This window comes from Mytilus californianus, unplaced genomic scaffold (genome assembly GCF_021869535.1).
Source record: "Mytilus californianus isolate M0D057914Y unplaced genomic scaffold, xbMytCali1.0.p SCAF_3, whole genome shotgun sequence".
NCBI classification, from domain to species: domain Eukaryota; kingdom Metazoa; phylum Mollusca; class Bivalvia; order Mytilida; family Mytilidae; genus Mytilus; species Mytilus californianus.
The window spans coordinates 28176670-28248758 of record NW_026262679.1 but is presented as its reverse complement, the minus strand read 5'-3'; the positions used below and the strand labels follow the sequence as shown (position 1 = coordinate 28248758).

The 72089-nt window shown below is 32.6% G+C and overlaps 4 protein-coding genes and 1 long non-coding RNA gene across 5 annotated transcripts; all 5 read left to right on the top strand.

The window, feature by feature from the left end:
• The first annotated feature begins 2072 nt into the window (after window positions 1-2072).
• Window positions 2073-11267, top strand: LOC127734296 (ficolin-1-like). The gene is made up of 5 exons (XM_052244123.1): window positions 2073-2304; window positions 7674-7822; window positions 8649-8745; window positions 9810-9974; window positions 10779-11267. The coding sequence occupies exons 1-5, from the start codon at window positions 2217-2219 to the stop codon at window positions 11027-11029; spliced, it is 750 nt and encodes a 249-aa protein (XP_052100083.1). The 5' UTR covers window positions 2073-2216; the 3' UTR covers window positions 11030-11267.
• Window positions 11268-17023: 5756 nt separating this feature from the next.
• LOC127734300 (techylectin-5A-like) lies at window positions 17024-25797 on the top strand. The gene is made up of 5 exons (XM_052244127.1): window positions 17024-17193; window positions 21681-21820; window positions 22060-22156; window positions 22594-22764; window positions 24411-25797. The coding sequence occupies exons 1-5, from the start codon at window positions 17127-17129 to the stop codon at window positions 24659-24661; spliced, it is 726 nt and encodes a 241-aa protein (XP_052100087.1). The 5' UTR covers window positions 17024-17126; the 3' UTR covers window positions 24662-25797.
• Window positions 25798-29812: 4015 nt separating this feature from the next.
• On the top strand, window positions 29813-48133 carry LOC127734302 (fibrinogen C domain-containing protein 1-like). The gene is made up of 5 exons (XM_052244128.1): window positions 29813-30005; window positions 32454-32602; window positions 39317-39416; window positions 40478-40642; window positions 46074-48133. Exons 1-5 carry the CDS (start codon window positions 29918-29920, stop codon window positions 46322-46324), a joined length of 753 nt encoding a protein of 250 aa, XP_052100088.1. The 5' UTR covers window positions 29813-29917; the 3' UTR covers window positions 46325-48133.
• Window positions 43455-44574, top strand: LOC127734304 (uncharacterized). Its single transcript, XR_007997509.1, has 3 exons — window positions 43455-43481; window positions 43584-43617; window positions 43992-44574. It is a non-coding gene; the product is annotated as an uncharacterized LOC127734304 (long non-coding RNA).
• A 7936-nt stretch (window positions 48134-56069) lies between the features above and the next one.
• LOC127734293 (DDB1- and CUL4-associated factor 10-like) lies at window positions 56070-70686 on the top strand. The gene is made up of 6 exons (XM_052244118.1): window positions 56070-56379; window positions 60835-60948; window positions 62328-62525; window positions 63603-63903; window positions 65299-65358; window positions 67981-70686. The coding sequence occupies exons 1-6, from the start codon at window positions 56171-56173 to the stop codon at window positions 68761-68763; spliced, it is 1665 nt and encodes a 554-aa protein (XP_052100078.1). The 5' UTR covers window positions 56070-56170; the 3' UTR covers window positions 68764-70686.
• Window positions 70687-72089: the final 1403 nt, after the last annotated feature.

The following is a 72089-nucleotide window of genomic DNA, read 5'->3' as shown; positions in this document are numbered from 1 at the left end:
ACCATTACATACATAAAGTGACGTAACTCACAAAACATGGGGAGGTTGGCAACCAATTGCTGATATAAGGAATATTGCTCTTTATAACTGAATTTCTCGAAATGGAAACACGTATTCCAGGGAGTTCTTGTGTACTGAACAGTAAGCACAACATGCAAAACTTGGAACAGTTTTTGTCTCTCATGCCATGCAATACTTTTATAACCACACAAAGCAAAACGTCTACCCTAAACATGCACAACACGGTTGCATTTCTGAACTTTTAACTCTAAACACTGATCGAACGTCAAAATGAAAAGGACAGAAAGACTGTTACTCGTAGAAGCAGCACATACATTGAAACGAAATAGCACAAATTACGATATTGAAAACTTTAGTAAAAGCAACAAAAACCCCTCAAAAACAAAAGTATGGACAAATCTCGTGTGATCTGGAAGGGTAATCAATTTCTGCTTCAGTACAAATGTAGTCGCACATGTCGTGATGGATATCTGGTGATAAGTTGCATTCAGAATCGACTAAAAAATGAGTCTTTTCCCCAAATCAATATTTTTGTATAAGACATCTTTTAGCTAAAATATCTTTTTAGTAAGGTTAAGGCTGATGTCTAAATAAGACAAGACCTCAAAATGAGGATATTTTGTAATTAAATGCAAGAAGTTTTAAATTCTACATTAGTATGTTAACTATAATTCAAAATAGTGGAAACTGATATCTGACAGATTTATGTCTTGTAAACTTCTGCAGAAAGTTATTTAATCATAACTTGATAATATTTCTTCGAATTCAAGTGGCAAAAAATGAAGGCCTATCATTCCTTCACCTTTTCTTCTGCAATGGATTTCTAAAACCTTGAGTAAAATTTCCTGAATTGTTTTTTTCGTCATGATACTATGATGGATTTTCTTAATTTCAGCTTTTTCAGAATAGCTTATCTCGTCTGAATATACTTCTATGAAATAAGATTATAATTTCATTGTTTTTTAATGCAGTCTATAACTATCATTCAGGGATATCTTCAAGCATTAAGCATTATACTGTAACAGTTTTAACAGATTAAATGGTATTTTTAAAGAAAGTAAACTTGATTAAATAGATGCAGCGAAGATAGTTTTTAAAATGTTAAAATATTTGTTTTGATATCGTTATCATGTGTTTACTTTTAAATGTCTTTAGTTTTTTCTTGTTATAAGGACTGTCAACATCCACACTCAAAGGGACAATTCCTTAATAAAGCGAATATTTTTCTAGTACTTATGAAGTTTATTGGTTCCATTGTAATAAATCTTTTGCAGATAATTTGTCTTTTGTAGTTTAAAAAATGTAAAGAACTCACCACTGTTCCAGGCTATGGCAGGGCTGGCGCCTTCAAACTAGTTTAACTCCGCCACATTCTATATGTGCCTGTCACAAGTCAGGAGCCTGTAATTGAATGGTGGTTGTTGTTTGTTGCTGTTTATCATATTTGTTTTTCGTTTGTTGTTTTGTATAGTCTGCTCTTCTGTTGTGCTATTGCACAACTGTCCCAGGTTAGGAGGAGGGTTTGGCACCGTCTAACTAGTTTAACCATGCCACCTTCTATATGTGCCTGTCCCAAGTCAGGAGCCTGTAATTCAGTGGTTGTTGTTTGTTGCTGTATATCATATTTGTTTTTCGTTCATTATTTTGTACATAAATCAGGCCGTTAGTTTTCTCGTTTGAATTGTTTTACATTTGTCATTTCGGGGGCCTTTTATAGCTGACTATGCGGTATGGGTTTAACTCATTGTTGAAGGTCGTTGTTGACCTATAGTTGTTAATTTCTGTGTCATTTTGTGGAGAGTAGTCTCATTGGCAATAATATCATATCTTCGTATTTGTATATCAATGCAAAAAAAAAAAAGCCCTGACAAAAAAAGTTCTGAAGAAATTAAACAAAAAATAATAGAATTATATATTTAGAATTTTAAAGAAGACAAAATAAATGAGCAAAAACATAAAACCATGGTGATTATTTTATTTTACTTACAACAGGAAACTCTGTCTGAATCGAATATCCGTATGTCTCCGTTTTGAAGTCACATACACATTTGTTATGCGTTTTTCCTTTCTATAATACTAAATGAGGATACCTGTTTTTGTGTGTCAATTCAGCAGTTTTTTTATACAATTTTCATGAGGTCTTTTCCTATGTAGTCTAAGTACACCTCGTATCTTCGAAGTTCATTAGTTAAAATATGAAAATGATATCATTCTCTTTGAAAATTGGAATGTTCCTTGGAATCATAGTGGTGTTGGCGAATTCAATAAGTGTTCAAAGTAAAAGTGAGTATCCTCTACTGTTGTAAATTGAATTCTTTTGTATATTTATTTTATTTGTGTAACCGAATCACGTTCGTTCACACCTTAGTGCAAATTACTTTCATTTAAACCAGGCATGTCTTTAACCTAAACACTATTTAAACCAAGACAACTATATCGGGTCCAATTTGAAGATACCACGAGAGTGCGTGTATTATTCCGTGTTTAAAGAAGTTTACTACTTTATTTTAGTTGCATATTTTGTAAATTTTTTTTACCTTTACAACAAATCGCAGACCAACTATTATCATTGAGCAATAAGCGGTAAATATGCAACTATGCTAATTTCTATTTTACTTAATAAACATACAATTTTCATTGTAAAGGAATTTATGTGATTGAACGTTGCTAAAGAAAATGAAATAAAGTGGTGTTCAAATTTTGAAACATGACACACGAAGGAAAGATATTCCAATCAAATCATTGATAACTTATTAATTAGATTAGAGCAGTGATTAGGTTTGAAATATAAAAAAAAAATTAAAGTTATATAATAACACCCATTATTTAGCAGATAACTTTGGAATTCTGACAAGTCGAAAAAAAAATGATATCTCGACCAATTAAAGGCAACTCGGAACCATTCAAGGACGCAACTAACCTGTTTCAGAGACAACTCTGACTGCCGTCTATGAAGGACACATTTTAAAGAAGACTCCAAGACAACTCCTGAAGAAGATTATTTTGAAGATCATAACTGATTCAACGAGACAATGTAAACAGTTTATAGATTTTTATTTGCTGGAACAAGAACTTTTCCCCTTCCAAAGCATCTGATTTCATTCCTTGATTTTAGGTTTCATATGATTTTTGTTTGTACTTAGTAAATTTTTTATATTTTTTCTGATTATTGTTATGTTTCTGGCTAATTTGTTGGATATGGTGAGTTCTAATGGTGAGATCTTTTGCTTTGAAAAATACGATGTGTAGAGACAGTCAATAATGTTTATTTCTACGAATATAAATATATTTATCCTGCAATCAGGCATCTATTGTCCAAATAACAGGTACACAAATAAATTTTTGCTTTATTTGTACTTGTACTGAAACAAAATTTTGATCATTTTGAAATAAAGTGAAATTCATCACAAATGTCTCTTAAATTACAAAGTTTAGAATATCGATTTTCCATTGAAACATTATTCCACCTCCAAGGTTCAAAAGGATGTTAATAAAAAAAAGTTAAGTTTTTATCAGTCAGGAGCCTGTAGTTAAGTGGTTGTCGTCGGTTCATATCTGCCATATTTGTTTTTCTTAACTTTTATTTTGTTAGAAATTAGGCCGTTAGTTTTTCTCAAATGATTGTTCCACATTTTTTCATGTCTGGGTCTTTTATAGCCGACTAAACGGTATGGGCTTTTGTCATGTTGAAGGAAGTATATTGCTTACATCGACTTCATGTGAACTTTGGTGGAAAGTTGACCCATTGGCAATCATACCACATCTTCTTATTTCTATATATGACAATCCACAACTATCTAGAATAGATTTTATATCATTAAGCCATGGAATATTTATCCCATACTTTTTATATGCATGATTGTACAAAATAACAGAAAGTGTTTCTTGCTTTGTTGTCAGAAGTTTCGTACAGTAACTTAAAACCCGCAACTTCTAAGGGATATCTACCAAGTTCTCCATATATCATGAAATCTGGCGTTGATTTCTTTACATTCAACAAAATTTTACAGAATGCAGGTGATTCCTTTTGATAACTGAATTATTGGTGACTTCCCAAAACTTCACATCCGTACAGAAGAATAGGCTTGACGATTTTATCAAAAAGTTAGAGTTGACATTCTAAATCCTGATTGATTTTCATTTAGCAATAAATAGTGTTCCAACAAATGGAAAGTCTCGAATCCAGTACTGCAGTGAATAGGTTTTACATGAAGCTACGAATTGTGATAGGTTTATTATTTTCCATATGTTTGTATCACCTTTATTTGTATAGAAAGAATTGATATTATCGATTAACCTTGCTTCTGGAATTTAACACGAATCTGAAACAACATTTAAACAACTGAACATAAATAGGCATAATGATATGAAATGGACTTTTAATATATTCGTTAATAATTTTGTCCTCTCCACATGCTTTTCCATCATTTAGATCTTCAATACATGTACATAGTTCTTTTTTTGTTATAGTACCATTTAAGATTTCTTTGACTTGCGAAACACGGATATCGTCGACTGATTCTGGTGAATTAATGTTTTTAATTAAAGAGAACATCGATGGAAATATTTGGTGTACGTTTTTGCGGTTTTGCATTTAAATTTTCTAGAAGTCCTTGGTGTTACTGGTTTTCTTTAATTTTTCCTTTTTTTCTGAGTCTTTCTATACTCTTGTATCCAATAATTCATCTGCTTTTTATACTTTCGTTCTGCATCTTTCATCTGACCTTGTTTAGCTGTCGTATTGTTGTTTTTATATAGTCTGTTTGCGATTCGCAAGCACTTTCTATGCTCCAAGGATTTTTTTTGTCAAATCATGGCTTGATTTCTTTCGTATTCTTTTTTTCCTTCGTGTTGAAAATAAAGATGTCTAGAACCTGTTCAGCTGATGCCAAAATTACTTCGGTTATATGTTCGGACAACTTATTTACAGAATTTGCGACATAACACTTGACTTCAAAAGCATTAATTCATTTTCTAATTCTGCAATCATACTTCTACCAATATGACTGCAGAACTAGAAAGTAAACTTATCACCATATGCTGTATCATTTAAAATGGATAGACTGTTGTTTTACATACATGTATATAAAGTATTACCATAAGAGTTATTCATTTTATCTTCACTACATCTAAAACTTACCATATCTTACTTAAGTTTTGAGTAATCATTACCAAAATCCGAGTCACTATTCATGTCATATTTGCTGTTTGAAATATTAGAAAAAACACTAACAGTAGCAGTTCTATCATTAAAATTTCCTACAAGCAGAATATATAGTTATCACAACTCTTGTTCTAGTTCATTAAATGAGTCAGTTTTGTACAATGAATTTTCAGGGGGGGGAGGGGGGGGGGGGTGTTCATGTTTCTAATCACCAGGTCTTCAACAGTCTGTAGGAAATCGGCAGTAAGCTACTCTTATTTTGGATATTTCATTTTTATACACAGAATCTATGCCACCTGATTTAACTCTATAGAGTTTCACTTCCGTTTTTATAATTTAAAAGAAGTTCTTGGTACCGGTATGTTAACATTATCAAAATGATCAGTTGTTTGTTTCAGATAAACATATAATATCATGATCACTAATCAAATTGATAAATTCAGGATACTGCGAATTTCTGACTAAACCGTGGCAGTTAAAATTTAACATTTTAACATCTTAGAGTAGACCGTTAAAATCAGGTAGGTCTGGGTAACCTAAAAGAAGCTGAAATTTTTTAGGCCTATCATGTTTTCGTATTCGTGACCATTTTAATATCCCTTTTCATTAATTTACGCTATAGGTTTTTTACCCTGCTACGTCCACTCTGTGTTTTTGTAACTTGTTTTGCTTTATATCTATCTGATGAATAAAGCCCTTTTCAACTGATTTTGATAGTTTGTTCATATGTTGAACTGTTACACCACTGTCCCAGGTTAGGGGGAGGGTTGGGTGCCCGCTAACATGTTTAACCCCGCCATATTCTGTATGTACCTGTCCCAAGTCAGGAGCCTGTAATTCAGTGGGTGTCGTTTATTGCTGTATATCATATTTGTTTTTCGTTCATTATTTTGTACATAAATCAGGCCGTTAGTTTTCTCGTTTGAATAGTTTTACATTTGTCATTTCGGGGGCCTTTTATAGCTGACTATGCGGTTTGGGTTTTGCTCATTGTTGAAGGCCGTACGGTGACCTATAGTTGTTAATTTTGTGTCATTTGGTCTCTTATTGAGAGTTGTCTCATTGGCAATCATACCACGTCTTATTTTTATATTCTGTTACAAATTAAAACATGGTATGATTTATTCAAAATCAAGCAAATTATTCTTGTGAAATTAATTTCCTCAGATTTATAAATAAATAATCGAAAATTAACAACATATACTTCATTAATAATTTAGTTTAATAACAACACTTACCCTTTGCATTCGTCTCTTTCGGCTAACCCTTGAATCTCTGATGCAGAATAATAGTCAGACAGCTATGCCTATATATGCAATATGGGATTTTGAACAGCGAAAGCTGTGATAGGTTAAAACAGATTTTCCATATTTTGGGGGTAATTTTCGGTGTATCGTAATATCATAGTTTTAGCACTTCGTCTCGTGAGGTTATGGCCTTGGGTTTATTGTTTTTGGGGTAAATTAAATCGTTAAATTGTACTTATCTTTTATGAACTGTTTAACGTATTTGTTAATCTCGGCCCTTTTAAAACTTACCATAAAGATAATGAGACAGGGTGGCTGGTTGTTGAAAAAAGTGCGGACGTCATACTATTTTTTTTGTGTGACAAATTTGTTCCAGACATTGTTCCGCTGCATTTGTTTGCACCTGTCCTAAGTCAGGAATCTGACGTTCAGTAGTTGTCGTTTGTTGATGTGGTTCATAAGTGTTTCTCGTTTCTCGTTTTTTATATAGATTAGACCGTTGGTTTTCCCGTTTGAATGGTTTTACACTAATAATTTTTTGGGGCCCTTTATAGCTTACTGTTCGGTGTGAGCCAAGGCTCCGTGTTGAAGACCGTACTGTGACCTATAATGGTTTACTTTTATAAATTTTTACTTGGATGGAGAGTTGTCTCATTGGCACTCATACCACATCTTCTTATATCTAATAAGTGTATTAATGTTTTCGAAATGGCGAACATTTCAAACACAAAGTTCACAAATAATACCCACCAATTTAGCACAAAAATGAAAACAATGAAATACTAAAAACACAATTTAGATAATATTGTTGTTCAAGTCGTCTTTATATAAATATCAATGACGTATTATATATTTTAATGAAGTATGCTGTGTAGTGCTTCATGTAACATAATAAAATGTACATGTCGTATATGAGTCACATTTTTCTTCTTAAATATTGCGTTGCAGTGTACGAGGATTAATCACTTATTATTTCGGATAAAACAACATATAGTTATCAATCTCTTTCTTTCCATAGCATTGTACAAATACATTTTATATTCGAAGACATTGCATGGGTTTATTTCAAAGGTTGTAAATAAACTACATCTATAAACAAAAAAAAAGGTTTTTATACTCTAGACTTTTAGATTTTAACAGATTTTATGTTTTGCAAGTCTTTCCTTTTCGTTACACATGCATTGTCTTTTATACAAAATAATTATTGCTCCCGGAATCTTTAATGTACTATTCATGAACAGGAGACCACTTCATTAGAAGTCCTGTAGACTGTGGAGACATTGATATCAAACACGGAAGTGGTATATATAAGATCTTCCCCCAGGGTTCATTAGATGGTTTTTATGTATATTGCGATATGGACACAGAAGATTTAAAAGGAGGGTGGACGGTGAGTTGTGTTGTCAGTATCAAGTCTTCGTATGTATTGATATGTAGACAGTATTGTCAAAGAAAATGAATATGTAATTCATTGTGTAACATTAATGAATTGACTGTTTTTCCACAGCAGTCAATTAAATTTCTGACGAAATGAAAGGTATGAATTAATGGAATGAACTCCGATATGCGGAGAGAAACACTTAGAATCTAGTCACTGCTATATTTAATATGAAAAACCAGCTGGGATATTGTTTTGCTGTTTGGCTTGTACGTAAAATGTGCACAACTTGAATTATAAGTTAAAATTTCAAACTAAACAAATGAGGATGATAGCTGATTAGTTTGTCCATCAATGCTCTCACATTATCAATGTTAGAAACCTGATAATTGGGGCACAATCAACCGTGACTTTAACAGTTGTCTATAAATTTGACTTTTAATTCTCATAACAGAAAAAAAGGACATAAGGAATTTTGAGTTGTTCATTTTTTTGTGAGAAATCGTAAAATATTTATTTATTTCCATCGTTTCTAGGTGGTCAAAAAACAGAAAATTTAATTGCTATAATAATTTCGAAAAATGAATTAGATTTTATATCTTCAACTTTAAAATAAATACTATCCACATCACACTAACGCTGTGATACGCATCGTGGGTGATTGTTTTTCTACTTGGAATCTTTTTAGCTCATTGATTTCCTCTTCTGTGTATGTGGGTTTAAGGGGGGGCAGTTTTAATTCGTGGTGCCTTTGATTGATTGATTGTTGGTTGCCGAGACAAATCTGCCTTACGATAAAGGATAATTCTTTAGTGTTACATTTTTTTCTTTCTTTTAGGTTTTTCAACGTCGAATAAATGGTGAGGTTGATTTTTATAGAGAATGGGCTGATTATAAAGAAGGATTTGGGACAGTTAAAGGAGAATTTTGGCTTGGTAGGCTCATTTTTTAAGGAACACGCTACTTTGTTTATGTATACTAATTAATATAAAATTAAGTATTTGCATTTAAAATAACATAATTTTTTTTAACATCGATACTGTCTACTGATAGTGGCAATCTCCAAGATTATAGTATAGTTACAAATATCCCGCTATTCTCTGAACACTCTGCTGTCTTTATTCAACAAATAACAACCTCTAAGTAAACAGGGTCATTTTTATGTTTTTTGGTATTTTCTTGAAAACTATATATTTATTAAGATAGAGAGAAATCATAAATATCAAAAGTGATCTTCAAAACAAGATATACAAAATAGTAAGCATTGTCGAAATAATTAGATGACATGTTGGTCTTAAATGACGATTTTTTTATTGTTTGTTTATTTTATGATATATAACAAAAATTATCAGCAAAGTCAGAACTTTGTATAAGTCAAAAGGCCGAAGTCGTCAGTAGAATCCCGTATTAAAGTCCTTGTCATTGAATGATGATTTTTATCCGTTTTTGTATTTTTGGTGGAAACAGTTACCAGTAAAAGCAAAACAAGATTCGATAAACAGGTTCTGAAAACAAGTCAACATGGTCGAAAGTTTTAGTCGACTCATTATAGGCGTTATCGCTCTTAAGTAATTTTCTACCTATTTAAGTGTTTTGTGGAAGCTAAAGAAGAAAGAAAAAAACTGTAATCAGCAAAATTGAGCAGCAAAATAAAATCTACATATACAGTAGTTTTGACATGTTGCATACCGCATCAATTGTATGGTATTATGACATGGGAGCAATACAAATACCTAGTTTGCTGGGTTTGTTTTTTATGGCTCAATCTTTCATATTCTATGAAGTATTTTGTGGACTGTTGTTTGTCTTTTCGTCCTTTCCCTGGCCATGGTGTTGTCTGCCTTTCTTCCAGTAAATTTGTATAACTGCGAATAATATTCTTAAATTTAAATCTTAATACAAGTTTGTCTTAGCATTATGTGGACTCCATAGAATTAAATTATTTAAATTATAAACAATTCAGGCAAAAAATTAATTATTTGAATTGTAAACAATTCAGGCAACGACAAACTACATATCCTAACATCGCAAGGGAATTATGAACTGTTGATATCAATGAAAGACTTTGAAAATCATAATGGATATGCAAAATATAAGAACTTCAAAGTTGGGGATGAAGCTTCAAAATATAAGTTGACCTTCTCGAGCTTTACTGGAAATGTTGGTAAGTATTCATTATCGTTTTGATATAGGCGGATCCATAAGTTTCAAGAAGGGGAGACCAGAGGAATGTTGTTTATATCTTGCTATTTTCAAAATTATGATAATAATAGTAACAAATCCAGCTTGCTTTCACGCTACATGTTGTGAACAATTGACACATTTTGTAAGGATTGTACACGTAAACAATTATTATGTGAATAGATGAAAACCATATGACAGATGTAAAAAAAAATAGAACATGAATAGATAGCTCTTATAAAATGATTTTGAAAAATTGTCGGAAAAAATGGGGTCACCGTACTGGCTTTTTTTTAATTTTTGTTTGTTGCTATATTACAAAATAACTTTTACTGTGTGTTGCTTAAGAAAAATAATTAATTTGAGCTATCTCCCTTCATCAGACTTACTTTAAGCTTTTTTTTAATTCTTCAATAAAATATTCTGTATTTTTAACAGCCAAAGTAATAACTAAAACCCATACAATTTTCTTCATGTTTAATGAAAAGTCTGACAAATCAATTGCATTCTCGACAAACGCTTATTCATTTATATTCTAGTGCTTCGTGTATTTTACGATTCAAGATGGCAGAAGATTCCCATACTACCGTAAAACTTTATCTTAAGCACCACTGTGCTACGTATAAGACGCAGATAATTTCTTTTGATTAGTGAAACATACATTAAAAGTCAATTTTATTGAAATGTACATTTTAAAGATTTTTAACTGATTTTTAATACATTATCTAAAATCGCTCTTATTTATAATACATTGCGTTTATCTAAAAAAAAATGTTCTTTTTGAAAGGTGACTCTCTTGCCCATCATAATGGTAAGATGTTTAGTTCTAAAGATCAGGATAATGATAACCATGAATCCAACTGTGCCACTATGTTTAAAGGAGCCTGGTGGTACAACAAATGCCACAATTCTAACTTGAATGGACGATACCTTAAAGGAGCACACACTTCCCATGCTGACGGGATAGAATGGGAAACTTGGAAAGGTTCATATTACTCATTGAAGACAACCACAATGATGATGCGAAGGGTGAAATAAAACAAAACTAGGTGCTTGGTGTTGTTCGATTTGAACTGTGTACAGCATACTGAAAACTAATAAACTTGAAACTCTGAATATGGAGGTCTACTTTAAAAAGTCGCAATACTTGATTCCTGAAATACAATGTATCATAATTTTGTTTAAATATACACAATTAATAAAACGATTCCTTTAAAATAACTGTTGTCAGAATTTAAAATCTGAAACGAACACAAAAACACACACGACCAGTATCAATGACGTTTTCCTGAATGAGTCTTTTCCGATTGTAAACAAAAATAGTGTTTCATGAGATGGAAGTTAACTTTACGGTATGGACGCCTATAATAGTCACGAGTTGATCAGTTCTCAGCTCAACATGTTGACAAAATAAGTTGTAAAGTTGCATTATAACACACCTTGTGAACTTAATTTTGTGTACTTGCTTAGTTATTTTTAAACTTTCCGACTTTCCGAAAGTGCACTTGTTAACTTCTTCTGAACATGTTTACTTTGACAAGGTGAACAAAAAGAATAGACTCGCCTTGTGTACATGGTCTTTGTTCACTTGTAACATACAACTAGTCTGATAGTTCCATTGCAATAAAACTTGTATACTTCATTTTGTTTACAAGTGGAGTTATTTTCTTTACTTCCCGACTTTCTAGAAGTGCACTTGTTAACTTCTTCTGAACAAGTTTATATTAACAAAGTGAACAAAATGTATATTTTCATCTTGTGGTGTTGTTTTTGTTCACTTTCCTTGCTAATAATGTCTACTTGTCGAGTTGTTTCTAACCTTACTGAAAGTATATTTGTATTGTTTGTATCTAACTAAGTGTACTTTTCACAAATAAACTTGATTTCAAAATATTGCAAATTCACTTGTTGAACGTCAACTTGGTCTGAAATCTGTCGGCAGGGCTTGATATTTTAACCACGTGGTCTCAGTGTATATTTTGCGTACAACTCTATCCTGCCTGGAAGCATGGCAAAGAATTATATTTTAAAGGTAAATATTCAAATTTCTTTATTATCACACCTTAGTTAGGAAATGCATGAGTGTTATATCCATCATCTGTCACCTGCGCATTCAATTTTTAAATCAAAGCAATTGCTGAACGAATTGAGAGAGAAATCATACCCGATGTGCTCGTCAACGAAAAACATGGCCGCCATTGCTAAGACACATTTTGTCTATAGTCACCTACATTTATCGTTTACCTATTTATGAATACATTATCTCGTTAAATAAAACTTATTATGCAGCCGGTTAGCAAGTAAGGCGGTATATGGGTCATTTTCAAAATCCGTCCATATTCTTGTCCGGCTAACCTGTAAAAAAAATACGGTTGTATCATTATTTAGATTTTGGTGTCCTGCATATTGCAACGTAGATTTGTAAGTTCTACTACTTGCAGAAGAAAAATAAGGAATAGGTACACGTAACCCACAAAAAACCGGGGTGATCTCATGTGCTCCGGAAGGGTAAGCAGATCCTGCTCCACATGTGGTACCCGTCGTATTGCTCAACATACGTATCAATTCGGTTTATACAAGTCTCATATGGCGCTGTCATTTTCAAGAAAAGAGTAGTTATACTTTCATGTTTAACCCCGCCGCACTTTTGTGCCTGTCCCAAGTCAGGAGCCTCTGACCTTTGTTAGTCTAGTATGTTTTTTTAATTTTAGTTCATTTATATGTTTTAGAGTTTAGTGTGACGTCCATTTTCACTGAACTAGCACACAATTTTATTTAGGGGCCAGCTGAGGACCACCTCCGGGTACGAGATTTTCTCGCTGCATTGAAGACCCATTGGTGGCCTTCGGCTGTTGTCTGCTCTTTGGTCGGGTTGTTGTCTCTTTGACATATTTCCCCATTTCCATTCTCAATTTTATTATAAATATATTAACTGTAACGGTCAACTACTACTTTATTATGTTGTGGACATTTTTGTTGTGCTGTTGACAATATCGTTATGTAGGTGACAAAAAGCAAATGTCAAAATCGGTGGGTTTCGTGTTGCTCAGTTTTAATCTTTATATTTTGTGTTGTGTGTTGCTGTTTGTTTTTACGTCGTTTTTCATTTCGTGCCATGGCTTTGTCACTTTGTTCCCACATTTGAGTTTGATTGTCCCTTTTGTATCTTTCGCCTCTCTTTTACCAAGTGAGATCTCACAAAACATGTTTAACCTTACCGCATTTTTACGCCTGTCCTAAGTCAGGAACCTCTAGCCTTTGTTAGACTTGTATGTTTTTTTTTAATTTTGGTTCATCTCTATGTTTCGAAGTGTAGAGTGGCGTTCAATTTCCCGATCTAGTATACATTAGTGTTTCGATGCCTTCTCAAGCCCGTCTCTGGGTGCGGGATTTCTCGCTGTGTTGAAGGCCCATTGATGGCCTTGGGTTGTTTTGTACATTTGGTGGAAGTGTTGTCTCTTTGATACATTCTCCGTTTCCATTCTTTATTATTAGTTAAAAAAAATGCGGGGCTACCTCTACTTACGTAAATGCCAATAATTGTTGATACATTTTTCTGCATTTTCTACTATATGCCCAATTTCTTTGCACTTGTGACATCTTGAATTCTTATAGAAACAACTGTCCGCACTATGTCCAGATTTTCTGCAGCTGTAGCATTCTGACGATCTCATTGTCACTTTATGGGTAGTTAATACTTCATTTCGAAATTCGTTGCCTTCTTTTTCCGCAGCTTCTATACCAACAGCAATCTCACACGCTTTTTTCAAATCAAGTTCACTTTCGGATGAAAATTTCCGTTGGATGGTTTTTGAATACAGTCCACAAACAAGTCTGTCTTTTAACGCTTCCTCTAAAAATGCATTAAATTGAAAAGTGTCAGCCAGTTTTCTTAGAATGACAATAAACTATTGACAGATTCCTAACTGTCAGGATTAATTATAAGCGAATTAAACTATTGTGATAATGTATCATGAAAATATAACAGATATTAAGAAAGGATGAGGATTTTTTGAATTTTGCTTCGTCGTCACCATTGAAAGGTGCCCCTATTTCCACCGCCAATGTAGTAAATAACAGATTAAAAGTGAAGAAGGTTTTCTATATGGCTAGTTCTTATCTACTGTTTACCGAGGAACATTATGAACAAAGATTTGGTGTTGGTTTTGAGTATACACCCCAGGAGTGAATCCTCAAAGGGTGAATTATTGACGTTAATGTGAAACCCGACAGCACAACAAATCCTATGTAGAGACGAGCTTATATAAATGGAATACACAATTGTCTCTCGTCTATGCTAATTCCCCATTTCCATTCTCAATTTTGATTAATAAAACTGATGCACTAAAATATTACAAACATTAGATATTTATCAATTTCACTGATTGATTGGTGTGCATTGATTTTACACGATTTATGGAGGAGCCCTGTAAAAAGTTATAAAATCTGCACACATTAAGCATATTATGAGAATGGTGTAATCAAAATACAGGATAAAACTATAATTTCATTTCTGCATAATTTCAATTCAAGGTCATATATATACTGCATGTATTGAAATGATTAAACCAGATATCATAGATAATTCCCTTCATCATTGTTCTTAAATATTGTTTATATGCACAATTGTGATATTTGTATTTTATGAAGCTAAAGCACTGATATAAATAACTTAAAATGATCTCTACTTCAGTTAAAAGGAGCAGTATTTCATGATATTTGATGACTTTTGTCATTTAGACACATTTTAGATGCATATGTTCATTTGAAATTTACGAATTCTTATCAATGCATTTAAAAAAAATAATTTTCCCAGCAGACGATTGCCAGAAGATAGTTTCTATTTTTTAGATGTCAATGATAACTATATTCAACTGCAATAAAATATTTAACGTAAAGGTGCATTTAGTTTATTTTGTCGTGTTTATCACAGTTTGGCATGAATCAAACTTCATCTCAAACTTTTGTCATGAACGTTTCTAATGAAGGGGTCCTATAAACATGTGGAGTGCGCACTTGAATCGGCATTGTGCGATGATATAACAACCACTCACTGGGTTGGTGATGCTGCTTGAAGACTGTCAGTCCCTGAGGGAATCAAGTGGCAAGTATTTAAACCAGTGATTTAGAACAAGCAGAATTTGAACTACATATTTTGACATAAAACATACAGTTTATGAATAATCAAACTGAACCGAAACAACTCCTCTCCGTGATTGTGGTTGTTCTGAATACGTTAAAAAATGCAGCAATTAGCGTCTTACTTGTAAATAAAATATTTCTTTAAAAATTAGTAAAAAAACTTTTCCTCACCCTTCCGCCTACTGTAATGTTGTAAATAGAACTAAAACAATGAAATAACTCGGGAGAGTTCTAACATTTTTCAACCTCAAGAGCTTCATGCATGATAATAAATCAAAATGGTTCTTTCATGTGATGATCTGACGATATTAATTACAGACTGGCCTCTCATCAATAATCTTGATGTTGATGAAAATTTTATGATAAGACTTTATGAAACCTGTTATGAGTGTTATTTCTGATATTTTGTTGGTTTGTTAGACATTTGGAAAATTAGGTGCTTATTTTGTGAAATAAAATTCAACTACAGTTTTCAATCCTGATCCCCGAAACCTCGCAAGGAGATTGCACACATATTAAAATTATGGAAATTGTTGATACCATCTTTGTTCCCCTACTTTTACATTATTTATCAATACTACGGATACTAGTTTATCGATTTTGCATGGCTATTGTATATAGGTACAAAGTGGATGGACAAAATGATGATGTTTAGCAGAGCGAATTAGGACAAATATTATAATTTAGTCTTCTAACAAGAAAATGTATTATTCGAAAACATTTTATCAATATTTTTATGATTATTTGTAGTAATGTGTTTTTGTACCTGTGAGGTATTATGTAAGGCTTAGTATAGACTGATGAAAAAAAGCATCCACAAATGTAGCTTTCTGCAATACTTTATAGGTAAGGGTAACTGTAGCCTTGTGACACATCCTTAATACACCAAAGCACCAGCTATGCATATTTAGCTGTGCATAATATTTGTAATCTTTTCAATTTTCAAATCTTATAATTACATTGACCCAATGGGTGAAGTGAGCAAATATCATCACTTGGCGTTCGTTGTCGTCGTCCGTCGTCGCCCATTAACTTTTACAAAAATCTTCTCTGAAACGACTGAGTAAATTAGAACCAAACTTGGCCTCAGCCATCATTTGGGTATCTAGTTTAAAAATGTGTCCGATGATTCCGCCTGCCAACCAATATAGCCGACATGTCTAAAAATAAAGCAAAGGGGTAAAATGCTAGTTTTGTCAATTATCTTGACAATCACTAAATAGAGAAAATCTGAGAGGTCAAACATGTTCTTACTGTTGAGGTCTACCTACATTTCAATTAGATATCTAAGGATAAAAGTAACTGCATGAGTTCAATTTGAAAACGGACAACGAGTAAAAGTCTTTCTTGACTTAATCGGTGGCTGAATATCATATACTGGAGAGAGAAAAGTCGTTTTGGATGGAAGCGAAAATCTGCGAGTATGTCACCTCTCAAGAAAATGAAAAACAGACAAGATGATTCCAATGGTACGGTAAACTGTCATCCCTCTACAATAACAGAATTGTCTGTAAAACATAAGACACTACTGAACTGGCATACATGATCAATGAAAAAATAACATGTATCTTAGACTCAGGAAACATATTATTTTTTTAATATGTTTAGATCTCTCTTTCTTCATCACAGGGCATCACTAGACGAAGATTCACATGCGTACATCAAGAGAGCAAGAACAATGTCAACAAAATAGAGAATGCATGATATGAGAACAATTCATTTTAAAAACGAACAGACAAGTTTGCGAAAAAGAAAAGAAGACAGATTTGTTCTTGGGACAAAACCGAAATCAAGTTTAAGTCACATGATAGATATTACCAGGGATATGTCAATAAATAGAAGAAAAAAATATGAATATTTTTTCCGGTACAGGGAAACTAATCACATGTTTTCCGTCGTTACATTAAAACTTCGCAATTGGTTATTCTAACTTCGTATTTTCTTGATTTAGTGTGGTGTATGATAAGCAAAGGAATAAGATAAGCATACTGAAATGTCATTCACTTCGATATTTGTAGCATTCGTCTGTATATTAGATTTAATTGTATATGCGGTTGACGGTAAGTATCAATGATTGTTAAGTTTAAATTAGCTTGTTATCTCCATTGATTTGTAAACATTTGAAAACCATATTTTGGATCCGAATTTCACTTTTTTTCTCCAATTTTATAATTTGCTTTAAAAGTGGACATTCTCTTTCTGTATTCATTTTTATGAACAAAATTATTCCTAACTATAGGAATGGCACAGATATTGATAGGCTTTTTTCTCTTTTTCTTCTCTCTACTACGATTATTACGCATCGCTTTATCTCGATTTTTTTTTACATCTCCTGCGCGCTTATGTACATTATAATACATCTATTTCATCTGTTCTATGAAATACATTCGACAAGTAGGATTATTTCAACAATTTTATAATATTATGAATTTTCAATTACATATTCGTAAGAAAATATGAACGAGAACTGTGTGTGTGAAACATTATTCTCTAAAAATCTGAGTACCTTAAATGTAAATACCTTATAAATAGTTAGAGTAAATACAGATCTGTTCGACCAATGAAACCTTATAGCCCCTAGTAGACTGCAATCCTCAAATGGACCACCCGCAAATTAACAAATGTTTCGACATTGACTTGTTACACAATTACGCATTTTGTCTGCAGTTTTAAATTATATGTTATTGTGCAAGAACTAAGGTTGCGTCTCACTTATGCAAAGTTGAATTTTGCAGAATTTGGCCGCTCTATTTAAGACCATTTGGTTTTTTTTAATCGAAAGAACCTGATGACGGTATAAACACGTGTCGTTTATAGGGAAATTCATATCCTCCCAGTAACTAGTGCTTCGATAAAGGCATGATTTAAATGGGGCTTTTTGTCTGTAAATTCCCAGTTCATGTATTTTGTTATTTTACTAATTCTAAAGTTTCAACTCTCTCAGTCAAAGATGGTCTATGATTGCTGTGGCTGCTCTGTCTTGAATCGCTTGGCAGGATGTTGCATGCGCAAGCTAGAGAGTTTAGCCTGTCGACGCACCCGGTCTCTCTCCGTCTTGAGTTCATGCAATTTAGTCTTTTTTTTTTTTATCTTGGTATATTTAGTATTGATCGAGTTTTAAACTGTTGCCTCTTATTTATGGTCCTCAGTATAATCGTCACTATATCTTTATAATTCTATTTGTCTGTAGACTCTTTGGAATTGATTTCTGTTGAAGTCCGGTGTCCATTTATTCATATTCTATTGTGAACAAAACAACTGTGAAGCGGAAAAGAACTGTATTTGTAGTAGTCTGTTCTGGTATTCAATGTTTGAAACTATAGTGTATTTGTGAAGCAATTATTTTTTATATTTCCAGTAACTAGTGTTTCGGTGGAGACATGGTTAAAATGGTGCTTTTTCCAGTTCATGTATTTGGGTATTTCAGACAAAGATTAGTTATCATTGTTGTGGTTACTCTGTCTTGATTCACTTGGCAGTGTGTTATACATGTATGAGTAGCAAGGGAATTGGACCTGTCGACGCACCGGGTCTCCCTTCCGTTCAGAGTTCAGACAATTAAGTCAGTTTGTTTATCTTGGTATATTAAATATGGATTTTTAAACTGTTGCCTCTTATTTATGGTCCTCAGTATAAATGTCACATATCTTTATATTTCTGTTTGTCTACGGGGGTTCTTTGGTATCAAAAACATCGTTCTTATATGATCCAAGGGAGGTACATGTAAACATTTAAACTTTAATGTGTCATTTTCGTTTCTAAGGAGAGAGCACTAGAAACACAAATTAACAATGGTAAACACAATTTTTTATAAGGTTATGAATCAAAACTAAAAAGTATGTAAAGGAGATTTATTAGTAGTCCATATACATTTTATATCTATATCTATTTAAACGGAAATCTTTATACCAATATAACATATTATTTTAAAACAAAATTCTAAAGACAGGTGTTTTAGAAACGCAAGTGAACAAAAACAGTTCAGTATATTACCTGCATTCTACTATTTTATCAATCTTTATCACCCTACCGATGCATAGTCTGGTGATTTAAGGGTCTTATTGACCTCTCACGTATACCTTCCATTTCAATTGACTTTTATGATGATGGTCATCCTGTTGGTACCTGCACTGTGCAGATTTTCTAGTGTGTGTTATCATTTTACGACATATGGTCTAGATAAGCAATGGGGAGATTTTTGCGCAGGTAACTGGTCTAACCTCATCAGATTTTGTGCATGTACAAGAAAGGTTATCTGGACCATGTGTATTTGTTGTTGTTTGACTTTGTTTGGAAGTCTGTTGTTAGTGGTTGATGTAGTATGTCTTGCTGTTCGGTAGTTTCAGGTGATTACTGTTATCCTGCTTGTGTATTATACGCATAAAAATATTCGAAATACCGCAAAATTCCACCAAAATCTAAAACAAATCTCCATTTTAAACATTGTATTTTTCATATATGACACAAATGAGGTCAATGATGCATCAAAGTTATAAGAAAACTATAAGCGATATTTTTTATTCATTTACTCAAGCAGTATTAAAGGTTCTTCCAATCGATTTACTTGCAAAACATTTTTGTGTATAAAATTCAAACATTATATAAAAGACGCAAAAAGAATTCACTGGTTGAAATAAGATAGAAGAAAAGACAGAAATAAGAAAAACAAAAAGAAAACCGAACATATATTGTTTTATTAGCTTGTATCGTACCTAACTACACAGTTAAACCAAATGACATGACTTCCGTGCAAAAACAAGTGTTTTAAGGTGCAAAACATATGGTTAGACACATGATTTGCATATAATTAAAGACGCAGGTTTAACGTACCCACATAATGTATTTTAGCACAAAACTGAAAAAAATTAACGTAGAAGAATTGTATATGCTGGCACATTTTTCCCATAGTGTAGTTCAGAGAAAAACAGAAAAAGATATATGTGGACGGCATTTAAAAAGTGAATGTCTTTTCCGTTCTCTTAACTATGTTCCAACTTCAATATTAGGCTAGAAACAAGTTGTAAACACGCTACTTCAGTGTTTTGGAGAAAGATTATTTTTATTCTTGCACACTAACCCTTAATGGAAAGGATGTTTCAACTATACTACGAATCGTACTGTGTCTGTTGATAGGATGGACTGATAGGTCTATATAGGGAGGTACTATGAAGCTTTTTATAATCGCCATCATTTATTTTGTTCTTCTGTTTTCCTTATCAAAAATAAGTGTGTGAATAGCTGATTAAAAGTATTAACATAAATACTTTTTTTTCGGATAATAATGTTTTGACACTTCCTTGTAATAAAAGGTTCTGTTTAAAGGTCCTATTCAGGACATAACATGATCAGGTTTTTATAGAGGCGTGGTCAATAATCCTTGACAAAAACGTTTTTGGTATAGAAATTGCAAAACTATCTCTTTCTTTTACGTCCTTTTAGTTTTGTGTTTTTTTTTAAAGTTATTGTGCTTTTTACCTTTTATCTTTGGTCGTCGTACATTTGAACTGTTCTATATTTATTTATGTATTTTAGTGTTAGACATAAACATCTACACCACACAACAATTTGTCAGCACATTGATGGCTATACGTCGGCATATCACAAACAGATGCTAACGACAATTAACAATTTTAAAAGTGGAATCAAAAAAAAAATTATGTATGCGAAAATAAAATAAAAACAGATTTACATATTTACAAACTAATCTAGAATAGAGGCGAAAGATACCAAAGTGACATACAGACTCATAAGGTGAAAATAAACTGACAACGCCATGACTTAAAAAAAAGACAAACAGACAAACAGCAGTATACAAATCACAACATAGAAAACTAAAGACTATGCTACACGAACCCCATCAAAAACTGGGGTGATCTCAGGTGCTCCGGAAGGTTAAGCAGATCCTGCTCCACATGTGGCACCCGTCGTGTTGCTCATGTTAGTACAAACTCGGTGAAAGTTTAATTCGGTAAGTCACATTCGGGGAAAAGGGGACGGGATTGTAGTTACGATAATTGTAACATATCCGTTGTCATCTGTAAAACGAATATTCCATAACGGTCAACCAACACGTGATGGTGTCCGTAAAATTAGCGAAGGGATGATTTCAACTTCATCACTTGAAACTCCTGGTTTAATAGCTTACTTGTGAGCAGTAATCCTCTATCAAGGAAATCTTGATAGGAAATACAAGCCCTGGAATATCGTTTCAACGTGGAGATATATACTTCAATAGATACCTAAATTTAATGACTTTGGATCAGTGATTTATCGGATCCAAAGAGGTAGCACTGATTATGTTTTGTTGAAATGAGTCCCAGAAACCATCTGTGAATGGGAAAAGAACTGTATGTGTAGCAGTCTGTTCTATTGTTTAATATTTTAAACTATAATGTATCTGGTGTTGTTGATTAACTGTGGAAATGGTAATATACGATGGTCAAGCCTAGAAGTGTCACTGCTGCTGCTAGGATATCTGTTATTGACGTAGCGTTCAACCATTCTATGATAAAAGGTATCCGCTGATGAATGATTCATTATATTTCAGATAATCGCCCTTTAGATTGTGGTGACATTGATATCAAACGTGGAAGTGGGGTGTATAAGATATACCCTGAAGGATCAGGACATGATGGTTTTAATGTTTACTGTGATATGGATTCGGAAAATGTGGACGGAGGTTGGACAGTTAGTATCATTTTTACATTAATTTTCATTTTTTTAGTATTTCCTGTGATTTTATTAATGAAAAGAAATTCTCAAATATCAAGTAACGTTACAACAATGTATAAAGAGTAATGTTGAATTTTATTTATTAGATTTGTATAAACCTTAATGTGTATTATACTGCGCGCGTATCTGATTGGACATTTTGCTTAGAGTGACAAAAAGATATTAACAGTTTGTCTTATAATTTGACTGTTCAGGTGTTCCAACGTAGAGTAAATGGTGAAGAATACTTTTACAGAGGCTGGCGAGATTATAAAGCAGGGTTCGGATCTCTTCAGGGTGAACATTGGCTTGGTAGGAACACATCCTTGTTATGCTTTCGCAGAACATAATTCGAATATTTGGAAAAACCTATAATTATACCGAGTTTTTATCTTATAACAAGTGTTTCCGGAATAACCCTTATCGGGTACCATCGAAACCAAAGTTTGTAAGGTAAAAAATAGTAAACATCTAAGAGCATAAAAACGTAAAAGGTTTTACAAAGAATAGAAAAAATTACCTTAGTAAACTCTGCTTCGGTGAGTTTTATCCCAGGTTTTAATACAGTTGTTTTACTTGTAAGCTGGAAATTGTCAAAGACAATATACATCAATATTTTATAGCATTTATATTACATATTGATTACCTCACCTAAACTTTAGTTTCCATGAATATATAAAACTTCAGTGTACTTCGTTCCAATGATTTTGATGCAAAATTACTATAAGAAGTTTGAAACTCTTCTTAAGGTAATGCCAAACTCCATATCCTGACATCCCAAGCAAATTATGAACTCTTAGTTAAAATGAAGACTTTCGCAAATGAAAATGGATATGCTCGATACAGCGACTTTAAAGTGGATGATGAAGCTTCTAAATTTACGATGACATTGTCTGCATCTACTTTCACTGGAAATGTCGGTGAGCAATATTTACATATTTTTCTCCTCCAAAATTATGTTGTCCAAATATTGGATTTTATTCTATTCAGCCCCCTCCCCCATTGTATATTAATTCATAATATTCCTATATGATATTTCGAATAACTTTGAAAAACTACAAATGTATGAATTAACAAATATGCTGAAAACAATGTTTTGTACATTTCACTTTATGGTACATGTAGTCTATAATTGTTTGATAAAGAATGGTAATTATTGACAAAGAGGTGGTGGCTCTTGCGCCAAACATCAAAAATGAGGTTGAAGACTATATTTGGTCTTTCTGTTAAAACTTTCAAATTTAATGTTCAATGATCAAATCGTAGATATATTACAATACTTTTTTTTTATTCCTCAACATTTTGTTCCATCGTGATTTATTTCATTGTGCTCTTAACTTGTAATTGGCATTTATCATTTCTGTATATCAATTCTAGATTTTAGTTTGGGTCAACTAAATTTATACGATATATTTGGTTTACAGTTTGATTTAGAAGAAACACCGACATAGCTAGATAATACTATTAATTAACTTATTACTACCACATTTTATATTAATTAGTATTGTAATTTTCGTTGTTATTAATAAATGTTATACCAAATCTGAATTCTATCCTAATTCTATCCTATTTTAGGGAAATTTCAGAAATTCAAATGTGACGTCACTTTTTTTGCGTTGATCTCTTTGGCTAACTCGGCTGTGAATTTTTATGTGCTGGTTTATGTTGTTTTATGTATCCGTTTTTATTCTGTAGTTAGTCACCACTTCGGTGTTATCATGTATATCTATTATATAGTCATTTTTATAAATTTACTGTTTGCTAAAGTATGAATTATTCTAAATACTAAGGATTTTCTTATCCCAGACATATAACCTTAGCCGTATTTGGCACAACTTTTTTGAACTTTTGGTCCTCAATGCTCTTCAACTTTGTACCTGTTTTGTCTTTTGAACTTTTTTGATCTGAGCGTCACTGGTTAGTCTTGTGTGGACAAAACGCGCGTCTTACGTATTAAATTTTAAACCTAGTACCTTTTGTTAGCTATTATTCGTATGTTTCTCTGTCCTATATGTTCTCCCATTTATTTGTATTGTAGTCCTGTCATGTAATGTTGTCATTTTAATGTTATATTTAACATTGCCATAAAAGCGGGAGGTTTGGCTAGCCATAAAACCAGGTTCAACCCACCATTTTTTTCTTAAAATGTCCTGTACCAAGTCAGGAAAATGGCCATTGTTATATTATAGTTCGTTTCTGTGTGTGTTACATTTTAATGTTGTGTTTCTGTTGTGTCGTAGTTCTCCTCTTATATTTGATATGTTTCCCTCAGTTTGAGTTGGTAACCCGGATTTGTTTTTTTCTCAACCGATTTATGAATTTCGAACAGCGTTATATTACTGATGCCGTTATCTAACAAATAACGGTATCTTTCATTTTTAATACTGAAATTACATTTACTGATAACAAAAAAATATCAATCTTACATTACGCGTTAACTAGAATTGAAACAAACGCTATTATTATCAAATATTAATGTGAACACAATTTGTCAATGTTTTCAACTTTAATAATGATACAGATTAATATTATAAATTATTTTATTCTCATTAAATTCCATTAATAGGAGACTCCTTTAGCTATCACAGTGGTAAGAAGTTTAGTACGAAAGATCAGGATAATGATGTTTATTCAGGAAGTTGTGCTGTAAATCATAAAAGCGGGTGGTGGTACGGAGATTGTCATTCGTCTAACTTGAACGGAATTTACCATGCTGGAAATCATACATCCTATGCTGACGGTGTGAATTGGAAAGTATGGAAAGGCTACCACTACTCGCTGAAGGAAACGACAATGATGATACGACCATTGCAATAAATTCATTGTTTTGGAAATGAAATAATAGAAAGTCAAAACTATTTATTAAGTATGTGTAAGCACATTATTCACACACCTATTAATAAATCCCCTAAAAAAGAACTTTATTTTTTTTTTAAATCTTACTATAGATTATTAATTTAATATCTTTATTGCTCCTATTTAGACAATTATTATACCCAACGCAACGAAGTTACGAAGGGTATAATGTTTTTGACCCGTCCGTCTGTCTGTCCGTCCGTCCGTCAGTCATGTTCTTGTCATCGCAACTCCTCTGAAACCACGCAACAGAATTTCATGAAACTTTGTAGATAATAAGGACATACTATGTAGATGTGCATATCGACAGGAAATTATGATTCAATTTTTTTCCTAGGAGTTATGCCCCTTTGAACATATTGGCCTTAATATACTACTGCAACAGTTTGTCATCGCAAATCCTCTGAAACCACACAACAGAATTTCATGAAACTTTGTAGATAATAAGGACATACTATGTAGATGTTCATATCGACAGGAAATTATGATTCAATTTTTTTTCTAGGAGTTAAGCCCCTTTAAACTTATTGGCCTCAATATACTACTGCAACAGTTTGTCATCGCAACTCCTCTGAAACCACACAACAGCATTTCATGAAACTTTGTAGTTAATGAGGACTTAATATGGTAATGTGCATATCCACAAGAAAATGTTTAATAGTTGATTGTTGAAGTGTTATGAGTCTTTGAACTTAGGAATCTGGTGAGATTTTGTTTGTCCATTGACAATGTGGGGGCGTGTGGTATATGAGCGTGCTTACAAAGGTTTTTTAATTGATCAAGAGCTTGCTATTATATTCGAACATTTTCTATCGATATCGTTAATTTTTTTAAACCATATATAACATTCAGAATGTGTGGCACCTTGTTGGATGAATAGGGTTGGAATTATTTGAAAGCTTATCCATTTAGTTTTGAAAATATTCTGTTGTCAAATGGAAATTAAATCTATATTTGACTAAGGATAGAAAATATATTCATTGTATTTTATTAAAGAACCATTCAAAACTGTATTCCATAAACACTTTTCCGCATTAACCATGTACGTTTTTGTTGCTGTAATAAAATACTTAACTCTTTGGTAACAGGAACTATTATCCATTGTTTTTTAGTTTGTTTAGTGTTCAAGAAATAAAATATTGAATTGTTAAACACCACAAGTACCCTATAGAAAATAAATAGCAAACAAAATTGCGCTTTTGTAACGTGTACAAAATGTACATAAACCTCGACAATACTTTAATCATATGCTATTGATAATTGTTATTTAAGGCTATTCGAAATATCTTCAGCTTTTTACCCTTTTAAAAATGGATGAAATACAAGTTACTGGGTTTTAAATTCATACGATTTGACATCAGATATGCACAATAAACACGAGTGTTTCAATCATATTTGGAAAATACAAGTTCAAATGACTTCAAAGACGGTAAAATAAAATAAAGCCTTTAAAAAATCAATTTAAGTATATTGCGTCCCTTTGAAGACAAATTCTAAGATCATATTACAGTCATAATTTGATAACTTTTCAGAATAGGTTTAAACTTCTACGTGTACATCAAAATTTCCAAACCAAATCTTTATAAAAATAAGGAGATGTGGTATGATTGTCAATGAGACAACTATCCACCAGATTTCAAATGACGTGGAAGTAAGCAATTATAGGTAACCGTACGTCTTTTAACAATGAAAAAAAAACAATTGGGTATAGTCAGCTATAAAAGGCTCCGACAGAAAAACAATTCAAACATGAAAACTGACGCTCTAATTTATACCAATTCAATTTACAAAAAAACATTTGTCAGACATGAACCAACGACAACCACAGAATAACAGTCTATTGGCTTTGTACAGGCTCATAGGAATGTGGCAGTATATATGTATAACAGAATGAAGTAAAGGTTTTATTTATTTGTGGTAACGGAATCACCGACTTATAATTAATTTACCAGTTTCACATAGAATACTTTCAATGAAATCTAAGTGTTACTACAGACACGGGCATAGTGAATGAGTTGGGAAATATACATATCGTATGAAAGGATCATAGGAACATCGCAGCCCCCAAAGGAAAACCAGCAAAAGGAAACGAAAATTGTATGCCGTGTCATCAATTCTTCTATAAGTTCTCTCCATTTAAACGACAATGTTTTGACAGTGGCGACAGGTTTGAACATCTTTGACTTAATATAAACTTATTATAATAGCTTACCTTTAAAATTGAAATCAAATTGCCTTGATTTGTTTTCCAACTTTTTTAGGATGTTTCCTCTACCGTTGAAATTAAGATAGTTTATGACAATGGCTACACATTTTACAACGAGTTGATTTTTATAAAAATCAATATCATTTATATGAATAGATAGCTGAGCGGGAAACAATCAAATGTGAATTAACTTTTGACCTTGTACAATTCTACAATAAGACTCCTGCCAGAGGCACCAACACGCAACCCGTGTTGACAGAGTTCCAGGATCCTAGCAAGAAAATGACACCTAGCATCACTCGTTATGAGTTACAATATGAAAGGGTGAAGTTGAGACCCTTCAAAACTCTCCACAATTTTATGTGGCATAATCATACCCGTTTTGTGTCTAATGTCTCTGTAAACTTAGTTATTTTATGTTCATTTCTATTTTATCCTTTCAATGTTAAATGCTTCGATATAGCAGTTTGTGCTGCTGGTGCAAAACACAAATTTCAATCAATCTGATATTCTTAAAACATCATTGTCTCAAACAAAATAGACGCGGAACCTAGCAAGTCAATAATGTTTTAGTCAATATGCAAAGTTCATAGATATAGTGAGATATAAATGACGCTCAAATGTTATGTGCAGCCAACCAAAAGAGCCTAAGTTGATTGCTGTGTATATCAGAGTGTTTCCTACTTACCATTACATACATAAAGAGACGTAACTCACAAAACATGGGGAGATGGGCATCCAATTGCTGATATAACAAATTTTGCTCTTTATAACTGAATTTCTCGAAAATGTAAACAACCCCAAAAAGTCATGATTCGCTTTCAATTGTGTAAACACGTATTCCAGGGAGTTCTTGTGTACTGAACAGTAAGCATAACATGCAAAACTTGGAACAGTTTCTGTCTCTCATTCCATGCAATACTTTTATAAACCACACAAATCAAAACGTCTACCCTAAACATGCACAACATGGTGCATTTTAAAAATGTATGCATGTCCTATCTTAATTTCCTTCTGAACTTTAAACTCTAAACACTGATCGAACGTCAAAATGAAAAGGAACACAAAAACTGTTACTCGTAGAAGCAGCACATGCATTGAAACGAAATAGCACAAATTACGATATTAAAAACTTTGGTAAAAGCAACAAAAACCCCTCAAAAACAAAAGTATGGACAAATTTCGTGTGATCTGGAAGGGTAAGCAATTTCTGCTACAGAAAAAATGTAGTGACATCCGTCGTGTTGTTTATCTGGTGATAAGTTGCATTCAGAGCTGTCACAATCGACGAAAAATTAGACTTTCCCCCACATCAATATTTTTGTATAAGACATCTTTTAGCCAAAATATCTTTTTAGTAAGGTTAAGGCTGATAACTAAATAAGACAAGACCTCAAAATGAGGCTATTTTGTAATTAAATGCAAGAAGTTTTAAATTCTACATTAGTATGTTAACTATAATTCAAAATAGTGAAAACTGATATCTGACAGATATATGTCGTGTACACTTCTTCAGAAAGTTATTTAATCATAACTTGATAAAATTTCTTCGAATTCAAGTGGCAAAAAATGAAACCCTATCATTCCTTCACCTTTTCTTCTGCAACAGATTTTTAAAACCTTGAATAAAATGATTAAATTAAATGTCGTTAAAAGAATACTATGTGAGATATCAATTTATCGTCCTTTCTTGTCATATTTCCAGATTATTTTTTTCTTTTTTCATCATGATACTATGATGGATTTTCTTAATTTCAGCTTTTTTTTTAGAATAGTTTATCTCGTCTGAATATACTTCTATAAAATAAGATTATAATTTCATAGTTTTTTAATGCAGTCATTAACTATCATTCTGTGATATCTTCAAGCAGTAGGTATTATACTGTAACAGTTTTAACTCTTTTTAAAGAAAGTAAACTTGATTAAATAGATAGATGCAGCGAAGATAGTTTTAAAAATGTTAAAATATTTGTTTTGATATCATTAATAAAACGAATATTCTTCTAGTACTTATGAAGTTTATTGGTACTATTGGAATAAAATATAATTGCAGATAATTTGTCTTTTGTAGTTTATAAAATTTAAATACCTCTTTTGGGAAAGGATCATATCTAAAGATGATAATTAGACATGAAGAGAAGAAAAGAACTCACCATTGTTCCAGGTAAGGGGAGGGCTGGCGCCTTCAAACTAGTTTAACCCCGCCACATTCTATATGTGCATGTGCCAAGTCAGGAGCCTGTAATTCAGTGGTGGTTGTTGTTTGTTGCTGTTTATCATATTTGTTTTTCGTTTGTTGTTTTGTATAGTGTGATCTTGTGTTGTGTTATTGCAATACTGTCCTATGTTAGGAGGAAGGTTTGGTGCCATCTAACTAGTTTAACCCCGCCACATTCTGTATGTGCCTGTCCCAAGTCAGGAGCCTGTAATTCAGTGGTTGTCGTTTGTTTTTGTATATTATATTTGTCTTTCGTTCATTATTTTGTATCATTTGAATTGTTTTACATTTGTCATTTCGGGGGCCTTTTATAGCTGACTATGCGGTATGGGTTTTACTCATTGTTGAAGGCCGTACAGTGACCTATAGTTGTTAATTTCTGTGTCATTTGGTCTCTTGTGGAGAGTTGTCTCATTGGCAATCATACCACATCTTCCTATTTTTATATCAGTACAAAAAATGTCCTGACAAAAAAAAGTTCTGCGGAAATTAAAAAAAATTATGTATTTGGAATTTCATAGAAGACAAAATAAATGAGCAAAACATAAAACCTTGATGATGATTTTATTTAACTTACAACAGGAAACTGTCTTAAACAAATATCCGGAGGTCTCCGTTATGAAGTTACATAAAACATTTTTATGCGTTTTTCCTATCTATAATACTAAATGCGGAGACCTGTTTTTGTGTGTCACTTCTGCGTATTCAGCCGTTAAATTATATACAATGTTTATGAGTTTTTTCCTATGTAAACTAAATACACCTTGTATCTTCGAAGTTCATTAGTTAAAGTATGAAAATGGTATCATTCACTTTAAAAACTGGGGTGTTCCTTGGAATCATAGTGGTATTGGTGAATTCAACAAGTATTCAAAGTAATACTGAGTATCCTCTACTGTTGTAAATTCTTTTTTATATTTATTACATTTGTATAACCAAATCATGTTCGTTCATACTTGAGTGCAAATTCGTTTCAATTGAACTAGACAAGTCTTAAATTTTATGTCATCTTTATTTCAAGTTGCATATTTTGTGAGAATTTTTACCGTGGCAGTTTATTACTATTCGAGGACCAATTACAATTTATCATCATTGAAAAATTAGTGGTAACTTGCAGTTACTGAACCTCTTTTCTTTGTTAAAAGAGAGATTTTTAATGACTGTCCGATGTGCTTTATCTAAATGTTTGTTTAAATTTTCAACAATTACTCATGTGAAGAGTGTTACAGGAAAATATCTAACGAATTTCGGACGGAACATGCACAAGGTCATGTTTTTCTCTGACTGTTAATGACGTCTGTAAACTAAATCCATTGGAGGTTGGATGTGATATTCTAGTCTTAGAGACATGATTTTTTTATCAGTTGTTATTGGCTTTGAACTAGCTGTCAGTAACTGCGAGTACTCTCAGATCTGTACTTAGTGTCCTTTTTGTTGTTAGGGATGAGGGATGGATAGATACCCTGCCACGTCCGGTCTGTGTTTATGTTTGATGTTTTTCTGCTTTGTATCGATCTGATGAGTTAAGACTTTTTCAACTTATTTTTATATATAGAATAATCATACATTGTCTGGAAATATAGATTTTATTTGTACAAGGCTTAGAAACAGATAGAAGCGAGGCTGTGCCGAGCATTTCTATCCTGTTTTGAGCCGAGTACAAATAAAATTTATATTTCGAGACAATGTATGGTTATTCTTTATATACTGCAACTCCTACATCTGTTCCAAACGAAATATTAAGGATAATATTGCAGTCCCAGGTTAGGGGAGGGTTGAGCGCTCATAAACATGTTTAACCCCGCCACATTCTTTATGTGCCTGTCCCAAATCAGGAGCCTGTAGTTCAGTGGTTGTCGTTGGTTCATGTCTGTCATATTTGTTTTCGTTTATTGTTTTGTTATAAATAATGCCGTTAGTTAATTGAATTGTTTCATATTTTTCATGTCGGGGCATTTTATAGCCGACTATACGGTATGGGTTTTTCTCATTGTTGAAGGCCGTACGATTGCCTACAATTGCTTTAAGTTACATCCACTTTATTTGAACTTTGGTGGATAGTTGTCTCATTGGCAATCACACCTCATGTTCTTATTTTTATATTCATAACGGCACAAGTCGGAACAAAGAATAACTCGGACCAATTAAAATACAATTCGGAACCATTTATGGACGCCATTAATCAGGTTTTTTTCATTTTCTACTACATGTACAACTAATTAATTTGTGATAACATGATCAAAAAGGCTGATCATAAACTCATTGAAAATAATTAAGTTCATTTAATTCATTTTGGTTGCCAATTTATGGGCTCTTCATCGTCGTATTTGATATGGCATTCCAACTGTTTTTATTTGAGCGCCTCTAAATATCCACGATATTGAAGGTTTTACAAAAGAGGCCCAGGTTGCTAAATTACCTTTGTTAGAAAACACAGTCGCACCTAAACAGGTACATCTAGAAGTTTAAAACAAATATCTTTGTATGTCATACATATGTTCGTCATTTTTTTGCAAGATTGCTTCTAATTTGTAATAAGTACTAGTAGTTTTCAAGTTTGTCTTTGTTGTCTTTTAAGTACTAGTATATGAATGCATTTAATCCATTATATTTTATTCTGGATCTTCGCATGGGATATAGGAGGGTGTGGATTGAGTTTACAGAACAGAGAATAATAGGTAAAAAGTGCAGAAAAGGGGCCAAAAAAAAGAAGAATAGAGAAAAATAGGGCAAATAAATAAAGAATAGAGAAACATTACCTAAAAACTTAAAGAATACAAAAATGAAGGACATCCATCCAAACCCTCATATTCCTCATTGTCAGTGTTTTATATCTCCTTAGCTGTCAGGTGGAGGGGATATAGGGCCGATTGGCTGGGAATATGAGCCCATATCCCCTGTGAAGCCCGAATAAAAATAATACATTATACTTGAGTGTCCTGATTTTAACATTATTTGCCATTTTTCTCTTCGTTCTTGTTCACAGCGGCTATGGGCTCATTTCCCTGTCAATGTGTCCAATCAAATTTCCGGATCAGCCGGAATATTTCACTTCATTATAATGTAAGTTCATAGTCTTCGTGAATTTAATTCATGCAAAAAAAAATTTTTTTTATCTGGACAATGCTTTTAAGTATAGCTTGTGTATTTGATCCTAAATTATGCTGAATAATATGTAAGAAACTAATATGTTTGTTTAAATATTGCATAACTATCGGACTTAAACAATAAAAAATATTCTGTACAAAACTAAACATAAATATTTAAAAATAAATGTACAAAACTAAACATAAATATTTAAAAATAAATGTACAACATTTTATTTTTAGGTGGATCCTACACCAAAATTCCAATAGATTGTGGGGATATTGATATTAAAAAAGGAAGTGGTGTGTACATGATTTACCCGAGAGGCTCATTAGATGGCTTCAATGTATATTGCAATATGAAGGTAGAAAATGTAGGTGGTGGATGGACGGTGAGTTTACAAAAGCCTAATAACAAGAAATTTATTGGCGTCATATGGCTGTTGGTCAAATTCAAGGAAGAATTACTCATTTGTTTTTTTTTAAAGACGTGTATTTGGTCAACAGTTTGGAGACAAGATAAGTCGGATAAATATTTCTGTTCTTCATCTGAATATATATATATATACGTGCTACGTTTTTTCTGTTCACAGTTGGTAATTAAAAAACTAGATAATATGCCATTTGATAACTTGTGTTTGCAGAATCATGGAAGTAATATGGTCAATATTTGTTTTTTATAATATAATACTTCCATAGTAGAATTAAAAGAAACGCCGGATTCAAAGCGAGTTTAGCATATTATTTTGCTTCCATTTAAGATACCCCAATTCTATTAACATAAAAAATACCAATGTAAAATTGAGAATGGAAATGGGGAATATGTCAAAGAGACAACAACCCGACCAAAGAGCAGACAACAGCCGAAGGGTCTCCAACGCAGCGAGAAAATAGAAAATCCCGCACCCGGAGGTGGTCCTCAGCTGGCCCCTAAATAAAATTGTGTACTAGTTCAGTGAAAATGGACGTCATACTAAACTCCAAAACATATAAATGAACTAAAATTAAAAAACATACAAGACTAACAAAGGCCAGAGGCTCCTGACTTGGGACAGGCGCAAAAATGCGGCGGGGTTAAACATGTTTTGTGAGATCTCAACCCTCCCCCTACCGGTATACCTCTAGCCAATGTAGAATAAAGAAACACATAGACGGCGTGCACAAAGCTGAGTCCACAAACGTAACGTCTTCAAATTACGACTTCATTTACGACGTCGGCATTATTTCCCCTAGAAAACAAACGTGTAACAAAAACACTGGACACTTAGTTTATCACATCACTTTAAACATAAACGTTCAACATATCTCATTTTTTCCCAACAACAAAGTGCAGCAAAAGCACATTCTGGAACTATAAATAAACATATCCTAATAGCAGTGGAATGGAAATAATAAGCTACTATGTCGTAGACCCTATTCAGAAAATAGCGTTAAAACGTCATTTCTTTAAATTGTAACATAATAGTTAGACATTAAAACAATTCAGGGTACCGTTTCACAAAGCCTTCGTAAGTCTACGTGTCATCGTACGTTCATCGTAAATAAATCGTAGGTTTTACAGCCGTTTCACAAAGCCGTCGTGCTATACCCAGTCGTATCTCGATCGTAGTTTTTCCGCGAATATGAACTAAACCATATCTAAGATGGCTTTATTCTCGATCAAGATGCTGCAAATGTTAGAAGACGAAGAAGAATCTTCAATATTAGAACCACACTTTCTTCGTTTGATCATTTTGAAAATGAAATGGATATTGTATCCAGATACAGACTGGATAGACACAGTATCAATGAAATAACATTGGCAATAGAACCAGATATAAAACATGATACAAATAGGTCCCATGCACTTACTCCTGAAACGCAGGTTTTGTAAGCTTTGCGCTACTCACTGGTTCTCCGGTAAAGCGCCAATTTTATGACGCTGATTTGTTCCACCGTAACAAAGCAAAACTAACGACTTCGAGTTGTATACCCGTAGCTTGTTATACTTATATCTGAGATTTTTATATTTCTTTATTATCTATATTTTTAATTTTTTTAAAGTTTAGTACATATTGCACAACGATAGTGATCGTACCGGTACGGCCGTCATAATGTTTTCTTCGTAAACCTGTAATTCCCGTTAACGGATAGAAGACCAAGCAATATTAAATATTTAGCACAACATAGAGTGTGGTATGAGTTAAATTTGATTATAAGGTTACCATAAATAATTTTGTTTATAAGGTTACCATACTGAATAATTTTGTTAAATCGTCATTTATTCCAAATCATATCAGTCTTGAAAACTAAACAAAGTTGAAAACTGCAGAGATTTGTTAAGCATGTAATCTCCGTGGAATGGTATATCCTAAACAAACACCTATTTTGAAAATAAATTCTACATCCAACAGATCGATATCGGTGTCAACATTCAATTTTAATACAACTTCTATCTTCAGATTCAAGCATTATGTTTTATAAATGACGAAATCATCGAAACGTAATCTCCGTGGAATGTAATCTCCGTTCACGTTTTTGTGAAGAGTGCTTTCTTTCACGTCCGCACTTCTATCGAGTATGGCATGCCAAATAAACATTTTAGATAATAATTACGGATGGCGAATATATATAAATTACAGATCAATAACTTACATTGTAATTCAGACGACATAAGAAGACACCATGTGACAATTTTAATTAGTCAATTGTTTTAGTGTAACAGAGTTGCTTTTTTTCTTAGATCTACAAAAAAAAAAAAAAAAACACACAAAAAAACAAACTGGATGTTTTTATATCAATATTAATGCAACTAAATAATTTTAACCCGTTTTCAATATTAAAGATCTGAAACTTTTATTATTAATATAAATTTGATACCGAATTTAATACGATTAAACATTATGCAAGTAGTCATAAAAATTGCTCTGCCTACTGAGTTTAATAAATCATATTGCACAGGGAGAGAAGCTTTTAAATACTTTCTTTCATTAAAAATGAAATTACGACGTCGGCTGAGAGGGCATGGTATATATTGTCCGTTACATTTATTAACAACACCTTGTACAAATATTCTTTTCGAAAATAAAAACAGTTAACTAGAACAAACAAAACTATCCGTCACAATGATATATGAGGGTCTGGTTTAGGGGGGAAAAGGGGGGGGGGGGGGGGTGGGGGGGTTTTACATTTCTGTATTCTGTAATTCTTTTTGCCATTTTTCTCTATTCAGTAAGTTCTGTAAATTCTTGTGTTCAGACCGTGCATATGAAAATTTCCTGTTGTATCATGATTTTGACATGCTATGATCTTTTTGTCTGTATCAACGACATATAAATATTTGAATCTACATTTTAAATTGATACAAAAAATCAAAATTCTCTGATCTATAGATTTTCATAAATGGAGTCTAAAATATATCCATAATAAATGCACTGTATCAAATGCATATATTAGAACAACTACTTATAAACTGCTACGCGTCGCATACTATGTATAGAGACATGCATCATAAATCTTAGTTAAAAGACAAATTAAAAAAAAAGAATTCTAAAAGCTTTCTTTGACAAATTTTATACTAACTTCATTTTAACAAGTTTAAATTACATTTTATTAAATTAGAGCTAAGAACTGTTTGTAATGTTGTAAATTTAATTCGTTTGAAATTTTTATTCAAATACGCTGTTGAAGATAACTAAGCGCCAATAAAATACAATAATTTTGTATTTTATAAATTAGTGTCTTCGATAATGAAAAATTCGTCATCGAACAGTCTCATTATCATGTCGGTATTCGAAATGACTCGTTTCATTGTTATTACAAAAAATAGGTCATAATAACATGACAGAGTTTTTTTTGCTTCAGAATGTTCTAGATAAATATACAAAAAGCAAAGTTTAGACAATGTACCCTCATAAGCCTGGAAGTGGCTAGTCACATATAGTTAACGGCGTTTTTCTCACAATGATGTTCTACCTCCATAAGCCTGGAAATGCCGTGGCGGGTCGCATATAATCAATCCTTCTGACTTCATAAATTTTGTTAGAGAGTCGGCTGAATTAAGACGTTATATGATGAAAATTAATTAATTTCCTTCCGTGAAAATGCATCGCATGTACAATAAAAAATCGCCCCTACAGTGAAAATGAAAGTCTAGTATCATTATTCGACAGTAAACATGAATCGCATAACGAAAACAGCATAGTGGAATTTAATTCAATATCAACAAGCTGAATAACAAAACCTGTTTTAAGTTATACAACATTAATAATTATGTTAAAAGGTACATTTTTCTGCCATTGAAACTTAACTGCTGCTTTTAAATCTCTTGCACGCTCTGTTCGTGAACTATTCTTAATATTTATCTATTTGTGTATCAATTTTACACCTTGATGGCTGTAGGCGCGATGAAAACCCGTCCGCATCTCATACCTATATCATGAATTTATAAAAACAGTATACATTATATCTCATTTCTTATTCTATTCAAAAATCATGAATTTGTCGTCTGTTTATTTATCATTCTACATTAGAAATTCATAACGGATACAGTGAAAATAGTATTTCAGGATTCGCACATTATATACACTGGTTTTGTTTATTTTTATTGGACTTTCTTTTAATTCTTTTTCAACGACAACGCATGCATTTTCTTATTTCTTGTTTGAAAATTCTTCTCTAGGTCATAAATCTGCATGAAATATTTGCCACTGTACGTTCAGAAAACATCAATCAATCAATCACATCTCCTCTAAAATTGCAGTACTATAATAACTTTAGACATTATCAAATAATTGTTGAAAAATTCGTTTACTCCTTTGATCAGATATAAACACGTCTCGTCACTCTCCAATTATTTCAAATTTCCGATACAAAGAAAAAAAGTATTATTGAATATCAAAGGAAGTAACCTATCAAAGATACAAGGCTTGTTTTTCGTCTACAAATGAAAAACATACAAACACACCCACTCACCTGATTCGCTCGTCTTCACAAATATAAAAATTCAAAATATAAAAACAATTATAAACAAAATAAAGGATAAGGTCACCCCGGATGCCGCACAAATGCCAAGTCAACGAACGAGAAACCGAAAAGGACATACTTGGATTCCAAAACCGATACCGCTAAATGCCCAGCTGTATTCCTGGTAGAGGAAAGCCAAAAATCCTACAATAAAGCATCTCGGAAAGAAACTACCGATCCATTAGTGGAACAACAGCTTAAACCCTCAGACATCAAATAGATTGGTCTGATCTGACCACATGTCTCAAACAAACCTGAAAATATCTGCAGAAATTTTCCTCAACAAAGAAATATAATCCAAAACATAGAATATAAGATGTAAGGATAACAATATTTATCCATGAAACCAATTTGGCAAAACAATTTCAATGATGTTGACGGATTCTCTCTGCAAACATTTTCACGTCCGCTATCATCGGCGTGCTCGACTCATCGATCTGTGAAAGAAGAGTGTGCCATATTCCGATGTAAATAAACTACGATTCACACCTCCTGTTTACAGCTAGAGTTCCGTTTTACGATACACTTACGATGATACACAGTGCGTAACTTGCGATCAACTTAGTAGTCCTTTACGATGCCTTTGTGAAACACACGTAACGGGAACGTAGAACCACACGTAAACGGATCGTAAAATGATACGGTGATCGTAAGTTAAGAAGGCTTTGTGAAACGGTGGCCAGGTGTTCAGACTGGACTATTGAATCATTCATATTTTGCAGATTTTTTTAAACTTCTTCTTATGCACATTTGGAATATCAAGTTATTTTGAAATAAAAAAGATAGCAATTACATATTTTTTATTACAGATTCTTCCATTTCGAATATTAATCCTTCAAAATTGCTACGTCTTACACATACCGAACTACATTCCACCATGGCCGTTTTTTTTTTTGCGGCGAATTTCGTATGACGTCATAATCCGAATCCCGGAAATTCTATTTAACGAAAATGCGGGAAAATATGTTGAATTTGTATAAATTTTAGGTCAAAAACTCTATTTTATGCTTTTTAAATGTTATTTAATGTTACAAGTTTCACATATTTCTGCCGTTTTCTCTATGTTCGTTTCATACTTTATAGATTTAATTTTGATAACCTTACTAGTAATGTGGATTTTAATGGCTAGCATGCATCATTTTGTCATAAAAAAAACTTCCTTTTTAAAAAATATTTTAAACACGGTTGTATAAAACTACTTTTAAAAGCGCATTCTACAGTTGCCGTCAACTTTGTGCACGCCGTCTTAGCAATACGCACAGTAAAACTCAGTTTAAAAGAAGTCCGAGTCCGATGTCAGAATATGTTCACGCAAAGGCCACATTGGATTAAATCTTTGCTACAAGCGTTGCTTAAATTTCAAGTCTTTGTTAACTTGATAAGCAGAATAATTAGTATATTTAGACCAGAGATAAAATAGGAATGCTGCCATTCACTATTATGCTCATTCATATGACTATGTGAAATACCAGCCTCGGTTGAAGACTCCCCTTTCCACTTTCATTGTAAGTCATACAAGATTTTCCTTACTTTTATTACTAAGTTTTCTTAAAAGGCGACGCACTGTATAAAGATGTTCTAACTGAAGTTTTCCGAGTTTCTTTTCTTCTTCATAAAAACCAAGAAGCAGAAGATACCAAAGGTACAATCAAAAACCACCTCGTCTTGAGGTGCTGCATCTATGTGCCAAATATCAAAACCACCTCGTCTTGAGGTACTGCATCCATGTGCCAAATATCAAAACCACCTCGTCTTGAGGTGCTGCATCCATGTGCCAAATATCAAAATATGTTAAAGGATAAAAAAGTTAAGTTCCAGACACAAAAATATAAAACAAAATAAAACTGTATTTTGACTTTGAGGTCAAAGGACAAGATCAAAGGGTTGTTATAATTATTTGCGACCCCGTCTTATGGTGGTAATACACCAGAGGTCATTCACCTTCATGCCAAATTTCATAAGCCAGTGTCAAAAGATAAAAAAATATGCCCGGACAAAGTTGTATGAAAACCAGAAGAAGAAGCATGTTTAGCTTCGTCGAAGGGGAGACATAACAAATAATCAAACGATATAATGACAAAATTATGGATATTTAATTGCAGGTATTCCAAAGACGATTAAATGGTGCAGTTGATTTTTACAGAGGATGGGATGATTATAAAACTGGATTTGGTACTCTTGAGGAAGAACATTGGCTTGCTAGTTTTTTTGTATTGTTTTATATAACAATGTTTATTTGTAATATGTTTGTACCACATTTTCATTTACGTAATGAGTTTTTTTTTACAATAAACAGCTTTAGGTCGTTCTGATTATTGCACATGTAAGAACGATCCGATCGTCTCGATCTATTCACTAAAATGTATATGTTTAAATTACATATCTTTGAATTTGCCTTAGATACTTACCATTGAGACGAAATTTTGTTAATAATTTGAACTAAAGGTGATATGAAATAATTGGCTCTTTGTAGTGTATCCTTTGGTACTATATTTTACTGTTGGGAATCTTTTGATTTTAAGTTGGTGAGTCTCGTGTATCACATGATCAAACATTTTTTCATACATGGATATTGTGCTTTACAATATACAAAACAATCCAACCTTATTTATATGTTCAAAGACGTCTGAAGAACCTGTGTCGGTGTTGTTGGGACACTGTAATGTACCATTGCCAGACTTTCTGTATTGATCCGCGACTTCGTTGTCGCCTCCGCCTCATTTTACTACACTGACATGGCTTGCAGTCTTCTGAACGACCAAGCTCTGTTAAATATGATTAAAAGCATCTTAAACCCAAAATATAATAGCTCCTGTCCGACAAACTTAAACAACGACAGACTTTTATTCAAATGCTCAGGAATGGCCACCAAATCCACAAGTCAGCCGTAAGATCCGGGTGAGACCAAATGTCGATAGTCAACGGCATTAATAATTATTCCAACAGTATCGTATCTTCCGATATGCCCAGTTGTTTTTTTATTCTTTCTAAACAAAATTGATTCTCTATTTCCCTGTTAGAATAAGGTAAAAAATATAGGAGATATTTGGATCAATTTAGCATTTAATTTAGGTTTGTTTGAAATATTGTACAAGGTATGTTCGCTACCATCAAAATATATTTTGTTGTTTTTAACTACTATTATATATTTGCGGTTTCTAGTTTTGACACTGTTAATACTGTAACTCACAAACTTCAAATCTTACAATTCCCGATCTAACAGTAGTTAACTTGAGAAAACTAATTGTCACGTTTTATTGCAGGCAACGAAAATCTTCATATTCTGACCTCCCAAGCCGACTATCAGCTATTAATAACAATGCAAGATTTTACAAATCGCACTGGATACGCTAAATATACAAACTTTAACATTGATGATGAAGCTGCGAAATATAAGATGACATGCTCATCCTATAATGGCAACGTTGGTAAGTTTATAAATGACATACTATGTTGGTTAGTTTATACAAATAGTTGACATAATTTTGATAGGTTTATAGGCTACATACTTATCCTATTTTGGTAGGTTTATGAATGACATACTTATCCTATATATGATATACTAATCCTTTATTAGTAATAGTGGAAGATGTAGAGGAAAAATACTCGTCCTATCCCAGTAAGTAGGTTTATAGATGGCATACTCATCCTATGGTTGGGGTTATGATGGTAGGTTTATAGATGACATATTCATTCTTTGTTGGTAATGTTTGGTAGGTTTATGGATGATATATATGTCCTATGTTGGTAATGTAGGTAGGTTTATAAATGATCATTCTATTATGATCCATTATGGTAATGTTGGTAGGTTTATATAATACTTACTCTTCATATGCTGATAATAATGATGGGTATGATATCTATCCCATTTTGGTGGGTTTATAGATGTCAGACTCATCCTATACATGTAATATTGTCTATATATGATGATAATCCTATGTATGCAATGATGGTAGTTTAATGGGAAACATTCTCAACCCATGTTGGTAAGTTTATAGATGACAAACTCATTCTATGTTGGTAATTTTGATAGTTCTATAGATGACACACAAAAATAAGAGGATATGGTATAATTGCCAATGAGACATCCCTGAACCAAAGACTAAATAAGGTGGAAGTTTACAGCTATAGATCATCGTACGGCCTTCAATAATGAGTAAAACCAATTCCGCTATAAAATGCCCGAAATAACAAAATGTAGAAATAATCCAAACGACAAAACTAGAAAACAAACTATAAAATTCAGTTGGAAGAACTCATCAGATTGAAACAAAGCACAAACACAACTAACAAAAACACCAAAGACACAAAGTACAAACCTGAGAGTATTCTGTAGTTACTTAAAGCTAGTTCAAAGCCAATAACAACTTATAAAAAATCATGTATCTGAAACTGATATATCAATCATTGAACATCCAACAACCAATAGATTTAGTATAAAGACGTCATTTACACTCAGAAAAAAACATGATATTGTGCAATGCCAAAATATAGGTATCTACAGAATATAGGACCGTGAATGTTGGTAGGTGTATAGCAATAATACAGTAGTTGGGCTTTAACTTATTGATAACAAAATCAATATTAGTACCGATAAAAAACATTTTCAAAGATCTTATTACAGTGTTAAATTGGTGACCTTTTAAGGTAAGTTTATTCAAAGGACCGATAAGATTACCCGGATCGTATTTTAAGTTTACGGGCTCGATAAACAACATCACCGTAAAAATTAGGATGTGCTGTCCGTTAGTAATAAGTTTTCTACGTGTACAGCCAAACTTCCAACCCAACTTTTTGTATATATGAAAGAATTTAGTAAAGTAATGTGTGGTCACGAAATCCTTGACTTAATGATTTATCAGTAATATTTATCAAAGGTACCAGGATTACATAGATTGCGTTCATTGAAATCCATAATGATATATAAACACTATGTAAGTGTATATGTAAGATATGTAAAAAGAAATTAACAATAGGGAACACAAAATCGTCCCTTTTGTCGTAAATTTCTGTGAAGCGTTTCCCATGTAAAACTGAAATATATAAATCTAGGAAAGGACCGTTATTGCTGTGTATATTTGATTTATTTAAGTTAAGTTCCTTTGGGTGAATTCGGCAGAATATTTAAAAAAAGAATTCTTTAATATTTAACGAAAAAATATCATCAAGACACCGGTATTGTTGCTGAATTTTCAATTAGATTGAATTTAGTCGGGTCTTTACAGAATTTGGCCTTGCACTGTAATTACTGGCAATACAGGAACAAGTCTGCTATGAAAGGGGTGCAATTGAAACGATATTTTCCGGGTTTTTTTTTTGTTGTTGTGTAGTTTAGGTAATCAATACATAGTAGGGACTTTCAAATGTTTAAAGGAGGCCTTAATCTGAGATTTGATAATGATATGATTGTATACTATTTGATATGAAACTCTGTGGAGCGCACGGTTCTGAATGTAGAAGACTTTATAATTTCATTCTAAAGAACCTCTTGTAGTATTTCTAAAAGTCATACCACCACGACATTGTTGGCTGCTTTGTTGGCCGGTAGGAACACATACCGCTTAAGAAGTGTACTTAAAATTTGTTTCTTATTCTAGAAATAGGCGCATTATGTAACATTTAGTTAATTTCTAAATTAAATTCACAATATGTATACGTTATCGGATTTTCACAATTACAACAATTTTTACAATATGACGAAAAAGCGTCTTCAGAGACCTGACGGCACAGTTTCGAATCTATTATCGATGGAGGACGATATGTTGGTAAATTTTTTCATAAAGTTTTTAACTTCTCGGTTTGGACCATGTTGCGGTCCCTCGTAATAAAATGGCCATAGTCATATCTAAAATTTGATGATTGGCAGTCTCAAGTTGAAAGAGAATTATTTTCTATACTAACGTCTGATGTAACTGACGTATAATTAAAAAGTAAACTTCTACTGTTTTTTCTTGGGGGGGGGGGGGGGGGGTAATGTATACGAAATAAAAGGTGGTTCTATATTACCAAAATAGTGAGGTAAAAAAATTGAATGGTAGAGTCATACTCATCCTAAAATGTTGGTAGTTTTATTATAGATGACATACTCATTCTATGCTGGTAGGTTAATAGAGGACATACTCATCCTATGTTGGTATGTTTATTGCTGGTATACTCATTTAACGCTTGCTCTATTGGTAGGTCTACATTTGATATACTCATCATATGTTGGCATTATTTTTTAGTTTAATATGCAATATACTATACTTAAGCTTGGAATGCTGGTATGTTTATAGAGGACATACTTATCCTATGTTGGTAGGTTTATAGAGGACAGACTCATCCTATGTTGGTAGGTTTATAGAGGATATACTCATCCTTTGTTGGTAGGTTTATAGAGGACATACTCATCCTATGTTGGTAGGTTTATAGAGGGCATACACATCCTATGTTGGTAGGTTTATAGAGGACAAACCCATCCTTTGTTGGCATGTTTATAGAGGATATACTCATCCTATGTTGGTAGGTTTATAGAAGACATACGCATCCTTTGTTGGTAGGTTTATAGAGGACATATTCATCCTTTGTTGGTAGGTTTATAGAGGACATATTTATCCTTTGTTGGTATGTTTATAGAGGACATACTCATTTTATGTTGGTGAGTTTATAGAGGATATACTCATCCTATGTTGGTAGGTTTATAGAGAACATACGCATCCTATGTTGGTAAGTTTATAGAGAAGATACGCATCCTTTGTTGATAGGTTTATAGAAAATATACTCTTTTTATGTTGGTAGGTTTATAGAGGACATACGCATCCTATGTTGGTAAGTTTATAGAGAAGATACGCATCCTTTGTTGATAGGTTTATAGAAAATATACTCATTCTATGTTGGTAGGTTTATAGAGGACATACTCATCCTATGTTAGTAGGTTTATAGAGGATATACTCATCCGAGGTTTGTAGGTTTATAGAAGACATACGCATCCTATGTTGGTAGGTTTATAGAGGACATATTCATCCTTTGTTGGTAGGTTTATAGAGGACATATTCATCCTTTGTTGGTAGGTTTATAGGGGACATACACATCATGTGTGGGTAAATTTATAGAGGACATACTCATCCTTTATTGGTAGGTTTTTATAGGACATATTCATCGTTTTTTGTTGGTAGGTTTATGGAGGATATACTCACACTATGTTGGTAGGTTTATAGAAGACATACTCATCCTTTGTTGGTATGTTTATAGAGGACATACTCATCCTATGTTGGTTGGTTTATAGAAGACATACTCATTCTTTGTTGGTAGGTTTATAGAGGACATACTCATCCTTTGTTGGTAGGTTTATAGAGGACATACTCATCCTATGTTGGTAGGTTTCTAGAAGACATACTCATTCTTTGTTGGTAGGTTTATAGAGGACATACTCATCTTATGTTGGTAGGTTGATATAGGATATACTCAACAATTGTTCGTATGTTTAAAGAGGATATACTCATCCGTTGTTGGTAGGTTTATAGAGGACATACGCATCCTATGTTGGTTTGTTTATAGAGGACAAACTCATCCTATGTTGGTAGGTTTATAGAGGATATACTCATCCTTTGTTAGTAGGTTTATAGAGGATATACTCATCCTTTGTTGGTAGGTTAGATAGGATATACGAATCCTTTGTTGGTAAGTTTATAGAGGATATACTCATCCTATGTTGGTAGGTTTATAGAGAATATACTCATCCTATGTTGGTAGGTTTATAGAGGATATACTCATCCTATGTTAGTAGGTTTATAGAAGACATACTCATCCTTTGTTGGTAGGTTTATAGAGGACATACTCATCCTATGTTGGTAGGTTTATAGAAGACATACTCATTCTTTGTTGGTAGGTTTATAGAGGACATACTCATCTTATGTTGGTAGGTTGATAGAGGATATACTCAACAATTGTTCGTATATTTAAAGAGGATATACTCATCCGTTGTTGGTAGGTTTATAGAGGACATACGCATCCTATGTTGGTTTGTTTATAGAGGACAAACTCATCCTATGTTGGTAGGTTTATAGAGGATATACTCATCCTTTGCTAGTAGGTTTATAGAGGATATACTCATCCTTTGTTGGTAGGTTAGATAGGATATACGAATCCTTTGTTGGTAAGTTTATAGAGGATATACTCATCCTATGTTGGTAGGTTTATAGAGGATATACTCATCCTATGTTGGTAGGTTTATAGAGGATATACTCATCCTATGTTAGTAGGTTTATAGATGATATACTCATCCTTTGTTAGTAGGTTTAAATAGGATATACTCATCCTTTGTTGGTATGTTTATAGAGGACATACGCATCCTATGTTGGTAGGTTTATAGAGGACATACTCATCATATGTTGGTAGGTTTATAGAGGATATACTCATCCTATCTTGGTAGGTTGATAGAGGATATACGCATCCTATGTTGGTAGGTTTATAGAGGACATATTCATTCTTTGTTGGTAGGTTGATAGAGGATATATATATCCTATGTTGGTAGGTTTATAGAGGATATACTCGTCCTTTCTTAGTAGGTTTATAGAGGATATACTGATTCTTTGTGTTAGGTTTATTATATAGATGAACATAAGCATCCTTAGTTGGAATTGTTGATAGGTTCAAAGATATTATGCTCATCCTAAAATGTTTTTAAGATGTACAATTCAAAACTCTATAACGTTTAATCAATATCGTCATCGGCATTCATTGTTTTTTTTAATGATTTTGTTGACTTTTTTCAGAAAAAGAGTTACTTTTCTATTGTTCTCATGTTAACGGTTTTGTCGCTGTTTTTGTCGTCATTTATAGGCTACCTTGATAAATGCATATATAATTTGTTTTACCAAGGCGATTCATTGGCTAGACAAAATGGGCAGAATTTTACTACTAAAGATCAAGATAATGACCAGTATGGACACAACTGTGCTAAATCTTTTAAAGGGGCCTGGTGGTACAAAGACTGCCATTCGTCAAACTTAAATGGACAGTATCTTAGCGGAACACACACTTCTTTTGCTGATGGTGTAAACTGGGAAACTTGGAAAGGTTATCACTACTCTCTCAAAGCGACACTGATGATGATACGTAGAAAGAAATGAATATTATTCGCTAAACATCCTCTGTATCGGAGTACTGTTTTTAAGTTACATTTGTTTTTTTTTTATTTCATAACAAGTACCTGATTTTGATACTTTCTGTTAATTTGGTCGCAGATATTATTGAAAAATCACTCATTGGTTATAATTATTGTGTTAAATATGATATGATTTACAGGAACATTGGACTGCTCATGCACGGCTTCACTAAATTATATGTTTAAGTACGTTAAAAAAAAATCAAATTTCCTTTTCTTATTACTAATTATCCTTGGTTATCTAGAAACATGAATTATATCTGTACTTTAATTGTGGAAAATGAACAGTTTCTAAATCAAAAGCGCATTCAGCAATTATATTTTTGTTCTTTGGAAAAAGATAACAATTTATTTTACTGGTAACAGAATAAGCGTGGGTTAAGGAAATAAGTTTGGCTTATGTACATAATAATTACAATATGCAACAGTGTTTGGGGTAACCGAGGATCTTTACGTCATACTTAATGAACCAAAGTATACAATGAAATCAAATCAAAAGGAAAAGTTTTTTTTTAATATCTTTACTGGTTTTAACTGCATCAAATTTTCCCAACCACTGGTGCCCACATGGTCTAAACAAAATACTGCTTTGTTTAGTAAGGGCTTGGAAGAAGATGTCAAACGCTATAACCTACATATATGTATGCTTACCCTACGACGTAAAGTATCTTTACAAAGCTAACGTAAGGTAGAAAACTTTACATTATTCTGTATACGTCTTGTTTGTTTTATTTTCCATTTTTATCAATATTTATAGTTAAATGACCTTATGAATATAGATCCAACTTTGATAAGCTTTGACATCGTTTTCTCTGTTAGGCCAGGTTCTCTGTTAGTAGAAGGTCAACGTTTACAGAATTTGTCATTAATAAAGGCAAAAGTAGTATACCGCTGTTCAAAAGTCATAAATCGATAGAGAGAAAACAAATCCGGGTTACAAATTAAAACCGAGGGAAACACATCAACTATAAGAGGAAAACAACGGAACAACAGAAACACTGAAGTGCAACAAAAACAAACGCCAATGCAACATACATAGAAACGAACTATTTGATAACAACTGCCATATTCCTGACTTGGTACAGGACATTTTAAGAAAAAAATGGTGGGTTGAACCTGGTTTTATGGCTAGCCAAACCTCCCTCTTATATGGTAATGTTAAAAATACCGTTAAAATGACAACATTACGTGACAGGAATACAGTACAAATAAATGCAAGAACACTCAGGAAAGAGAAATACATAAATAAATAATATAATAGTACATTTCGACATGTAAACCACAGAATAACAACGAACACCTAAAATTAATTTACGACAGTACACAAGTACAGCATAATAGAATTATGAACTGTGCGTCACACGAATGTACACAGAAATGTCATAAAAAGTCATTATTCTGATCGCGTCCTTATTTTAGTTAGACGCACCTTACGTTTTTGCCCTAGGAAAATACAGATTTTTCGTACAAAAAAAATACAATCTCTAGCGATTGACAAAAGTTAGGCATAAAAACTACAGAGTGGGGAATTTATATCATATTCGTTTTTCTATATAAATAACAAATCAAATCCCATCATTTATCTCCTGTCATTCAGACGAATTTGCAGCCAATTTTACTGGGATATATGTGTATGTTGAGATAATGTTTGATAGAGTCTTAACATGCGGCCTCAAAATTTAATGAGTTGGATACTTTTCATGTTACCATAACCTTTTTATCATTGTATAATGAAATTATTTTTTTTCTATCCTAATAAATAAATTGAAATATATTTTTCTTATGTACATGTATTTGATATAATATTATCCTATTTATTGTGTAGCTCTGAAACTTTACTAGAAGATGTAAACCTTCCCAGATCAATTTGTCACGGTCTCGGTGACTCAATACTAATATACTAGAACATTGTATTAAAGTCATATCAAACTTCAAATTTAAAAAAAAAAGTTGAATATGTTTTATATACTTAAATAGCAAAGTTTTACTATAAAACAAGTGTACGTGAATTTTCTTGTAAAAGGATAATACAAAAAAACTTTTAACAACTGCTAAGGAAACGTTTAATTAACAAATGGGAACGCATGGAAAATACAAAAAAAAAATCTTACCTCTATCAATTCACGTTTTGTCTCGTGCTTCACATGCTCTGTGTTGATTGTCAATTAATGTTGCCGAAGTTTAACGCATCGCGACATTGATAAACATATTCAACTTTTTTTTAAATATAGGCGTTATAGATTCGTTATAAACATAAATAAAAACGTGCATTCACAACTTAGTTTAGTATATATGAATGCATTGGTTCAATAATTTCGATAATAATAAAATTACAAGAAACTAGTTTCATATGACTTTAAACTGCCGAGCATTGAGTATCCTTGGGGACATGCTGTCTATAAGCAGTGTCATTGATCCAATATGAGTAGCGTAAAAATGCCATACACTTTATGCATATTGCAATGGTTTTTTCCTGGATTGATATGGCACGTTCTTGGCTAAACACTTGTAAAGCAATATCAAAATTTAAGCAGTGCAAGCTAAATTGATATTCAAAAAGTCCTTAGAAAATGCCCAAAACACTCCTGGTATATTCTTAACGACATTTTTGGGGAAAAATTACATTTGAAAAAAACCTCGAAAGATATGTCGAAGTTAAAAGTAACAACAACCAACACTTCTAAAAGTGACTTGCTTATCATACGTTTTGCTCATCAATGAAGACCGTACGGCGACTTGCAGTTTGTTTACATGCTCATTCGTTGTTCGATGGTTGATAATGACAATCACATAAAATCTCCTTATTTCCATATCGGAACAAGGACAGCAGTATTTGGGCAATTAAGGTACTTTTATCATACCAGTCTTCACAGATAACCAAGTCAGTTTTAGCAAAATAAAAAGACAAGAAAAAAAAACTTTAAAAAAACTGATAAAACACAGATAAAGATACATATTAAGATGAATTTTGAAAAGAAAGGGACACCAGAAATGTTCATATCTCCAGAGTCTGTCTTTAGTAATGCCAGTATCTGTCTACAGTAAATTTTCATACTGTAGTTTTGTTCGATAGCAAATTTTCATATATATCGTTAGTTTCTGTCTAAGGTAAATCATACTACCGTTAGTGTGTATCTACACGGTAAATACTTTTATTTCTTATGAAGCAAAAGAATCTTGTAATCTAATTGGTTGATTATACGGGTGTAAATCGCAAAAGTGTTTTTGCCAAAATTAAAAAAAAAATGTGTCCCTAAATTGTTTTTTGTTTCTTATTCTCGAAAAATAATTTTTTCGAAAATTCCCTCAAAAAATAAAAAAGGTAGTATTTGACAAAACACAGCAACATCGGTGTTTTTCAATTTTACACCCCGGTATAAAAACGAGTAAAGGAACGCTTTATACATCTGTGTCAAAAATGCATACACCCTTCGGCTGCGCCTCGGGGTGTATCAATTATCAACAACGGTGTAAAATTCTGTTCACCCCTGACAACACCAAAATAACTAATAATACCGCCAATGTATGTCTACAGTGAATTCTCATATCGCCAGTGTCAGTCTACAGTAAAATAGCATATCGCCATGCAGTGTCTGTCTACACTAAATTCTCATATCGCCACTGTCTGTCTTCAGTAAGTTCTATCATCTCTTGTGTCCATCTACAATAAATTCTTAGGCAAAGTCTTCTCTTGCCTTTATGTATTGATATTTAGATTGGCTTCCACGTAGGGAGTGATTGTTTGATTTTTATGGGGAAAAGGGAAAAGGGGAAAGGGGGTGTTAAAGAAGAAAACTCTAATCTTGCATTTAAAGGCCCCTGGATGACAAAATTTAAAACAATTCAAAAAAGGAAATCATAAACTTGGTTTATACTAAAACAATAAACATAAAAAGAGTTAAAGCAAACAGCAACCAACAACCAATCACTTGATTAAGGTTTATTATTTTGGACAGGCAACACTCACAAACAGGTTTAACCCCGCCACATTCTTTATGTGCTTGTCCCAAGTCAGGGGCCTGTAGTTCAGTGGTTGTCGTTGGTTCATCTCTGTCATATTTGTTTTCGTATATTGTTTTGTTATACACTAGGCCGTTAGTTTTCTCAATTGAATTGTTTCATATTTTTTTATGTCGGGGCCTTTTATAGCCGACTATAAGGTGTGGGATTTTTTCATTATTGAAGGCCGTACGGTTGAATATACATTTGTGCTTACATCCACTTCATTTAACTTTGGTGGATAGTTGTCTCATTAGCATTCATACTACATCTCCTTATTTTAATATATATAAAGAATATAGCGCTGCTAATTCCGTTAGTGAGTGCTCAACCTTCCTCCCCGTACATGTACAACATAGAGCAAACTGTAAAAGTCATTTGAAAAGGACTTGACTCATCAGATGTGTAATAAACACATTAAAAAACCAAAAACACAATTAACACAACTTTGACAAAAAACAACGTACTCTTCTGCTCATAGTTACTGTAAGATATTATCCCAGACTGAAATATCAATCAGTACATCTCAAATGGATTTAAAGTGAAAAGACGTCTTAAGCAGACGAGTCTCAAAAACGTAATTGTAGAGCCAAATATAGATATTGACAGGATGTTAACAACGGGATAGCAAGAATCTCAATCCACGTGAAAATTTTCACGTGAGTTTTACGTAAAAGCTCGTTGGAGGTGAATTTCAAATGAAATTTTCACGTGAATATTTATATCACAGGTATATTTTAAGTTCTTCCAGTCTCAGTGTCATGATAAACTTCGGACTGAGACTGGAAGAACTTAAAATATATCTGACTCAACAGTGTTACCAAAAACAACTAATTGATGATGGTATAAAAAAGGCAAAACGTTTGTCCATACAGGAACTTAGAACCCCGAAAAGAAACCAAACGGAAAATAAAATGATTCCCTTTGTATGCACATACGACCCAAAATTACCAAACGTATATAGTTTTATGCGATCAAATCTCCCGTTACTACACCAAAGCGAGAGAATGAAACAACTATCTCAAAAAACTTAATATACAGTCGCCGGCAATCTAAAAACCTAAAAAAAAAAAACACTTGTTGACACGCGCCAAATTCGACTCAATTCAGGATAAATATTCAGTAAAAGAGTGTGGGGATACTAGATGTGGTATCTGCTCAAAAGGATACAATTATTTAGAGACCGGCAATATGAAACGTTTCCTAAATGGAAAAACCTTCTATATAAATGCAAATATGACATGCAAGTCATCCAATTTTATTTATAGCATAACTAGTGTGAATTACCAAAAATTATATATAGGGCAAACCGATAACACTCTTTGTGAACGAGTACGTGTCCACATAGAACCATCAAACACCCACTATATCGGAACATTCCATTAAGTGAACATTTGGATCGATGTGGAGAAGGAAAATTTAAAATAATACCTTTCTATAAATGCAATAGAACAGGTGATACCTTCCGGGAAGTTTAAACCGACGTTAAATGCTAAACAAAAAGCAAATATATATATGCGCTGGACACAGTGCAGGCGGAGTTAATTGCGACGATGTCACAGAAGCAAGGGTTCGAATCCCACTGAGGGAGGAACATAGATCTAACATTGTTGGGCTGAATTTGAGACGAATCATATATATATATAAAGAAATATAGATCTTGTACCAAGCAGCAATTTCGAGAGTTACGACAAAGCACCTTACATATATCAAAATTATATTTGTTTAATATTCACATTACTTGTGTATGATCACGCCATGGACGTGGGGAAAATGTTAACACACTAGGAAATAAGTAGTCCAGTGAGTGCTCGTCTGTTAACGGGGAGTTTGGATACAATATCGTAGGTTGAGGGGGGAAATATGTTTCCTCATCATATTCGTTGTCATATTCGTCGGAAAATGTATCATCTTGGTTATCAGCTGAATTATTTGAGTTTAGTCCAAACTGGAGTGTAGTTTGCTTCAAATTAGATCTTTGACGGTTCTTTTTGTCACCTTTCTGACGTTTTTTATTTACTCTAGGTGCATACTTTTCTTTTAAGAGGTCGCAGTCATTCTTTTTTCCCAATATTACCTGAGCTGGTTTTTCATTCAAGTGACGCATGTCAGCAATACTTCCTTCTACTTCATCCGAGTTCATCACGCTGTCTATATGTGCAAACAGTGCAAATTCAAAATCCTCCATTATGCTTTCGTCACTGTTGCTATTAGAATTAACCGATTCGCTAACTTTGTCAGTTTTAAGGCTGTCTTTTAACTCTCCCTTTCCTGTAAACTCCAAATCAATAACGTTTGAAAGTTGACGTAAATGCTTGTTCGGAATTCCGCGTGTCTTTATCTTCTTTGGTTTTTCGGTGAATCCTTTTCTTGAACCTTTTTTGCATTTTTCAATCGCGATTTCTCCATCCGTTCGGTAATGCGTCCCTCTGTCGAACGGTCCCACTGGATTAATGTCAAACTCAAATATTTTTTCCTCCTTCTTTCTCAAAAATAAGTGATTGTTTTCGTGTTCATATAGTTTAGGCACATTTTCTGTGGTGTCTCCACATCCATGTGCATGATCTAATCCTACAACTTTCTTATTCACTGCAGAATTTGTTGGTTTTCGGCTTTTTTCAATAGCACGTATTTGTTTCGTTTCATCATTTGTTTCGTTGGCATGACTTTTTATTTGTTTATGGTGCTTCTCAAAGATTTCCGTTCTGATTACATTTAATTCTGGAATTTGGGTGGGAAGCTTCGGTTCAATTTTCCTCTCATCATTATTACCTTCATCTTCAAGTGCTTTTTGCGCATAGAGCATGAATGGTTTTGCTATTGAAATTATATAGATTCTAAGCGAATCCTTAAATGTGTCTTCTTTATGCGGCAAAGGCCCCATTTCTTGTTCAAATTTTGCTGAACATGAATCCACTTGTTGTCTGCATATCGCTATCACCTTGCTTTTGTGTTTAGAAACGTCAAAATTAGGCAGTTCACGTTTTAATTTTTTTTTAATTGTTTCTGCAAATCCACTTCTTCCTAGAACACCTAAGACTGCTAGTCGAATCGATGAAATCTGAGCGGACACAAGTTCCTCATGCTTTTTCTTTTTATTTAGTTCATCCTCTTCTTTAGTAGCAGAAACTACATTTATGAAATTGTTTCCGTATCTGACAGTAGTTTTTCTGTTTATCCAAAATTCTGGTCGAATATCTGTTTGACATGATTTATCAGTAGTATTTTCATTTTCAACTACTGATATCATTTGTTTCTCGTTTACAATCAAACTCGTTTTTCGCCTACAAATATGTCGTTGTAATGTCTTAGCTCTCTGATGTATTTTCCATAAAACAGGATTTGCCGAAATAAGGGATTCCCCACTTACCAAATCTTCATACCAGTGTATTGTTGTCCATGTGCAGTTTTGTTCAAAAAAGGCCTTAACCTTTTCTTCTGCGTTCATTGTAAATTCGTCCTGTTTTATTTTTTCCGTTGTCCATGATTTTGTGGCATTTTTTCGTCGCGCAATTTTTAATTTTCTTTTCAGTTTCTCGTGCAATGATATGTTTCCTTTTTCGGACAACTTATCGTGTTTCTTTGTTCCACATGGTGACATCATTCTCATTTCTGTGGCATTTTGCAATTTTTCGTTTGTTAACCATTGATCCTGCTGTAGACCATTTGAAGTTTCTTTCTTGCTTTTAATTTTTGTGTTTTGCTTTGGTGATTGATTGTCTTTGCTGCTTCTCAGAGTTATAAATTTGTCATAAACACTTGCCTTAATTTTTCTTGTTTCTGTGTTTTGTGTTTTCATTTCTTCTTTGCTATTTTTCGTGTCATCACATGTTCGTACATCCATGTTTGACGATGTTATTTCAGGCAATTTTTCATTTTCGTTACTTGTTTTTCGTCTACTTTCTTTCGTACTGGAATTTCCCATCGTGTAAATGTCTTTCAGGACTACTCGGCATCAAGAGTATCCACTTATTATCTATCATATAACTATATCGAATGTTAGTTCATCGGTTTGCAAACAAGACAGGACATTTTCTAAATAACGTTGTAATCTCATTGACGTCATGTGTCTTTTTTCCGGGAAAGCGCATCAAAAGTTTTTGAAACAAGGAGTAGATTTGGCATTTGGCTAAAGATGATCGGCATAGTACACATGAAATCTAGACATACATTTTTCATTGAAATATAAAAAAAAAAAAAAAAAAAATCAACATAAAAAACGTTATGACAAAGAATTAAAAATCATCTAAAATATTTAAAAAAAAAACTTGAATGTCTTTTACCTCTATCCGGTGTTCTTTTTTCCCCGTTTTTTATAACAAAATGAAAGTTCATGCCATCGATTATTTCTTAGAATGCCAACTACATTACAACCAAAGAATATCTCTGGGTAATGATCTTATAAATATGAACATACACATTGATATTGAAATGCTATTGTTTGGAAAAGATGCATATAATTACGAGACTAACTCTAAAATTGTTGATAGAGTTCGTTGTTTTATTAAACAGTCAAACATATTTTAACATTCCAAGTCTTGTTTTGTCTTTTCTTTCTTTCTTTCTTGTTTCCTTTTTTGTTTTTGTTTAAGTTTTTTTCCTCTTCTGCCATGCCAACGTGTGACTCCTTCCTGTGTTTTCTATAACTAAAGCTTTATTATGTATGTCTTAGCTTTCATCTTGTATATGTAAGGAGAGGACTCGGTAATATAAGTTATAATAACGTGTTTCAAATCCTATTACTTGATTATTGCAATAAAATATTATTAAATTAAAATCATTGTCTTTTTAATTTGTGCATTAAGAGGGACTTTTGCTAAAACCAAACAGTCTATCAATTTTAAACAAATACAGATGTTTTCAAATTATGCTAAGTGAAATACTATAGTAAATTTTCGGTATATTTTCTTAAATTATGGTGAATAACTGGCCTACATTGTGTAATGATAAAGTTGCAAGTAATTTTCTCACGATGCATACGAATACATGTACAGTTAATTAATTATTTTCCAATGTTTGATTATTGCGAAAATTGCAACGGGAAAGGTTCCGCAAAACTAAAAACTCGCATTTGTGTAAAACTTTTGTGAAATATACAAGTAAAGTAATATCTCTGCTAATCAGTGACGCGACCGGTATTATCACTCAGTAGAAAAGACTGAATGTCTGGCATGAAACAATTAGTGAAAAGTGGAATGGGAAATACTTTCAGTGCTGTTTTTTTTTTGTATGGTCTTTGGAAAGATATTTCATTTTAGGCTGAGTAGTGGTAAACGGTATGACAATCAGAGTTTCAAAGGCCTAGGACTGAATAGTATACTAACACTATAATATGTCCCAGCAAAGACTGACCTATTTTACTTTCAATATTTATTAATTTGAAAGAAAAAAAAATTGTTGATGCAAAACTAGTTTATCGAGAAAGTGGGTCAATCCAGTGGGTGCGTCAACTTGATTAAAATTCATCATCTAAGTTTGCATTAAAAAAGGGAGTGGGTCACCTTCTCTTAATCTTATTGTTAAATTATATCGATTTACCCTGAAAACATTAGGTTTATAGGGAATCTTTCTTCCCATTCACAATAAACTCAAAGTTAAAGGTGCGTCACAGAAGCCGACAGCACTGTATGTATGATTGGAAAAGGTAAGGGACAGAGCAGGAAATCAAATACTGTTTTTAGAGTCCGCAACATTTTCTATTCGGAAAACTGTGGAAAATACACGAAATGTTCCGATAATTAGCAGCTTTGCTTTTTTTGGTTTTTAAGACTTTCCAACTTGCCAACTGAAATCTCTTGCAAAAGAAATTGATATGTCGTTACGACATCAACATAGAAAAAGAAGACCACTCTATGCTCTATTACAATCAAGACAACTTGGTGACAACGTTAAAGAAGGAGATTCGAACAGAACATGCTCGTCTCTATTTTCAAACTTTCAATCCATTTATACTTGGGATCCCACAAAATCAGATAGTTGTCATCATGGTGGAATTTTTAACTTTGATTTTTCTCCGAATGGGTCAGAATCTTTTATTTTCATGCTTTAGATATAATCAGTATAAAAACATGTTTACAGTACGTCACACCTGTCAACAGGTCGTATTATCTACCTCTACATAATACTTCTTAACTTCAATATGTTGAAGATTACAAGAAGGCACATACTAGGGAAATTATTTTTAAATCTGAACATATTTGCAATAATTTCAAAACATTTTTGTAGTTGAATTTTTTGTATAGATAAAAACATGATTTTGATCTAGCAATATATATATGTGATTTTGCACCAGACTTAAATGCTTCTAAGCCTGGGCTACAGGCTACTTGGTATGGTAAGGAATTCCACAATGTACACTGAGACTACTATACTGTGATATAGTAGTCTCAACTGTAAAAGAAAAAAAGTGTAGGTCAGCTAGGACCAGGCAAGGATTTGTATCTCACTATACAAATCCTTGGCCCAGGTCAGCTATTTATTATTATTTTTATTTTGCAAATAGACTTAGTAGAGAACAAACTTTGAGACCCAATTTTACTATGAAATTTTCAGACAGCCAGAAATGTTTGCATATACAAATTCATATGTTTTTTAAAAATATTTTCTAATACTCCATTCAATTCAAAGCTTTATTTAAAGTTCGTTACATATATATAACATTACAAAGATAATAAAATTGAGAATGGAAATGGGGAATGTGTCAAAGAGACAACCCGACCAAAGCGCAGAAAAAAGCTGTAAGAGCTTTTGAAACTGACATAGATACTACACTAAAATACACATTTCACACATAAGACAATACATGCACAATAATGCAGGGGTTCAAATCAGAGGTCCGTGACCTTCCATTTATGGGTTCCGACCTTCCCACCGGAAGTTAGTTACACCTAACAGACTTTCAAATTTTTGCAGGTTAAAAAAGTTACAAAAGCATTTCCAATAAAAAATATAAAAATACTAGTATAAAAATAATCGTAAAATATGCAACTTTACTGAACAATGCTGAAAGGAAACTTATGTGTTTGCTTAAATTTTTCACAATTGATTTGATGTGTAGTCACTTGACTGGTCGTCATAGATGATACCGGGAAACTTGAGAATATATTATTAAGACATAACTAGTAAATATTATGAGTCTGTTTGGTGTTAGGGTGACCTCTTCCAAAAGAAAACCAGATGAAACGGGTGATACAGCTGTGGTAATTGATGAAACGGCTTAACGCAGCCTGAAAGACAGGATCTGACTAAAGACCAAAAATATGACAGGGAAAAACAAGAACGTAAATTTTTCCCAAACACAGTGAAAGGGAAAGTGCACTGGATTGTTAGACAAAAAAACTTAAAACTTGACCCCTTAAAAAATCAGGATGAAAAATTAGCACCCAGTATCTATATATCTTGCCAAAAAAGTAGTTAAAAGAAACTGACCCCAAGTTTGAAAACGAAGTTGAGCTGTTATCTGACACAAAGTTAGGCCAGTGTGTTCTTAAGAGCATACGATACAGTTTTGATCCCACAGTGATTTTTTTACGAAAATTTGCATACAAGCTATTTTTCACCTAGTCAATGCAAATATGTAATAAAAAATATACCTTCATGTGCTACTTTAAGAGATAAATGGGGTCGAAGTTTTAGACATTTACTCAAAATTTCGTTTTTTGGAACATTTCTATCCTTTGGATAGACATACCTAACTTTTTTGTTTCAAAAGATAAACACAATAGGATTTTTGTAAAAACATTTGGAAAATCTCTTTTTCATAAGTATGCTCTAAATTTGTATAACAATTCTTTGGAAATAATTAATTTTTATCAAAGTTTCAGGTTTTTAGGAAAAAAACGGATTTTTTTGCTGTATACTTATCTAATTTAAAAAAATCTCATCGGTGACTTTTTCATAAAAATTGGTACAAATAATCTCCATATGTAATCAATCCTAATGTCATTTTAAGAAAGAGGGGTCCATGAACTCGTTTTCAAGTTAAATCGGTCTGAATGATAAAAATCAGTCGAAAAATGCATCTTTTCCTGATATGTCGCAGTTTGACGTCGCGAAAAATAACATTTTACGTTGGCAACGTCATTACCTCCCCTGTAACTGTATCGTATGCCCTTAATCAGAAATTGAAACCAAAGCAATTAAAAAGGTACAAAGTGTTATGTAACACAGCGTAAAGTGTTGGAGAAAAGGGGAAGCCTTTTTCTTACTGAATTTATTTACGAAATTCAGAAAAAAATGAGGTTAATGTAGTAAGATATGATGAGTGCTTTGGATCGGTAAGCATTTTCTGTTTTTATAAATTGAATTTTCAATAAAATAAGACCTTCTAAGAATAAAGGAGGACCTTTAAGAATATTTGATCAAAGGTCCTGGACCTTCCATTGCCTAGAGTAAATTTGAACCCCTGAATATAGATAAAAACATACATTTTAGAGCCAAAACATATGTGCATAGATAAATGTCATATACTAGTCATTTCAAGCATTTTTAAAGTGTGCACCACATTTTTTATGTTATTTCGAATAGACAGAACAAATATTACAGTCCTTTCTTATAATTTAATTCTAAATTCCATTTTAAACCATGAAAAACCGTTGATGACGTCACAGTCACATGACAAAATTATGTCTATGAGCATGATGAGCTGATAAACAAAACAACGTCAGCCAATCAGAAGAAGCGCTACATCCAAAATTAAATTATATATCTTTAATTTTAATAATGTCATGTAAGTAAGAGAGGCTCTCTTTATGCAAGGTTTTAAATGCCTCAATTGGCATTGTTCTTAGTCTTCTTGCTTTTAAAGTTGACTAGTTTAGATCTTATTAAAAGCTCATCATATGTTCTAGTATGGTCATTACGAATAAATCTTAAGGCTCTTTCTTGTATTTTTTCTACTTTATTTGCGTTGGCTTGACTGCAAAAATGCCATGAGAGAGGACAGAAGTTAAAATTTGATAATATAAAGTTAATTTTCCTAATTTGTTTGAATAATTTCCTAATCCTTTTAGAACATTTAACTGCCTTGAGGCTATTTAACATATGTTGGAAATATGAGAATTAAAATTTGGTTCAAAATCAATTGTTACACCGATTAGTTTTACTTCATCTTCACATTTAGTTTTATTCCCTGCAAAATTCATAATAATATTTTTATCCTCTTTTTTTTCCCCGAAAGCTAAGGCTTGAAATTTATCTGGATTTGCCTTCATTTGATTGCATGAAAACGGAAAACCACTCAATCAATGCTCTACTGTGTGTTTCTAATGCTACAATCACCTTTTCTAGGTTGTGAACGTTATAATTGTAAAGTATGGTGTTTGTAGTGAAATGAAAGATGTCATTAAGGAAGATGATAAAGACTACTGGCCCCAGAATGAATCCTTGGGTACTCCTTTATAAATATTTTGCCAATCACTTAGTGCTGTTCCTACAATATATGCTGTTTTCACAATATATGCAAATGTAATGATGGAATGAATTACAATTCTAGCAAAGATGACAATGACCCAATTTTTGTTTTTAAATATATCAGAATATTTCTCCAGATCCTTCACTACAGACAGTATAAAAATTAATCTACAAACTGAACAACACAAAATTTGATGAACCAGAATTTCCGAAACATTGGATTTACATTACTTGAAATTGGGGTACTTTATGTAAACAATGGGGATTTTGTTACATTCTAGAGGGAATTCAAAAATTTAGTGAACAGGTACCATTAAAACTGGGTTCATGAAAAAGCCTCTTGAAATTCATACAATTTAGGTAAACCCTGATATCTCTTAAAAGCGTTTGTCAGTTGGCCATTAAACACATGTTTGCTAACAATTCAATACATCAATTTTAAGTTGGTGTGTGTAATAGCAGAAATTTTGTTTTCACAACAGTAAAGCACTTGACATCACAGATTGAAACAATTATTTTGCCAACATCGTTAAGTAAAATGACACACACTTGAGATCAGTTGTAGTGGAACTTGAAAGTGGTTTGATTGAAAATGATGAGGTAAATACACATACCATCACATGACTTATTCTCTCCAAATTAATGACAAAAAAAGGACAAAAAGTCAGAAAAGTATTGTTCATATATGCATTTTTTTGTACATTATTCAAAAGTTCTATCTTAGGGAAAAATGTAAAATATTCCAAACTTTTTTAAATTCTGCTTTATACATCATGTACATGTACAATAGAAAAGTATTTGAAATTCATTCCTGATTTATTTAGCTTTGTACATACATGTTATGTACTGTATAACAGAGATACCTTTGTATTTTAGTTCAGAAGTTTTTTGATAGGCTAGATGCTAAGGCATTTACTACTCTGTGTATAACAATAGTTACAGAATACCCATTACAGGTTTAATTCCTATGTGCCTTTATTGTGGAATGTTATTTTGAAAGAAACATTTTAAGACATACATGTAATATAAATATGCATATGGTGTATATATTTTTTTTCTTTGCAGGTCTCTACTAGCTGCAGCATGTGAAGGTCACAGCGTCCTGATGTTTGATCCATTCACACATAAATTAGTCAAAGAAGTTAACAAGGCTCACGATGATTGTGTAAACTGTGTTAGGTATTTAACTACCGTAGATAGTAATGATACTATTAGAGGGTTGTACTGCTGCTGGTTGACTATTAGTACCCTTGGGTATCATCAGCTCAAAAGTCAGTGTTTCGGTACTGGCATACTTTTATGAGTTGTCTGTTTATGAATTTGTAAATTATTAAGAAACTTAGGTTCCAACTCCATCAGGCTTATACACTGGTAGCTTTCAAATATTTCCTTTGAGAGCATTCACGATGAAGGTAAATCAAGAAAAGCGCTTCAGATACATGAAATTTATAAAATGTTATTTTCATTTTTGTGAAGCCTGAAACATTCCCTTTTTGATGGCAGCGTCAAAACTTCAGTTCAGTATGTGGTTAAAGTTTTTTTTCAGACATCAATATCTTTGTTAAACCTTCATGGAATGTTATGAAATTTGGACAGAAGATTTTTATAACCAAAAGACAGTTATATAATCCAGCAAAATTTTGAAATATATTTTTTAAAATTTTTTAGTATTTCATGGATAAATGGACTTAGTTTTTTATAGTTAACATTTAGATGAAGTCTGTGGTTAAACCAAAACTTAATCTTATTATATGATAAACAAATGATTTGAGTGACGAGTACGGAGTAGACAAGAAAACTTATTGGTCGTCTCACTGTCTGTATCACTCTGCTCAGCTCTTAATAAAATTGCATATCACGGCTTTGTGACATCAAATACTTTGACCGGGGCTTAATAACTTTGACCCGGACATATCACCGACATCATAATGAATGAACCGATGTTGATAAGTTTGACCAGGTTTGCTGGTGAAACAAAGAAAACACTTATTTCTATCATGCAATATACAACTTGATAAATCAATTATCTGGTTGTCTGCATATTTATATTGTAAATTATCAGCTGCTTGACACATTATGAAGCCTTTTTGAACTCTTTCGCTGCACTCACTTGAAAAAAAGCTTCATATTGTGACTCGCAGCTGATATTTTACAATATCAATATGCAGACAACCTGATAATCAGTACATATTGCTGCCCTACTATCTTAGGAGAGGCATATAACAGCCAGTAGAATAACTGATAGTATTTAATATGGAAACAGACACATTCAAATTATGTTCAATTGGAAGGAAGGCTAAACTTTGATACAGTACCCATTTATTTTATTTTTATTGAATGGAAGTCACATTATTAAATATCCTGTATCTGTATGAGTCATCATGACCTACAGTTTTATGCATCTACTTTTAATCAGCTTGTCTTAAATTTTCATCTGCGTGTAAGGTAATTCATCTATGTATTACAGACACATTACCACACTTCTATTTGTATATTATGAATCAAAGCACACTACCTAGTTAAAAAATAGTGAATTAATTTCAAAATTGTTATTTTAGATTTTTAGATTCTAGGCTGCTTGCAACATGTTCTGATGATAATAATGTGGCATTATGGGATATTCGTTACTTAAAAACCAGACTTCATCTTTTATGTGGTCATACTAACTGGGTTAAAAACATTGAATATGCATCAGATTGTGGTAAACTTGTTACGTCTGGATTTGATGGAAATATTTTTACCTGGGACATTAACAGGTAAGCTCAATAATTCATTTGAAGGTTCATTGTGTATATCTTTTACAAGAAATTTTAATTATTTTTATATTGTTCATATTAGTTTCTTGTATAAAATCCTCAGTTGTTCATTAAAAAAAAAATATGTAGCAGCAATAAGTTGTAAGATGTCATGTTTTGATTTGAATGTGTCAAGCAAAGATTTTAATTTGTGATATCAGACTACATTTTGTATCTTTGTAATTGATAAATGTGGCACTTGATTGATTTTATATCAGCTCCTCCTTACTTCTATTGACACTGCATGAATTTTGTCTGTCTTTGACAAAGTTATGATGGTGAGACTTAGATATATGGATTCCCTCAGGGATGGCTTTGTCAACAATTTGGTAAAGTTTGTGATAATGTCAATTTCAGGGGAACCACTAATGGTAGATCAAGGATATTAGGTATGCAGTTGTACATGTATATAAATTGCACAATTCTTTTCTATGGAAATTATATCCAGCGGCTCATCTCATTCCATGAAGATTTATGTCCCTGCACCGTCACACATTGTCCATTGACTAAAACTTTTGCATTGATTACATGTTAGTGTTGCCATTTAAATTGTTCAATATTTGCATTATTCTGTCAAAATTTCATACAGGTGAGGTATATTTCTATATGAATAGTTTATTATCTTCTTGATAAAAACTGAAATAAAATTAGGACCACTTATTCAGATAAACATTTGAGATTCACAACATTTAATGGTTAACAAAATTTTGTTGATTATACTTAGCCTTGAAAATGGCCCAGAATGAAGCATGTTTAAGTATTGTATAGCTGGGCATAATATTGCAAGGAAAGGTTGATAGATTGATTTAAGAGAGTGTGATTTGGACTTCATTCATAGGTAATGAACCAGTTTCCTGTTGTCCTATTAAAATAAGCCCAGAAAGAAATGCTAGTTTGTGAAATTATTATGTTGGCCATTTGGGTTCATACACTTTTATTTGAAATTGATATTTTCACTTCTGAGCAGTGTTATTTGTAAGCATGATATTATTGCTAAATAATCAGTATGGTACTATAAAGACTTTACTTTTATTTCAGTTACTGTGATGGTGCTATTCAGGGACAAAAAGTGTTTTCACATAAAATGTTGATGAGATCGAAACTGTCACCAGACGGTTCAAAACTTATAGTTTCAACACAGGAAGGCAAAATTATTCTGATTAACAATCTGGATCTGAATCATCTTGCTGAAGACATGAAAGAATTTTTACCTCAAAGACTCTTTACACGTAGAGTTCAACGGGATAGTTCTATCAGGAATAGAAAACAAAGGAATGATTTTGAGATGATTAATGATTGGCCAATGGGCAACGGTGCTGGTGACATAGCCTCTATACAGGTACATAATTCAAATTGCTAAATGTGCTTTTATGCAACAACATGTGTATTTTATTCTGATGTCCTTATTATATTGAGTACCTGTCAATATACATTTAGTGTGCACTTTTAAAATAAGGATTTAATTTTTTAATTACATCCACACATATTTTTGGAAATACATTCTAAAAAGAACAAAAATGAACTTTCTACAAAAGGGCATATGGAATACTGCTTGATGTCATTTCAGTGTTCTATCACTCCAATGATGATTTGTATAATAAGTAAAATTTTTCTTGATTTCATTTTAATTTTGAATGATGATTTAACTGTTTCATTAGCTAGTCCCTGGTACCTGAATTTACAATTTCTTTTTTTGAATAAATCAAAGTTTACCAGAATTGCCAAACATGTTGGAAATGTTTGATATTTTCCTCTAAAAGACATAGTAAACTTTAAAGGATATTTTTTATTTGTTATCTGGATAAACATGGCTGTTTACTGAAAACAAGCTAGGTAAAAAGGTAAGACAATTTTTTTATTTTATTGGAATTGGTAGTTTATGAAAAACTATTTAGAAAGAATTGACACCAGAACAATATGCTTTGGATCTAAACCTTTGAGTGATATGCATGAATACTTTTTGTTTGTTTGTTTGAAAAAACCAATGACAGTGTTGTTTTTGTCCAAGGGTCTTAAATCGTAAATGCTTGAATGGCGAAGTAATATGTTTGAATAGCAAATTTATGGCATTAAGTGTTACCCTTGACCGTCTGTCTTTCTGTCTGTCTTTCTGTCTGTCTTTCAGTTCGTCTGCAAATTTTTCAGTTTCCACACTTTAACTTAAGTTTGTCTGATCCAAATTTTACTAAACTCATACACAATGCTAAGAATTACAACAAGCAGAACGAGTTCAAATTTGGGAAGTGAGTCATTTACTGTTCTGCCCCTTTTTAACTAGGAAAATTGCAAAGTTTGAGTGGAGACATTGGTGTCCTTAGAAACATTCTTCTTTTAATTCAATAAAAAACAAGGGCAATTTTGGTTTTTGTCCAAAATAATGGCAGAAGATAACTAAGGGACAATTTAAAAAAACCTCATAAGTCAAAGAAAAACAGGCAGTACAAGAAAAATAGACAATATCATCACCAAAAAAAAACCAGCAACAAAGAGAAAAATAGCAGTGATAGGAAACACAAAACTCTGAAATATTGTATCAATTAGGAGATATACACTTCAAATGCAGGCGCTGCACGAATGCTACTACATAAAACATTAAGCATTGACTTATCACATGGAATTGTAACACCAATGAAGTTCTATTTGTGAAGACAAGAAATGCAATTTTTAGTTTAGTCATCAAAATTGTCATGAAAATATGTTTATATATGTAATATACTATATATTTATTTGATAGATTCACCCTCAGGGATGGTGTGTTTTGTCACGTAATGTAAGCAGAGATTACAAGTCGGAGGTAAAATATATAATTATAGAACACTCTTGTACATTGTACAATTCAACTAAACCTGTATAAACCAAAGGTCTGGATATTTTTTGATTTTTGTTGTTGTTTGACTCTTTGGTCACTCTAAACATAAAAGAATCCATAAAGACAAATTGTTCTATGATATGAACTCCGTTAAAAAGTTTGAATGATTGGCCAATTGGCAAAGGTGGTGGTGACATAGCCTCTATACAGGTACATAATTCAAATTAATAAATGTGCTTTTATGCAACTTGATGTGTCTGGAACATTTGTCTTTCAAATACAACTCAAACAGGGGGATTGTAATGAAGTAATGTGATTAAATTTAAAGAGTTTAATTAGCTATCATGCCAGCGCATTACCTCTTCATTTGCTTAAAAAAGAAGCTGTGTTATGAATGCCAATGAAACATCTGTCCACTAGAGACTACTGTACGGCCTTAATTACAGTATAGAATAAAACAATACTTTATGAATTTCATGTCTGAAACGCTTTTCTGGATTTATCTTCATCAGGAAAGCTCAAAGCTGAAAATTTGAAAGTCAGGGATGTATAAGAACAAAAAGTTGACATTGTTTAATGAACAATAATGCTTACAAAAGTAAGGTAGGAGGGATGTTTGGAACAATCTGAAATAAAATTCTGTCATATAGAGTTGTAGAATAAATCCTGCAGTGACCAACAATATCATTATGAAAAATTATTGGCATACAGTCCATACTGAATGTTATATTATTTATTCAGTTATGACTTTTGATATAACAGAACAACATAGGGATCCTATTGTTGAAATTTTTGTCTGTTCATCAGTCCAGTGGAAAACATGGATCTTGTTATTGGGTTTGTCTGTCCATCAGTACAATGGACAACATAGAGCTTTTTGTCTGTTCATCAGTCCAACTAGCAACATAAAAATAAAGGGCTCCTGTTGTTGGGTTTTTTATCTGATCGTCAGTTCAATGGACAACATAATGATTCTGTTTTGTTAGGCTTTTTATCTGTTCATCAGTTTAATAGACAAACTAGGGATCCTATTCTTGGCCTTTTGTCTGTTCATCAGTTCAATGGACAAACTAGGGATCCTGTTGTTGTACTTTTTGTCTGTTCATCAGTACTATACACAAAATAGAGGTCTTGTTTCATTGTTGTTTTAAACTTGTCTATATAAGTGGAAATAGCTCAGAAAATTAAATTTTATAAAGGAATGTATAGGAAATTTACTTATTTTGTTTTGTGACCAGTTGACCCCAATTCTACTTTTTTATTTTGTGAATTAGTATTAGAAGATCCATCTTGGCTTACATGGCTAAAAATAGAACATAGGGGTAAAATGCAAGTTTGGTCTATTATCTTGAAAACCACTAGTACTATGAATGGAGAAAATATTTCAGTGTCAAAAATGTTCACAATGATGAGATCTACATATTGTCTATTTACTCTTATATGAGTTATTGCCCTTAAATGACATTTTTTATAAAATTTTTGCGTTTTTGCCTCATATCTGAAAAGCTATTATGGATAGATGGAAACTTGAATAGCAAAACTGATCAGCAGGACAAGATCTACTAATAAGTTAACAGTCTTGAAATCCACTGACGACTCCTTATTGGAGTTATTGCCCTTTGTTAATGATTTTTACCATTTTTGGCGTTTTTGCCTACTATCTGAAAAACTATTTTAGATAGATAGAAACACAGATAAGCAAAAATGATCAGCAAGACTTGAATTACAAATAAGTCAAATAGTCGAAATCATCAGTCGCTCCTTGTAGGAGAACTTGCTTTTTAATGATGATTTTTACCAAAATTTTATATTTTTGCCTACAATCTTGAAAACTATAAAAGATAGATAGACACTTTAAATAGCAAAAATGATCAGCAAGACAAGATCTCCAAATAAGTAAAATTTTGCCGAAATTGTTGGTTTACTCTTTAAAGAAGTGATTGCTTTAATTGATATATTTTTTACTGTTTTTTGTGTTTTGGGCAAAAACTGAAGAAAATTAGAGAAACTGTAAACAAAAAAAATCATCAACTATACAAGATCAACAAAAAAAGATTTTTTTCATGAATTCTATTCTAGTCCACAATGTTGGAGAGAGTCTATTGTTAAAGATGCTCATAGACCTAGGTGAGCGACACAGGCACTTTAGAGTCTCTAGTTAATTTTATTTTTGTTTTAAAATGTTATCTATTATTTTTCTTTCTTTTCATACAAACATGGTTTTCCAATGTATAACCATATCAAAATGTGACAATTTTGCACAATGTGTAGCTTGAAAAAAAAGCTCTGTAACCCAATCTTTTCATTATATTTTTGAAAATAACATGATACAAAGTACATTTTGACTTAAGTATTAATAAATTCTATGAATTTTAATTTAGACACTCCATCTAGCCCAAATGAATGTCAATGAGACAGAAATGAAACAACAAGGAAAGCTTTTTGACAAAAACAACAATACTATCTCATCAATCATAGAATAAGATATTAATCCTAAAAATCTTTCTAATGTTTTTAAATTAAGAAAAAAAGTACCTTTTGCAAGCAAAATGTTCCATTTGTCTTGAATTAATTACAGATATAATGGAATATATATATACATTTCAGTGGACCTGTGTTCATGATGTTCAAGATTATGATCCTGATACAGAGGAAGATATGCAGGAGGAGTCTGATTCTAGTCAAAGTAATGTACCAGTAGAGGAAACCAGTATTAATCCAACACCATCTGTACAACAAAACAGTGTACCTTACTTACTGCTGACATCAGAACTAGATTCTCCACTGTCTCCAGGATCTGAGACAAGCAATGATGCAACTTTTGGTACTGTTGAAAGACAGACACTTGCTAACGGATTCCATCCACAACGGATCAGTGTAGACAATGTTTCAAATAGTGAAACAGAATCTTCCTCTGATGAAACAGAGGGTACAGGTTTATCACTCTTCAATAACAGGTCACTTGAAATATTAAGTATGATTGGTGCTTTTGAGTTTGAAAATGGTGAACCACCTCTTACTTTTCATCAGAGACTTTCAGGATTTAGCTTAGGTAATAGAGACAAGACACGAAACAGACTTCTACATTATATAGAGGAACCTAATGTAGGCCGAGGGTTTATAAAGGAGTTATGTTTCAGTAACGATGGCAGACTTGTTTGTTCACCATTTGGATATGGGGTTCGATTGTTATCTTTTGACCCAGATTGTAGTGAACTTTGTGATATAGCACCATTGTCTAGTCCTATCCAACCATTGAGGATGTATGAGGTTGAGAACTGTCTTTCCCATAGTAATGTTGTAGTGACTTGTAAGTTTTCACCACAACATTGTATGTTTGTATCAGGATGTCTTAGTGGTAAAGTGGCCTTTCATCAACCAGTTTTATAACAGTGTTTCCATGCAGTCATCAAGTTTCCTTACCTCATATCAATACCAATAAATAAGTCAACTCTTAAATAGTCTGTCTTTGACAGTTGAAGGATTAATATACCAAACATTTTTTCTACCTGTTACACCAAAGACTTTTAATTTGTTTTTGTTTTAGACATTCAGGGATTTCATGGGGGATTCAAAATACATATTTTTGTGGTGAAGCTTTGCAAATCTTGTTCAGTCACAAAATAAATTATTTGTACAAAAACAATGCTTAAATTATTTTGTTAGATAAGTTTCCAGTATAATGACTGCATGATTTGTATTTATGTATTTTTTATTATGTCAGTTCAAGCATATTCAAAGAAAATTTGAAATCATTTTGTGAATTTTTCTCATTATTATTACATACTATATATGTCTCTGGTTTTATTATAACTGTAAAAAGCGTGAAGGGCCTAATTTTGTCAATCATGTTATTACTAGTGCCAGCATCCCAATAAAAACACATATATAAGCAAAACAATACTGTTACAAAATATTTTCCTTGCTGCCACAAAGGTTCATTTATATATTCCAGAGAAATTTATACAAACAGTCAAACCTGTATTAAGCTGTCACTCATGGGAAGTATTAAAAGTGACCGCTCAAGGAGAGGTGACCTTGTAAATGAGGTTCTGAAAAAAAAAAAAAATTTAATTGGACATTGCCCGTAGCTGGGATTTGGCAAATTGTTTTAGTGTTTTCAATTGATAGAGTAACTATTCTTGGGTAAGTCAATAAAAAAATGGCATATTCCAGCTTTATTAGTTGGAAGAAAACTTTTTAAAATATAATAATATTCGTGGAAAAATAAGTCCGAGATACTGTTTTCAACGCCATTTATTCATGAATTCACCTCATTGTCTGATTTCGGTTTCAAATTGGTTCAGATTGTCATTTTGACTTCAATACTGAACACATATGTTTTTGTCATTATTATATTGGTAGTAAAAAACGTTAAAATAGTGATTTAGTGCGAAAATAAGGTGCCCCTGAATTGGTAATTTTAAGAAAATTTTGCAGCTTTTGGTTATTATCTTGAATATTATTATAGATAGAGATATAAACTGTAAACAGCAATAATGTTCAGCAAAGTAAGATCTACAATTAAGTCAACTTGACCAAAATGGTCAGTTGACCCCTTAAGGAGTTATGCCCTTTATAGTCAATTTTTAACCATTTTTCGTAAATTTTTGTAATCTTTTACAAAAATCTTCTCCTCTGAAACTACTAAGACAAATTTAACCGAACTTGTCCACAATCATCATTAGGGTATCTAGTTTAAAAAATGTTTCCGATGACCCCGCCCGCGAACCAATATGGCTGACATGGCTAAAAAATAGTACATAGGGTAAAATGCAGTTTCTGGCTCATATCTCTGAAACCGAAGCATTTAGAGCAAATCTGACATGGGGTAAAATTGTTTATCAGGTCAAGATCTATCTGCCCTGAAAATTTCAGACCAATCAGGCAACATGTTGTTGGGTTGCTGCCCCTGAATTGGTAATTTTAAGGAAATTTTGCCGTTTTTTTGGTTATTATCTTGAATATTATTATAGATAGAGATAAACTGTAAACAGCAATAAGGTTCAGCAAAGTAAGATCTACAATTAAGTCAACTTGACCAAAATGGTCAGTTGACCCCTTAAGGAGTTATTGCCCTTTATAGTCAATTTTTAACCATTTTTCGTAAATTTTTGTAATCTTTTACAAAAATCTTCTCCTTTGAAACTACTAAGACAAATTTAACCAAACTTGTCCACAATCATCATTAGGGTTTCTTGTTTAAAAAATGTGTCCGATGACCCTGCCTGCGAACCAAGATGGCCGACATGGCTAAAAATAGTACATAGGGCAAAATGCAGTTTTTGGCTCATATCTCTGAAACCAAAGAATTTAGAGAAAATCTGATAGGATAAAAATTGTTCATTAGGTCAAGATCTATCTGCCCTGAAATTTTCAGACCAATCAGGCAACACGTTGTTGGTTTGCTGCCCCTGAATTGGTAATTTTAAGAAAATTTTGCAGCTTTTGGTTATTATCTTGAATATTATTATAGATAGAGATAAACTGTAAACAGCAATAATGTACAGCAAAGTAAGATCTACAAATAAGTCAAACATGACCAAAATGGTCAATTGACCCCTTGAGGAGTTATTGCCATTTAAAGTCAATTTTTTACAATTTTCATTAATTTTGTAAATTTTTGTAAATTTTTACAAAATATTTTCCACTGTAACTACTGGGCCAAGTTCATTATAGATAGAGATAATTGTAAGCAGCAAGAATGTTCAGTAAAGTAAGATCTACAAACACATCACCATCACCAAAACACAATTTTGTCATGAATCCATCTGTGTCCTTTGTTTAAGGTAGTTCAGGGGTATAGACCAAGGTGAGCGACACAGGCTCTTTAGAGCCTCTAGTTATTCAACACTGATGTTACTGACGACTGGGTTAAAAATCCATTGACATGCTACCTGGCATAAAACCTATAACCAGAATTGTTTCTTTTTTGATTTTTGAGTAGTATTTTTTCGCAACGACATCAGTCACATATTGGTTGATACACTTAACTTGTAATTCATTATTAGAGTTAAAATTTAATAACACTTTCATTGTAATATGTTGAGTTTAAGATGAAAAATTGCTAAATAATTGTTTAATATGTACTTTAAACATAAAAATTTTCACATGGGGTTTATGTCCGCTTATTTAATCATCAGAAAATATCCCCCTTGCAAAATGTTGCCATTTATTCATGATATATATGTAAATAAAGGGAACTCAGTTTTGAAAGTTTAAAATGCTAAATGACTTGTTTTATGAAATCCAAAATACCCTTCACAGCAGTAATACATAAATAGTGTTTTTTCATTCTTTTTATCACGAAAAACAACTTCTGAAATATAAATGATTGACTCAAATTGATAATCATGATAATAGAAAAAGTTAAAATTATCAATTTGACTCAGGAAAATTTAAATGAATCGTATATGTTAACAATATAAAAATAAGAAGATGATTGCCAATGAGACAACTCTCTACCAGAGACCAAATGACCGAAGTTAACAACTATTGGTTACCTGACGGCCTTCAACAATGAGCAATACTCATACCACATAGTCCGCTATAAAAGGCCCTGAAATGACAAATGTAAAACAATTCAAAGGAGAAAACTAACCGCCAGATTTATGTACAAAAACAAAAACAATATTTAAGAAATGGTTTAATGAAAAATTATTCAACAATTTTAAGGCATAAGCTGGAAATGGAAGAAAGGCAGTATGCAATATTAC

Coding starts and splice junctions, on each gene's coding strand:
- LOC127734296 (XM_052244123.1), top strand. CDS start 2,217: ATGAAAATGATATCATTCTCTTTGAAAATTGGAATGTTCCTTGGAATC. Junction 7,823..8,648: donor ATTTAAAAGGAGGGTGGACG/GTGAGTTGTGTT, acceptor TCTTTCTTTTAG/GTTTTTCAACGTCGAATAAA. Junction 9,975..10,778: donor GAGCTTTACTGGAAATGTTG/GTAAGTATTCAT, acceptor TCTTTTTGAAAG/GTGACTCTCTTGCCCATCAT.
- LOC127734300 (XM_052244127.1), top strand. CDS start 17,127: ATGTCATTCACTTCGATATTTGTAGCATTCGTCTGTATATTAGATTTA. Junction 17,194..21,680: donor AATTGTATATGCGGTTGACG/GTAAGTATCAAT, acceptor ATTATATTTCAG/ATAATCGCCCTTTAGATTGT. Junction 22,157..22,593: donor TCAGGGTGAACATTGGCTTG/GTAGGAACACAT, acceptor ACTCTTCTTAAG/GTAATGCCAAACTCCATATC.
- LOC127734302 (XM_052244128.1), top strand. CDS start 29,918: ATGAAAATGGTATCATTCACTTTAAAAACTGGGGTGTTCCTTGGAATC. Junction 30,006..32,453: donor AACAAGTATTCAAAGTAATA/CTGAGTATCCTC, acceptor TTTTATTTTTAG/GTGGATCCTACACCAAAATT. Junction 39,417..40,477: donor GGAAGAACATTGGCTTGCTA/GTTTTTTTGTAT, acceptor GTTTTATTGCAG/GCAACGAAAATCTTCATATT.
- LOC127734293 (XM_052244118.1), top strand. CDS start 56,171: ATGTCGTTACGACATCAACATAGAAAAAGAAGACCACTCTATGCTCTA. Junction 56,380..60,834: donor TTTGATTTTTCTCCGAATGG/GTCAGAATCTTT, acceptor TTTTCTTTGCAG/GTCTCTACTAGCTGCAGCAT. Junction 60,949..62,327: donor GATTGTGTAAACTGTGTTAG/GTATTTAACTAC, acceptor TTGTTATTTTAG/ATTTTTAGATTCTAGGCTGC.